The sequence below is a fragment of the Miscanthus floridulus genome, chromosome 18, assembly GCF_019320115.1.
Source record: "Miscanthus floridulus cultivar M001 chromosome 18, ASM1932011v1, whole genome shotgun sequence".
In the NCBI taxonomy this organism is placed as follows: Eukaryota; Viridiplantae; Streptophyta; class Magnoliopsida; order Poales; family Poaceae; genus Miscanthus; species Miscanthus floridulus.
The window spans coordinates 116,259,791-116,331,879 of NC_089597.1; the positions used below are offsets into that span (position 1 = coordinate 116,259,791).

The 72,089-nt window shown below is 46.2% G+C and overlaps 1 long non-coding RNA gene and 1 pseudogene across 1 annotated transcript; one reads left to right on the forward strand and one right to left on the reverse strand.

Annotated features, from left to right (window-relative positions):
- Positions 1–21,585: 21,585 nt before the first annotated feature.
- Positions 21,586–24,456, forward strand: LOC136519479 (uncharacterized). Its single transcript, XR_010774931.1, has 6 exons — positions 21,586–21,872; positions 21,953–22,081; positions 22,233–22,326; positions 22,415–22,528; positions 23,217–23,318; positions 24,284–24,456. It is a non-coding gene; the product is annotated as an uncharacterized lncRNA (long non-coding RNA).
- Positions 24,457–42,984: 18,528 nt separating this feature from the next.
- Positions 42,985–43,514, reverse strand: LOC136524436 (zinc finger protein ZAT8-like; annotated as a pseudogene).
- Between the last annotated feature and the right edge of the window lie 28,575 nt (positions 43,515–72,089).

The window sequence follows — 72,089 nt, forward strand, 5'->3', positions numbered from 1 at the left end:
AAGCCAAGAATTTAAACACGGGTGCATAAGAGCAAGGCTAATAATACAGCCGGCTTGCTGACTGTAAGGTTTTTTGTAGCCTTCTTTCAGCCCACTCATATAGTAGTTAGCTCTTTACAGTTAATACATGGTCCACTTGTCTCTCTCACAGACTTTCTTGGTTCTTGTGTCCAAGCCGGCTGTAAGCTTACAACCCGCTTCTCCTCTCTCTACTTCCCTCTCTTCTCCACCTTAGCATTTAGTCGGCTTATAGCCTGCTATTATACTTGCTCTAACGTGAACCACGAGAAATCTAACCAGCCGAGCGCTTAGCTGTCCCAGCCCCAGCCCCAGCCCCAGCCCCAGCCGGGGGTGCAGTGGGCTTTCTGATCGCTTTCCTAGCCTTTATAAACACTTCAGGCATCGTCCTCGGTCATCGAGCATTGAACCACACCACCTTCGGCCACGAGAGGTGCAACGTCAAACTCTGCTCCTGCGAACAAGAGCGACCAGCAGGAAATGGCTAACGTGCCTGGTCACAACGAGGCAGGCCATGTGATGGGCGCCCACCCCGCGCCGGCCCTCGACCAGGTTCAGCGCCGCCTCCTCGACGCCGGCCGCATCCTCCTGACCGGCGGCTGGCTCGTCCTCACCTACACCATCGGCAACCGCGCCACGAACGCCGAGCACGCTATGTTCGGCTTCGCGCTTCTGCTTCTCGGCGTTTTTCTGGTCATGCTGTCGCCGGTGGCCCACCGGTTCCCGGGAGCAACACGGTTTGGCACCGCCGTGGCGGACGCCGTCCTCTTCTACTTATTGGCGCCGGCCGGGAATTAGCTACTGGAACCACAGATTTGAATTAGCGCGCGCAACTTTGTGGATCCGTCGTTAGGAGAATAAATGATCACCATTATATTAAACTGGTTCCGCGGAACGTCCCTGTGTGCTGCTCTGTTTCATCCCTCTACTTCAGTTCCCGCTGCCTCTGGGCTCTGGTGACTGCCTGCGAACGTCGTCGCCACATTTGTGGTCGTATGTCACAACAGTACTGTGTATCTTGTGCTTATATTGTATACGGTATTAATTGCCAGTTTGCTAGTAGTATTTTGTACGTAGATCGTGCCTTGCCTATATAGGTGAAAACACTGTGATAACTTGTGACAGGTGATGTTTACGCCGCTCGTCTACGTTATTGTCGCACGGGGAGCAATTTAACTTATATACATGTCTTTGATGTCAGAATCTTTCACTCGAGCACAGGAAGACCGGTTCAAGGCCAGTACGAGGATACAAGGGCAAGGTCGGCTCCCCATAGATAAGGGCTGAGCAACCGAGTTTATTCGACCACCAAGCAAACCGAGAGGAACAATAGAGTGTTCCTCCCTCGACAACCCAGCAAGAGAGAGGGCTGTTAATTACAGTTAGGATCTCTAGCAGTAGATCTAGGGTTTGTTCCTTTGAATACGGGATGAACAGAGGGGAAAGATCGGAGAGATAAAGAGAGAGGTGTTGGTGTTGAACCTGAGCCCTCGGAGGGAGTCGCGGAGCCGGCCATCTCAGCTTCGGTGATGGAGGCAGCACACGGGCAGCGACGGGTGGAGTAGAGGTGGCACGGACGTCGATGCAGTGCAGACGGACGGCGTAGCAGTGACGACGGCGAAGTCAGTGGAGCTTCTCGTCGCTGGCTGCGCGCCCTCTTAGATCGGTCTAGGGTTTGTCGGTGGGGTTTGCGGCTCACGGTGAACCTCGTACCTCGAGCCGCCGGCCCCCACCTCTTTATATAGCGCAGTGCGACAGGGGGCCCACCAACCATGTAGGGTTGGGCGCCCCCGATCAGGGCGCGTGACCAAGGCCCAATAGGCCGTTGGGCTTATTGGCTGGGAGATCAATCTAACATTCTCCCCCTTGATCTCACTATTACTTTTATCTTTAAACTTTAAACTTCAATCATTTTATCCTTACTCATTTCTTCACAGATGATGCATAGAGCATGTTTCATCGTCACGGTCAATCGCCGATAGATTTAACAGCTACAATGCACGTCTCTGATCTGAAATAGTTACTTTAACTTTTGGGCCCTTTATAGTCCAGGAATCATAGGCTTTTCCCTTAAACCCATGCCGGCTACATGTTCTCTGAACACGTTGGGTGGTAAGCCTTTTGTAAGCGGATCCGCGAGCATCTTTTCGGTACTTATATGCTCAAGACTTATCATTTGATCCCGGACTTTATCCTTCACAACATAATACTTTATGTCAATGTATTTGGCAGCACCACTTGACCTATTGTTGTGAGCATACTATACTGCTGGATTATTATCAGCAGTATAACTTCAGTGGTCTATTGATGTCGTCAACCACCTTCAAACCGGGTATGAACTTCTTTAGCCAGTTCACCTGCCCCGTTGCCTCATAACACGCTACAAACTCGGCATACATTGTGGACGATGTAGTGACGGTTTGCTTTGAGCTTTTCCATGAAATAGCTCCCCCTGCGAGAGTGAACACATATCCAGACGTGGATTTTCTATTATCTCCCGCATAATCAGAATCTGAATATCCCACTATATGGAGTGAATCAGATCTTCTATACGTCATCATGAGGCCTTTCGTTCCTTGCAAATAACGCAAGACTTTCTTTACCAATTTCCAGTGTTCTATTCCAGGATTGCTCTGGAATCTGCCAAGTAACCCGGTAACAAATGCCAAGTCAGGGCGCGTACACACTTGAGCATATTGCAAGCTTCCGACAGCTGAAGCATATGGAACCACTTTCATTTGATCGATCTCATATTGGTTCCTGGGGCATTGAAAATCCCCATATCTGTCGCCCTTGACTATAGGAGCAGGTGAGGGACTACATTTGTGCATACTGAATTTCTTTAAGACTTTTTCTATGTATGCCTTTTGTGACAGTCCTAATACCCCTTTACTTCTATCTCGGTGAATCTCGATCCCTAGAACGAACGAAGCTTCACCAAGATCTTTCATATCAAATTTTGAGGACAAAAACTTCTTTGTTTCCAGTAGTAGACTGACATCACTACTAGCAAGTAAGATATCATCCACATACAGGACAAGGAAGATAAACTTTCCATTCTTAAACTTTGCGTAGACACAATTGTCCTCAACATTATCTTTAAACCCAAAATTCTTTATTGTCTGATCAAACTTCAAGTACCACTGTCTTGAAGCTTGTTTTAATCCATAAATGGATTTCTTTAGGCGGCATCCCAAACGTTCTTTTCCTTTCATGACAAAACCTTTCGGTTGTGCCATGTAAACATTTTCTTCTAAGTCTCCGTTGAGAAATGTCGTCTTTACATCCATCTGATGTAATTCTAAATCATAATGTGCCACTAATGCCATTATGATTCTGAAGGAATCCTTACATGAGACTGGAGAAAAGGTCTCATTGTAATCAATCCCTTCTCTTTGTGTAAAGCCTTTTGCCACAAGTCGGGCTTTATATCTCTCTATATTCCCTTGAGAGTCAAGTTTTGTTTTGTAGACCCATTTACAGCCTACTGTTTTGGCTCCTTTAGGAATTATCTCCAAATCCCAAACTTTATTCGCACTTCATTGATCTCATTTCATCTTCCATGGCCTCAAGCCACTTTGATGAATGATCACTTTTCATGGCTTCTTCAAATGAGGTGGGATCATCCTCCATTTGAAATTCTTCAGTGTTGTACACTTCATAATCAGCAGGAATAGCTGATTTTCTAACTCTTTGAGACCTTCTAGGGGCCTCCTCATTTGGCACATTTTCTGTTTGAGGCTGTTGTTGCTCCCCCTCATGTGTGGCAATAGGTTCTATAGGATCCTGAGGCACAGGTTCCTCATCATCATTCATTGTTGCCATAGGCGGGATAACAACAGGTACTGGCACCACAGTGTCTTGTACTGTCGGTGCAGTAACAGCAGGTAGTGAGAAAAATGGCTCATGAATGATCGGAGTGGGTGCATACACCCGCTTCTCTTCAAGGTCAATTTCTCAAGCTACCATGCTCCCCCTAATCATTTCATCCTCTAGGAAGACAGCGTGTCTCGTTTCCACAAACTTTGTATGTCTGTTAGGACAGTAGAAACGAAAACCTTTTGACTTTTCTGGGTAGCCAATGAAATGGCAACTCACTGTTTTGGGATCTAGCTTCCCAATGTTTGGGTTAAAAACTTTAGCCTTAGCAGGGCTCCCCCACACACGCAAGTGGTTAAGTGAGGGTACTCTTCCTGTCCACAACTCATACGGTGTTTTGGGCACCGACTTACTTGGTACTCTATTGAGAATATGAATGGCGGTTTTTAACGCCTCCATCCACAGACTCATCGGTAAAGTGGAGTAACTTATCATACTACGCACCATATCCATCAGGGTACGGTTACGCCTTTCAGCTACTCCATTCTGCTGAGGTTCGCCCGGTGTTGAATACTGGGCGACTATACCATTCTCCTGTAAGAACCTTGCAAAAGGTCCAGGAACTTGTCCATATGGGGTATGCCGACCGTAGTACTCTCCCCCACGGTCAGACCTGACTATCTTAATCTTTAAATCATGCTGATTTTCAACTTCTGCTTTAAATATTTTGAATTTATCCAACGCTTCTGTTCTTTCTTTAATTGGATAAATATAGCCAAAGCGAGAGTAATCGTCTGTGAATATTATGAATGAATCATAACCATCCACACTTTTCACAAGAAAAGGACCACATATGTCTATGTGAATAATCTGTATAATTCTTGCGCTTCGTTTGACATCTTTCTTAATTTTCTTTACATACTTTCCTTTTATGCAATCTCTACATTGTTCTAAATCTGAGAGCTCTAATGGAGGAAGAATATCATTCTTAACTAGTCTTTCTATTCCCCCCCTCGAAATATGGCCTAAACGACAGTGCCATAATTTCGACAACGCATCGTGAGCTCTCTTTCGTTTTCTGTTTGCATTGTTAGATGAGGATACATTCTCATTCACATCACATATGGGATTCACATTTTCACGAAGTGATAACAAATAAAGCTCGTCTTGTCGGAAGGCAAGACCAACATATTTATTATTAAACAATATCTGACATTTGCCATTTCCAAAATGGCAATCATAACCATCATGGTCCAACTTTGATACACTAATCAAGTTTCTTTGCAAAGAAGGTACATAAAGAACATCTCTAAGAAAAAGTATGAAGCCATCAGCAAGCTCTAGAGGAAGATCGCCAACGGCCTCAACATCTGCTTGTACTCCATTTGCGACTTTAATGAAACTTTCGCTTCTTTGCAAAGTTCTCATCGAACGGAATCCCTGTAATGAATTAGCAACATGAATAGTTGCACCTGAATCAATCCACCAAGTAGATTTTGAAAACTTTACATACAAGGATTCATTTATGAACGTAATAATGTTCTCACCTTTATTTTTCATTATCATCTTTAGGAAATCAGGACACTTCTTCTTATAATGTCCTGTCTTCTTACAGTAGAGACACTGATCTTTATCCACTGGGAATTGCTTATTCTGAGACTGCTGCATGGGACCCTTTCCAGATGACTTGGAGGAAGAACTGTTATTATAGTTCTTTTTCTTATCTTTTAGGTAGTTGACAGTACCACCTTGTGAAACTTTTATTCTTTTCTCCTCCTGCACACACATGGCTATGAGCTTTTCTAAATCCCATTTTTCAGGCTGTATGTTGTAATTAACAACAAAGGTGTCAAATTCTTTGGGCAAAGAAGCAAAAATCAAATGAATAAGAAACTCATCCTTGAGTGCCAAATCCATTGGTTTGAGCTTAGATGCCAGATTGCTCATTCTCAGTATGTGCTCTCTAATGCCACTGCCGCCACCAGAGTACCTTTCTGTTACCAGCTACTTGATCAGCTAGGTTGTATATGTCTTTGAAGAGCCAGTGAACTGACTCTTTATTCTTTCTAGGTACTCTGTGACCGTGTCACAGTCTGGAATTGAGCCCACTATTGCAGGCTCAATTGTATTCTTTATCACAGCCAAACATTTCTTATTGGTTGTGACCCACTTTCTATTTTCAAGGTCAAAAGACATCTTTACGGGAGCAAAGTCCCGCTCTCTGTTCTGCCATGCAGCATCAGTCTCATCTGTCTCCCTCACTGGTGCCACAGGTTCTCTGGGACATGGTGTGGTGACAACCTAGTCCACCTCAGCGAGGATAAAAGCCAGGTCTATCTTTTTCTTTCACTCAATATAGTTATCACCTTTTAGAGTGGGGATCTCTTTGATACAACTCATCAAGTTGTATCCTCCTGAAAACACAATTCAAATAGTGTGAGAACACAAATAATAACAACAACAATTGCATGCCTTAGTTTAACGTTGGTCAAAATTAAAACATACAATTGTTTTATACATTAAATCTACATCACCGTTGGGCAGAAATAGAAATAATGCATAACAAAAAACCATAATAACATCAATATTATAATATTGCTATTAATCAACGTTGGTCAGAATAATAACAACATTATAATAACTGTAAAAATTATCTATGTTTCAAAATTAAATTCCCCCATTGGTTCGAATTTAATAATGAAAGCAACAATTTTTAAGTACGCAGCGGAAACTTTAATAAATCTTTTAATTCTATTTTCCAGAAACTGTTAGAATATTATACAGTTCTCCGAACAAAATTATCGTTGGACAAAATTGCCAGAGATTTACATCAAATTCTATTCAAAACCTCATCAAATATGAAGTAAACAGTTTCTGGAAAAATAAATAAACAAAATCACGAGCTATACTGTGTATGTGCCATTTCGGCCCAAAACCGCCTCACCGGCCCAGCTGCCCACGGCCCAGCCGCGCGCTGTGTTTGTGCCATTTGGGCCTGATAAGGCGCGCTGCGGCCCAGCAGAGCCCACAGCCGGCTCGCGCTCGCGCCGAATCCGCGCCCAGGCCGCAACCTGGGCCTGGGCCGCGAATTCCTTTCCCCGCCTGGGCTCAATGTGGCCCGACCATCGCCGTCCGTTCATCCAGATCGGACGGTTGAGCGCACAGCTCGGGGCATCAAAAACCCCGGCCGACCGCGCCTCCCAAAACCCTAGTTTCATTTCTGTCTTCCCCTTCTCTCTCTTCGCGCCGCGCACCAAAGCCACAGCGGAGCCGGCCATGGCGGCCGGAAGGAAAAGGAAGTACGGCGCCACCGTGGGCTCCCTCGTCAGTGCGCGCGCTCCCCTTTGGGTGAGCGCGCCGCCGTCGAGCGGCCTCGCGATGGTGCCCTGAGCGCATCCGCCGGCGACCGTGCGCTGAGCAGCGGCTTGTCTTCTTCCCACGCCATGGCGGGTGACGACGGCGGGGAGAGGACCCGGGTAGGATCCCTTCCCCTCCATCCTTTCTCTGTTCATGCTAGGGTTAGGGTTTCGATTTTGGATTCTTTTCCGATTTGAAATCGGTTCTTTTTCTTTCTCAGTCAGTCACCGAGCGAGCGACCATGTCTTTTCCCCGCGCGCCGGCGTGACTGCAGTGCCGCACAACGGCGAGGTAGGCCACCCCCTTCCCTTTCTTCCCCTTTCTTCAATTCATTTGTTCGGATTTCATCCATTTTGCCGAATAGGGTTAGGGTTAGGGTTTGGGATGGCCACTGTTTTCTTTTTCCCCGATTTGATTTCTTCTCGGGTAACTTTTCTTTTCTTTTCCCGAACCCGATCTAGGGTTAGGGTTCGATTTTCTCTTCTTCCCCGATCCAGATCTACGACTAGATAGACGTCTGAGCCCTCGGAGGGAGTCGCGGAGCCGGCCATCTCAGCTTCGGTGATGGAGGCAGCACACGGGCAGCGACGGGTGGAGTAGAGGTGGCACGGACGTTGATGCAGTGTAGACGGACGGCGTAGCAGTGACGACGGTGAAGTCAGTGGAGCTTCCCGTCGCTGGCTGCGTGCCCTCTTAGATCGGTCAAGGGTTTGTCGGTGGGGTTTGCGGCTCACGGTGAACCTCGTACCTCGAGCCGCCGGCCCCCACCTCTTTATATAGCGTAGTGCGACGGGGGCCCACCAACCATGTAGGGTTGGGCGCCCCCGATCAGGGCGTGTGACCAAGGCCTAATAGGTCGTTGGGCTTATTGGCTGCGAGATCAATCTAACCAGGGCCAATTCCCTTACTCCTTGGGAAGAAACCTCACCGCCTACGAGCCGTAGGATAGCAACGAGTGATCCCTTGCAAAATTCTCATTCTCCTCCGTTGTAATCCTCGATTTGGGTGCTCTTGAATACAATGAACTCCTCACTGCAAGACATAGGGCCTTGATAGCCTGAACCAGGATACATCGCCGTGTTCCTCTTGTGTTCTTGAGTACCCGAGCCACCGAAAATCCAGACTTCTAAAACGATGCTTGCCGCGGTTACGAACCTGTGACAGTAACTTTTCTACTATATATCTTTGTGACTTAATTTTTATTCATAATTATTAGTGGATGAATTCTGTCGGTATTTCGAGTTACCACCAACGAGTAAATTTCTAATATTACATGTCTGGCTCGGATGGTGTGCTTAGAGGACACGAGATTTATACTGGTTCGGGCAGAAAGTCTCTACGTCCAGTCCGTTGTTACCGCTCGTGTTACTAGCACTGAAAGTTTGTAGTAGGGGGTACAAACAGGCGAGATAGGGAAATGATTCCAAGTCTCTGGTGGAAAGAGTGAACAGGTGCTGAGAGCTCGATCGCTGCTCGGCTGTGTGTCCGTGTCGTGTTCTTGTGTGTTTATCTCGTGCTCTGATCGATTCAGGATGATTCGATTCCCCTCATGGGACACCCTGCTTTTCCTTTTATAGGACAAGGGAAAGCACGGGTTAAACGGAGGAAAAGAGAAGAACGAGAGAGAGAAAGTCCTTTAGGATCACCGGGTCCTTTTTATCCTTTATGCGGGTCCTACTGACCCTGTAGATGTCAACACGGACAGCTCCACGTCACGGCCCTATCCACCACAGGCGCCATGTGCAAGCGTCGTCTGTCGGTCATGGCGTTCCATTCCGTCACAGCGGATGTCGTGGTGAGCTGACGTGCCTGTTAGTGTTCGTACGAGGGTTAGGCACCGGTACGCCCAACGCTGTTCTTGATGTGAATCCTCAGGTATGGCCCGTCATGACCACGAGTTACATCGGGGCGTGCCAGTCTCTTCTTTGGTGTTAGAGTTTTGATCCAGGTCCATACGCCTAGACCTAGAGTGGTTGGCGGCGGTATGGGACCCCATCAGACGAGGCGGAGCCCATGGCCTCGGGGTCAGGTGAGGCGGAGTCTGCGGCCACAGGGTCGGGCGAGGTGGAGTCCGAGGCCCCAGGGTCAGGCAAGGCGGAGCCATCTCCCAAAGGTCGGGCGAGGTGGAGCCCTCCCCTAGAGGTCAAGCGAGGTAGAGCCCATGCACCTAGGGGGCGGTTGGAGCTGTAGTCATGCTCTTGACTGCTCAGATGAATCAATGTTGATGACCATTAGCTCCACCTCTTCGGGTACCCTAGTATTGGTCCCCGACAGTAGCCCCTCGAGCCTACGGAGGAGTAGAATACTCCTTCGGAGGCTTTTTCGAACGGGAGGACTCTGAGGCCCTTGGCCTTCTTTCATCGCCCATGGCGTGTCCTGAGGATGGCGATTCCCTTTTATTGTGATCAGACCCTTCGGGGGTCTATCGTTCTACGACTGCGCGTTCGGTCTCCTTGTGAGTCTAACTTTCCTCGAGCCCCTGCCCGTAGCAGGGGTCTGGTCGAGGTTCGACTCGTTTTTGTTACCACCTTCCCTCAAGCATTTTTCTGATAAAAACGGAGTGGCTGAGCTATGCCATTATTTTCCCCTATGAACGAATCATAGTGCTCGATGAGTTGTTAACGGGCTAGTCCGAGGGGGGCCCCGACATCCCGTTCTCGGCGGTTAATCCAGATAGTTCTCGGGTTCGTTCGACCGGTCCCATGGGGTATCTGCCTCTCTTCAAGGAAAAACCATGGGTCGTATCCGACCGAGACTCAAACGTGGGCTGGGATGCTCACGGCGCTCGTGCGCCTGGGTACTAGCCGCTAGCGGGCCCATCCTTTTTCACCCCTTACTCTAAAGGTGTCTGTAGCGATTGTCGAACTCCTGGGCCTAGATGAGCCGTAGAGGCGTCTTCAGCTCCATATGCCTCTTACCCGTGGCCCATTCAGGAAGGCAAAACGTCCGTTGCGTTCTCCGAGGGGGCGGCCATAGGTTGCGTGTGCACGCCCCGTGACGAGTCATGGCAGGCGCGGAGATCTAGGCGGACGGTTGGTTTTCTCGCACCCGTCGCCCCTATAAAACCAAAGAGTTAGCCCTCTGTGTTTCATACGCACGCTTGCATCCTTACCTCCATAGCCATGCCGCCGCCGCCAACACTTAGGTTTCCTGCCTCCATATCTCCGCCGCCGTTGAGCTTGCATCCATCCACCCCCACCTCCAAGGATTCGTGGTGCCGTTCTGACATCACCTTCCAGTGCATGGAGGGCCTTGTTCATCAAGGTCTTCTCCATGCGCGGACCTCGGCCGAGGAGTGGTTGTTGCCTAGTGATGAGGATTTACCATCACCGCCCGACGGCTACGTTGTATCATTCGCCCACTTCCACTAGCGTGGGCTCGTGACCCTCGCCCACAAATTCCTTCGGGGGCTGCTGCACTACTACAAGATTGAGCTGTAGCATCTCAATCCTAACAGGATCTAGCACATGATAGTGTTCGTCATGCTGTGCGAAGGATTCTTGGGGATCAGCCCCCACTTTGACTTGTGGAGGCATTTTTCGCCGTCAACCTCGAGAAGAAGAGGGAGAAGGGTGGCATACAGGAGCTGCACATGCCGATGGGGTGCGCTGGCATCCAACTTCAAAACAATCAGGTTGGCGAGTACCCGTCCATGTGGCTCTCGACGTCCAACAAGGGGTGGCACTCGCAGTGGTTCTACCTCAAAAACGATGCTGCCAACCCTCTACCGGAGTTCATCGGGTGCTTGATCGAAGAGGCCCTAGAGCAGTGGAGGAAGTGGGGCATCCTAGAGAAGGACAAGAAGAAGATCCGAGGCCACATCGCCACCACCACATCTTGAAGGAGAACGGCCTGAAGGGGTCGGGTGTCATCAGGGCTTATCACACAAGGAGGGTGGCGCCATTGATGATGCGCGCTCTCCCGCTATATGCGATGGCACCTGAGGCGTCGTTCGACAGAACGACGCTCGCTGAGGGGACGCTCCCCAACTTTGAGATCGTGCAACACATCAAGGAGGCGATGGAGCCTTTGTAGGACGACGCGTTTGCTGCCATTGACTTCATTTACCCGGTGTCAGGGCATCCTCCGATGCGACCAGAGCCAGGCTATGTTGTCCTCGTAAGTTTCCCTTTCTCTTGCCTTTTCTTCAATTGATTTCCTGACCCCGTGAGACTAACTTTAAGAGGGGCGGGACCAGCCAAGGGACCTCATCCTTATAGATCACCTGGTGCCGCTGCCGAGGGATTCGACCATGAGGGTGGCGAATAGCGCCGAGGGCTAGCGGCTGAGGAAGGCAAAGGAGGACAAGAAGAGGAAAAAGCAGCATAAGCTACAGGCGTAGGAATGAGGGGAGGACACTGACAGAGATGATGATGATGGTGATGGTGATGATGACGAGGTAGCCGATGATATTGAGTGGGACAACCTAGAGAACAAGGATGCACTGACAGGCATTGGTTCGTCTTTGCAGGTGTCAGGACCCTTCCCGTTCCATGGAGGGGAGGGTACGCTAGGGAGCCAGTGGAGGTGGGCCATACCGTTGGCCTGCCCTAGGAGCCAACAGAGGCGGGTGGCTCTGTTGTCATGCCCGAGGTGCCAGCGGAGGTGGACAGCTCCACCGTTGTGCCCCAAGAGATAAGGGGAGTGGGGTGTTCCGCCAATGTGCCCCAAGAGCTGCCAGGGGTGAGCCCCTCTGCCCAGGAGTAGGGGGCGGGCTCGAAAAGGCCACATTCTGATGAGGTGGAGCAAGGGTCGAGGGGTCTATCCCCCAAACACATCTACTGCCCGACGACACTGAGGTGAGTTATTGATTCCTCTATTTTCCCTATTTTAGTCGAATTTCATTGTGACTTATATTTTTCGTCTCTTGCAGCATCGGCAGGCAGTAGAATCCTTTGGCGTTGGTGCCGAAGAATAGCATTGCCCTCCAATCGAGGTGGCAGCCGTCGACTGGTGTCGCACCTGTTTCGGGGTGGAGCCGTGCCAGTGTGACAGTGTCGCCGGCTGGTCAGGCACCGCCCATGGTGGCGCCTGTGCCCTCGGTGGGATGGGCGGACATGGGCATTTAAGGGGCGCCTTTGGAGGTCGCAGAGCAGCCGGTGACGGCCGCGATACCACTATCGACGACGGGGCATATGGGGCTACCGACCACGCTCGTGGCACCGACTGTGGCGGGCGCGGCGTGACCGGTCATGACCCTACCGACGCAAGTGGAGGTGGCGGTGGCCGTGATAGATGGGTCATAGCCGGGCGCAACCGCAGCAGCGCCTGAGGCATTGGCATGACCCGTACCATCGGTGGCCCAAGCAACTGCGCCTAGCGTAGGCCGAACGAAGGAGAACACGACCGAGGTGTCCTCGCGAGTCATGGTTCTAGGAGAGAGGTTGACGTCCACACTGATGACCCCTTCAATCGCCAGAGGGGGCGTCTGTGGGGACGTCATGGCGAGAGGGGTTGGCGGCGCTTAGAGTCAGTGGGGAGTCGTCCCTGGCCCTGATGTCGATGGGTAGCGGTTTGCTCGCGCGGGGCGAGTCCCTGTTCTAGTGTGCGGATCTGCATGATCCGGTATCAACGCTTTTTACCCTGGACAATGCCTTAGAGGGCATGGAGCGAGAGAGCCTCGACATAGGGACCACGCCGCGTCGTTGTTCCCTCTGGTCGGTATTGCTTGGTCCTACTTCTTGCCCTTTTCTTCTATATTACTTTTTGTATCCTAATCATCATCTCCCTGCAGTCCCTTATAGCTCACAGCCAGGGGAAATCTCGGTTCCTTTATCAACAAAAGGAAGCCAGGGACCGCCTCATCAAGGAGGTGTGGCTACGTGGGGAGGTGATAGCTCAGCTTGTTGCCTCCCAATAGAGGGTGGCCGAGCTGACTCCCCTCGCCGAGGAGGTGGCCAATCTTCGATCGTGGGTGGTCGAGTCTTGTCGGGCTGCTGATGAGGCCACGAAGGCATTTGAGGCCCTGTTAGCGAGGTCACGGAAGGATAATGAAGAAGCCGACAGGGTCAGGAAAGAGGGGGATGAGTTGCTCTAGAAGGACGTCGAGACCCGCTAGCGGATCCTTGACCTTCTAGGTGAGGTTGAGAAGGAAAGGGATCTGAAGCTAGGGGCCAAGGAGAAGCTCGTGGCCCTAGAGAAGAGGGCAAGTCTAGATGCCACAGTGGTCGCTCGGCTGCGCAAGGAGCAGGATGAACTGATCCAAACTGCGGAGAGGATCTGCTTCGAACACGGCTTGGCTCATGAGGAGCGTGACCATGCTTTTCGAGAACATGATCAGGCCTACCAAGAGTGCGACGACGGGTAGCAGAGGGTCGGCTCCCTCTAGGCCAAGCTCGAAAGTGCGATGACCCAGAGGCTAGAGGCTGAGAGTGTTTCTACTGCTCTGGCTATGGATCTTGCCAAGGTGAGGAGGAATCTTCAGGCAGAGAGTGACGAGATCGATATCCTAAGCGTAGCCCTCAGAGTGGTCTACGACGACCTTGAGGTGGTGCGGTTGGAGGGGACCAGCTTGCTCGTGGCCCGTGCCGTCGAGATCATGTCTCGGGTGCGCCAGCTCGAGAGGAATGGCCTTCGCGCTAGGGTCAACTAGTCCTTCATGATTGCCCATTCTCATTATGGGGACAACATCGATCTGAAGGCGATGAGCCATGGCTACATGCCCAGCTACGTAGTCCGTGAGCTAGAGGAGATGGAAACGGCGGTGACTCCCCTTTTGTAGGACCTGGCGAACAAGATAGAAGACATAGTTCTCCCCTAGAGGGGCTAGTTAGTTTAATAGGTCGGGTGGTCATTTTTGTAATAAGCAGATAAGTTCCAACCCTTGTGTTTTGTTTAAACAAGCGTGTTATTTCATTTGAACAAGTTTGTTCTTTCTTCCTTTTATGTGTAAAAAGGGGTTAATGCGTTCCGACCCTTCCTATTGTTAAGACCGTAGAGTTCGAGGTATGGGCGGGAAACTCTGATCACGCTAGTGAGCAAATGTGCCGTAGCCGCTAGGGCATAAGTTTCTTGCAGTTCGACCAGCCTTACTTAGTTGTTCATTTCCGCAAGCCTTGCCTCTAGGTTTTTAATGTGAGGAAGGGGTCGGGCACGGTGACTATTTCAGAAAGGGTATGTATATACCCTAATCAGCCCCAAGTGAGACCCAACCCCTACCATTACTGGGGTAGGGTGTCACTAAGGATTGAGGAGAGGAAAGCGAAACTAGTAGGAGAAAGTGTCTCTTGTTTTAGAAACAATATTCTTAGTTTTTGCACGTACCCCCTCCATAGGATCTAAGCCATCATTCTGCGACCGCACATTCGGTCTCCTTGTGAGTCCAACTTTCCTAGAGCCCCCGCACTTAGCGGGGGGCCGGTCGAGGGTCAGCTCGTCTTTGTGATCGTCATCCCGTCCATGGTATCCGCAACCGGAGGGGTAGAGCTAACAATAGTTGCCTCGATGGCTCGAGTGTTGCGCTCAGCGAGCTCGCTAACGGCCATGTTCGAGTGAAATCTAGATCCGTCATTCGTGACGGGGTTGGCATAGCCCACATGTGGCATTCCACTGCTCCTTAGCCAGCCTCTCGACAGATGCTCGAGTTGTTCCAAAGACCAACTCAGGTGGTCCGTTGGCCTCCCCTCGATGGAGATTCTATGGGCTCGTCTCGAGGTTAGGAACAAATGAGAAGGTTGAGATGACCCTGTCCGCTTCTGAGCAGGTCGGGCGAGGGCTGCTGGGGCTCATCTATATTTTCTCCCCTGGCTCTGTTTGACACGAGGTGGCCTCGAGCCCTTTACGGGCCGACCTTTGAACCCTGATCGGTCGCCTCTCATATCGAATGAGACGACTACCGCTTCGTGACGCGACGCGAAGCATTGTGATGCAACAATTGCATATGCAATGCTTGGATGTATGGGATGAATGTTTGAATGCATGTATGAGAGTGGATGAATGGATGATCATGCACTGGGAAAAGTAAAGTGGATGTTGGTAAAGTTACCTCGATGGCTCGAGTGATGGGTTCAGAGAGCTCTTACCGGATATGTTCGAGTGAAATCCAGGTCCATCATTCGTGACAGAGTCAGCCTAACCCACATGGGCATCCTGCTGCTCCCTACCTGTCTCTCGGCAGCGGCCGGAGCTGTCTGATCGACTTGGGCAACCTGCTGGCCTCTCCTTGATGGAGATTCCATAGGTGGGCCCCTCCAAACCCTTTCTGGGAAAGCGGAGGCTAAAGCTTGGGGTGCGAGCAATAAACTCTGATCACACTGGTGAGCAAAAATGCCATAGCCGCTGGGGCATTGGTTTCTTGTAGTCCGACTAGTTTTACTCAGCGTTTGTTTCCGCATACCTTGCCTTTAGGTTTTAGCGTGAGAAAGGGGTCGGGCATAGAGAATGTCTGCCGAATAAACACTCCTACCAGCCCTTGAGTGAGGCTCGACCCTTTGCCGTTGTTAGGGTTGGGTGTCACTTAGAGATGACCCATCTCTCAGAAGCGGCCAGAGCCGTCCGATCGACTTAGGCGACCTATTGGGCTCTCGTTGATGGAGATTCCACCGGTGGGCCCCTCCAAACCTGTCCTAGGAAGGCAGAGGCTAAAGCTTGGGATGCGGGGACAAAAACTCTAATCATGCTGGTGAGCAAAAACGTCATGGCCGCTAGGGCGTAGGTTTCTTGCAGTCCGACCAGTTCTACTCAACGTTTGTTTCCGCACACCTTGCCTTTAGGTTTTAGCATGATAAAGGGGTCATGCATAGAGAATGTCTACCGAACAGACACTCTTGCCAGCCCCTAAGTGACACCTGACCCCTTGCCATTCCTAGGGCCAGGTGTCACTTAGAGATGACCCATCTCTTGGTAGCAGCCCGAGCCATCCGATCGACTTGGGTGACCTGCTGGCACATGACTTACCTTGATGGCTCGAGTGACGGGTTTAGAGAGCTCTTACCAGATATGTCCGAGTGGAATCTGGGTCCATCATTCGTGACGAAGTCGGCATAACCCGCATGGGGCATCCTACTACTCCTTACCCGTCTCTTTACAGCGACCAAGCCATCCAATCGACTTGTGTGACCCGCTGGCACAGACTTACTGTTCGATGTTCTAGGTGTTGATGAAGACTTCACCGTCGATGGTATTAAGCTTGTAGGTGCCTAGTCGGAGCACCTCCACAACGATGGATGGTCCCTCCTACGGTGGAGAGAGTTGGTGGTGGTTCTTATTGCTCTGGATGAGGCGGGGCACTAGGTCCCCGACGTTGAAGGCCCAACCCCGCACTCACTGGCTGTGCTACCGGCGCAATGCTTGCTGGTACTTGGCCGAGCGGAGGAGGGCGATGTCGCGCGCTTCGTCTAGCTAGGCTCCTTCCTCTGCTCCCCCTTGTTCGAGCCTCCAGATAGGAACCGCTTAAGAGGTCATAGTCCTTGTATAGGTGCTCGACGGGGAAAGCATGGTTCGGGCATGGCCCTTTGAGCAGCTTCTCGAAGTGGTTCAGGGTAGCCTTGGCGGGCTTTTGACCCCCCTTTTGGCCGGCGGTGGCCACGAGCGAGCCCTCATGCCGCTGCTTGTTCTTCTTCTTGTTGGGACGGTTGGAGGCGCCTTCGCCGGTGTTCTCGTCCCGCTTTGCCTTGCCTTTGAGGCAGTTGAAAATCACCCCGACCGCCTCCTCGCCCGAGGCATGGCTGGTGGCGATGTCGAGAAGCTTCTTGGTGGTTCGTGGGTCCTTACGTCCTAGCTTGTGAGCCAGGGACTCGCAAGTGGTCCTAGATAGGAAGGCTCCTATGACGTCGGCGTCGGCGACATTAAGCTGCTCGTTGCACTACTGGGAGAAGCGTCGGATGTACCCATGAAGAGTTTCCCTAGACTTTTATCAGCAGTTTTTTAGATCCTAGGGGTTCCCAGGATGCACGTATGTGCCCTAGAAGTTCCCCACAAAGATCGCTTTTAAGTCCACCCAACTTTGGATTCGGTTGGGCGGAAGGTGTTCCAACCATGTTCGCGCCGAATCGGCCAGGAACAATGGAAGGTTGTAGATAATGAAATCATCATTATCCGCTCCACCGGCTTGTCAAGCAAGTCGATAATCCTCAAGTCATAGTCCAGGGTTCATTTCCCCAGAGTATTTTAGGATGTTGGTCGGCGGTCGGTACCACGGTGGAAAGACGTCATTGAGGATGTGTCGGTCGAAGGCCTAAGGTCCTAGCAAGTCGGGGCTTAGGCTTTGGTTCTCGCCGCTGTCGTAGCATCCACCATGACACGGGTGGTACCTGCGGCCAGCCCCCTCCCTCGCATCACTGTAGGCACGTCTGCAGGCATCGAGGGTGTTGTGCGCGTCATGATGGCGGCTGAGACACCCATGCACCGGGACCACGGTGCGTGGCCTGTCGCCTTGCGGTGCCTGGTGGACTAACGCGTCCTTGTCGGGTTGCTCTAAGGGCGTGCGCTGGCTGGCATCGAGGTCGTGTCATTGAGACAGCAAGCTCTCGGCCTGCTGCGCCGCCGCACGCTCGAGTAGCGTGTGAATCTCGTGATAGGCATGACGATCCTCGGGCGTCATGGGCCTAGAAGCCACCGGAGCAAGGCCGCTGCAGCAACGATGTTCTAGCTTGCCTAGGTGAAGTGTGGGAGGGCTTCATCGTCCTCGATGATCCTCCGGTTCATGTCGTGGGCCATGGCGTGCGCACGCCCACCATCTCCGTGGTGCTCGTTCTCTCACTCGAACTCCGTGCGTTCCTGCTCGAGCTGGAGTCGTGCTTCCTCGAGCTCTTGGTGCCGATCCTTCAGCTACTCCACCCGTAGGTGAGGTAGGGCCCTTGCATCTCCCTCGACCTCATCATCGAGGTCATTCGTTGGGGTGGCCTCTTCTTCGTGGATGCTTTCGACATGTCCCTTGGGGGTACCTGCCATGAAATATTCACAAGAGGGGTGATGGCTCCCCCTGCTGAGGTTAGAGCTAGAGGGCGACTCCGACTCTCCTACGAGGAGGTCATGGAATGATTCCGTGACGTATTCAGTCATCCCCACGAAATCGTCGTTCGTAGGGGATGGGGGAATGCGTTGAGCCACAAGGTGGCCAACGGTCTCTACGATGTTGCAGAGACCGGACGGAAGCGCTGTTGGGGCGCTCTAGATGAGGTATTCCGGGGAGAGCAGCTCTCCTCCGGCAAGCTACGTCATGACGTTGGCGAACGAGAAGGTGAGATGGCGCAGGTCCTCCCGGGACGGTAGGGGTCCCAGGAAGGCGACAAGTTGGCGCTCTAACCTCCCGTAGTCGAGGCCGAGGAGCTGGTTGCTCCTGAGGGCGTGGGCCTTCGGTGCGTACAGCTGTAGCTCCTCAAGCGCCTCGGCAATCGCGTCAAGGCCGGTGGAGTGGAGAGGTTGGACGATGATGGGAGCCCGCACCAACTCTCCCTCCGTCGTGACGGTGAATTCCAGGTTCCCGAAGCGCACATGTGCGCTCAGGGCCTAGCTGACGTTGTAACTAGCCATCCGAGGCCTAGTGTGGATGTCGAGACACGCAAAAGGCCCCTACCTAGCGCGCCAACTGTCGGTGTTTCGAGTTGCCACCGACGAGTAAATTTCTAATATTGCGCGTCTGGCTCGGATGATGTGCTTAGAGGACATGAGGTTTATACTGGTTCGGGCAGAAAGTCTCTATGTCCAGTTCATTGCTATCACTCATGTTACTAGCACTGAAAGTTTGTAGTAGGGGGTACAAACGGACGAGAGAGGGAAATGATCCCAAGTCTCTAGTGGAAAGAGTAAATGGGTGCTGAGAGCTCGATCGCTGCTCGGCCGTGTGTTCGTACCGTGTTCTTGTGTGTTTATCTCATGTTCTGATCGGTTCGGGGTGATTCGATCCCCTCATGGGATGCCCTGCTTTTTCTTTTATAGGCCAAGCGAAAGCACATATTACAGCGGAGGTAAAGAGAAGAACGAGAGAGAGAAAGTCCTTCAAGATCGCCGGGTCCTTTTTATCCTTCATGTGGGTCTCGCTGAACTTGTAGATGTCAACAGGGACAGCTCCACGTCGCGGTCATATACGCCACTAGCGCCATGCACATGCGTCGTCCGTCGGTTATGGCGTTCCATTCCGTTGCAGCGGACGTCGTGGTGAGCTAACGCGCCTGATGGTGTTAGCACGTGTAACACCCTAAAAATTGATTTGTCAAATTTAGTAATTAAATTGAGTATTTATTTAATTTTATGCATTTAATGTAGGTCAAATAATAATTTTTTTAACTAAAATTAATATAAAGTTTAGAAACTTTCTTGTTGCATTCATGATGGCTGCATTTCTTTAGTGAGTGAAAAATGAATTATAAAATTCGATTGACCCTGGAATAGGTTTTGTTCTATTTTCAAATTTTCAAAACAAGTTTTAAGTTTATTTTGGCAAATCAAGTTTTAAAATGTTCATTTATTTATTTATTCAAACTTCAAAATCAACTTTTTTGGGTCAAATCTCTTCCTGGCCTAATCGTTATCCTATCTAATAATATCGTCAAATCCAACGTAATCCTTTTATTTCTTTTCTCTATAAAATTATTTGCCTTTTTCTTCATTCTTTGCATTTTCTTTTCCTTAAGCTCGTTTTCCTTTGCACGTAATTTTATCCGAAGCAAGCGATATATATTTGGTGTCATATTCTTTTTTTTTTGTTTATCCAGCGTAAAACAATATCACAATTTCCCGCTTCTTTATTCCTTCTTGCATGAAGACATTTCCTTTTCTCTCTACTTATTGCGCCACCCCACATCAGTGCTAGCCATCAAGTTCCTTCTGGCCTATATTCAATCTACATGCACACATGTCCCATTATATCTAGCAAATGAATTCCATCTTAATCTTTCTTGAATTTCCATCGATGGAGATGCAAAACATGCTGCCATTATATATTTTTTTTGAGGCTTTTACATGTATGTCATTAAAAAAGTTTGTAATTACACACAAGCCATTAAAAAATTGACCGCACACGAGTGCCATCGTTCTGAACTTCTTTGCTCTCCAAGCCATTCCATCGGTGGTCCGTTCATTTTTCACTGTTACATGTGGGCTCGGTCAGTCAAAACGTCCAAAATACCCTTCTCTCGTCCACACCACTCGCCAGCGCCAGCCTCGGTCGCCGCGAGCGCAGGCGCGGGGGAGTTGGCGGTGCACACGTCGGCGCCGAGGCCGAGCTTGATCACGGCCGCGTGTGCGGCGTGGCCGTCGCCTAGCGCGCCGACGCGCGTGCAGCACTTGACGCGGTACGCCGTGAGCGTGTGGAGCGGGAGGCGGACTCGAGGTGGCGTGGCCGCGGACCCGAATGCCGGCTTGACGAGGTCGCGGACGACGGGGTCGGCCCGGCTTGGCAGGGCGGCGAGGATCAGTTGTGCAGGCCATCGTGGCGAGCAGAAGCGGAGTCCAATGCAGGGGGGGGCTGAAAGAGAGGACCTGGGGTGCGGTCGACAGCGCGAATGGGAGCACGAGGCTCGGGGAGCACGCGGTCGTGCGACCATGGGGCCGGAACTCGGGAGGCGGTGCGCAGGGCAAGGGTGGCATGGAGGTCTCGCGGTCGACGGCCATGGAGGGCAGGGGCGCACGGGCCATGGCGGCTGGAGCTCGTGGGGCGGGGCGCACGGGGACAGGGCGGCGCTGGAGGTGTCGCGGTCGACGGCGGGGACGCGTCCGGGGCGGGGCGAACGGGTGCTCGTCGGAGCTCAGCCATCGTGCCCGGGGCAGGAGCAGCACGCGGCGCCGGAGGTGAAGACCCCGCTCGGCGGAGCTCGATGACCGCTCGGCGCCGCTGCTCGAGAGGCAGTGCCTATAGAAGGGGCGAGAGCGAGAGGAGCGGGGAGCTCCGTCGCGGCCGCCGCGGGCGCGCGTGAGCGAGCTTCGCCGCGGCCGTCGTGGGCGCGCGCGGGCAAGCTCCGCCCCGGCCAGCCGCCGTAGACGCGGGCGAGCTCCGCCCCGGCTGCACACACCAGAAGAGAGATCGAGTTGAGAGAGAGAGAGTTTAAGAGAGTGAGGATAGGGATGAGAGGGGTATTATGGACGTTTTGACTGACCGAGCCCACATGTAACGGTGAAAAACGAACAGACCACTGACGGAATGGCTTGGAGACCAAAGAAGTTCAGAACGATGGAACTCGTATACGGTCAATTTTTTTAATGGCTTATGTGTAATTACAAATTTTTTTAATGGCATATATGTAAAAGCCTCGTATTTCTTTGTTCCAGCCCACTCGCTCTCCTCTCTTTGTCACTGCCAGGCGGGTCCCGCTCCCTCTCACCGACGGGTGGACCCGCTTGTCATCCCCAACCTCCAGCGCTCTCTCTGCTTCCTTTTCCATACATGGCCGATGGATGAACCAAGCCAGGAAGCCCGCCAGGTGCGCCCCCTCCTCTCCAGTCAGTCAAGCTGCAATCAAGTGTCATCAAATCCCCGCAGTAACGCCCCTCTTCACTCCCTTCATCATGCCACATCAATCTCTGCATGCAGAAACCGCCGGCTGCCATTGATGGCTGTGAACCGAGCTCCAATCCCGTCCACATTCCTCGCTCGTCTCCCTATATAAGTGTAGCCCGAGCCTCTTCCCTCTTTTCCGCCACCCGAAAGTCTGCTCTCGCCCTCTCTTCTTCTCTGCAGCACCACCAGTCGAAGCCGTCATCGCCACTGCCGCGTCGACCTCTGCTGCCTTTGATTTACTTTGGTCGAGCCGCCTCCTGCTTCGATTCCGCCTTTGTTGAATTCGCAGGGACTTTTTGCTGACGCCATGCTACTTATCTGCAGTAATCTGAGGCCTTTTGTGCAGAATCTGTGGTCGCCGGAGCTTCCGACGTCCGCCGCAGTCCGTTTCTCCTCGACTCCCTCACTCCCCGTTCTGAACTGGATGCCACGAACTACTCCACCAGTTTCGCGGTGAGCTCCCGTACCCAACGCACTTGTCCGTGTCGGATTCCTAGCTCCGGCCGCTGGTGTCGATCTCCCGCGAGAGGACGTCTCCTGCCCCATCTATTCCTTCCTTGGTTTTGAAGTGACATACTGCATCCTCTCCGCTGCTTCTCAACAGCAATCGGTGTCCAATTGGCCGTTCCCCACCTTGCCGGAGAGACCCGCCGCCGCCGGCTTCTCCACGTCATCAAGAAGTAGAAAACCCAGCTGAGGTGATCACCATCGCTATCCTGTTTATCTACATATTCATTTCCGTCCAAATAAGAAACTACAGCCATAGCATCAAATTCCTCATGGCAGGTCACCTCGCTTCATCAGCTACAATTGCACACAGGTCGGAACTCAGAAGCTTGCTAGCATCTACGTTTCCATTCAGTTCACCTCCATCACTTCACGTCACCAGCCATCAGCGAGGTGAGAAGCAACCCATCGTCGTCGATCTATTCAGCACTCGTTCAGTCGTTTGCATGTCCATCATTATTTGACAACCTGCTATATATTCGACTTACTCCCACGGTCCGTACAGATGTTCGTCTTACACTAAAAATTGTATAGTCAATAAGCTCCACCAGCAGGCAGCAGTCCGCAAGAATATCCCTTTATGGTTACGTGATTCTTCATGCATGATCTACTATACAACCCACCTTTATACATGATATACATATACTACATGGTATACTACATCAAGCTGATGTCACATACACCATGATTTTCTTCAAAATTTAATATCAATATTCCTTTTTAATATCTCTTTAGTAATCCGAGCCGTATCCTTCGTCATATCAAATTTATTCATACTTTGTAAAATTTCTTTGCTAGTCCATAATAGCTAACCATATCATTCCATTTCCGTCTATGACCGTACATCTTTAGCACTCTATTCCATGAACTATATTATGTCACGGTTCATCGAGCGTTTACAGAAATCAATTCTATTTTAAAATAACGTGAATTTGAATTATAATCTATAAAACTTCAAAAGCTCATAACTTTTGAATGATAGCTCCGTTTTATTCGGTTCTTGGGCTCACGAGTTCGTAACGACGAGTAGTACATGTTAGTTATCTTTATAGTATTGTAATGCTTGGTGTACTGTTTATAGGTTATTGTGATGTTTGTACCGGTTGTTTGCTGACGTTAGAAGTGGAGCTATGCAAGGCTGACCCAGAAGGAAAAGTTGGAGAGCTTGAAAAGCTTTTGGAAGGCAAGTGTAACATGAGTTCCCTTATTACCTAATAACCATTTAATCACCTTTTTATGTGCATGTGTCTAATATGATGAAACACCAAGGACAATACCTAGTACTTTTGATATCTTGTATCCTTGTCACCTATGGGTTCTGCGTGTGGGTAGACTGGCTTAGTTTGCTATCACCAACTATAATGATCTATAATATTGATTAATGATATACGCAACTATGGATTAAAAGGTGTTTTTTAGCAACATGGATATCAGGGGGCTAGAGCATTGGGCCTTTTTTGTGTGCTCTAGTCTGCCCTCCATAAGGACTGAACCTTAAAGCGGCAACCCAGGACATATAGTACAACCACAAGCCACATGGCTCTGGCTTGACTCAGTATCAGAATTCTACTAGTTTGTGGCAGCTTATCGAAAGGCACAAGAGGGGCTCCGATTGGTTTGATCTCGGCCTACCAAGGGGGTGCTCTTTGGTTTTTTGCTTTTTTTGTTAGTCACCCCTTGAGGGAGGGATCTTACTTCTTGATGGGGAAACCTTAGCGGGTTGCTACTTATTAGTTGGACCTGTGAACGGTCTCGTAGTGTACCCTGTCACACTCCGTTGGAAGATGTGATGGCATATGGGAATCACGACTTGTGGTGAAAGTGTACAACCTCTGTAGAGTGTAAAACTGGTATATCAGCTGTGCTCTCAGTCATGAGCGGCCTGGATCCTTTTTGAGATAGATGGTTCTATGAATGGTTTGGGTGATGATTAATCTTGATGTTAATTATACTTTCACCTTGGGAGCTTAAGCATAACCTAGCAACATAGGTTTAATAAATAAAATATGACCAACTAATAAAATGCTTACCTCAGTTTAGCCGAGTCTAGCCACTTGAGCCTTGCATCCCCTCATGTTATACTTGTTGAGTATGGTGCGCTCACACTTGCTTTATATACAATCAACAAAAATCCCGAATGGGTACCAGATGATGGATCAAACGAATGGAGTCCATGAGTACTAGGCGAGTGTTTCCCCCAGTCAACCGTCCCTGTGGAGTATGGAGTCCCGAAGAGAAGATATAGAATAGTTTCCGCTATGCTTTGAAATAGATGTAAGTCTTGATGTAACTATGTTTCGATATATATAATAAAGCATTGTTCTTAATATTCTCCATATTTGTCATTATATGTGTTGTGTGGACATTCTGGGCACACATAAATTAGCGCTTGGTATTCTTTAGAAAAATGGGTGCGACAGTACGGGGTTAGGCAGAACAACACCGGTACGCCCGACACTGTTCTTGATGTGAATCTTCAGGTATAGCCCGTCATTTACCTCGGGGCGTGCCGGTCTCTTCCTTGGTGTCAGAGTTTTGACCCAGACCCATACGGCCTAGACCTAGAGTGGTTGGCGGTGGTATGGGATCCCGTCAGGCGAGGCGGAGTCCGTGGCCCTGGGGTCGGGGCGAGGCGGAGCACAACCCAAGGGCCGGGGGAGGCGGAGCCCATGGCTTTGGGGTCGGGCAAGGCAGAGTCCGCGGCCCCGGGGTCGGGAGGGGCGGAGCCGTCCCCCAGAGGTCGGGCGAGGCGGGAGCCCGCGCACCTGGGGGTCGGTTGGAGCTGTAGTCGCGCTCTTGACTGCTCGGATGAATTAATATTGATGACCATTAACTCCTCCTCTTCGGGTACCCTAGTATTGGTCTCCGACAAATTCATCGTAAATATTTTCAACATAAATTTTCTAACACAAATTTTGTATAATAATTTTATGGATAATATAACTTATACATATAAGTTTTTGTTATCTAATATTTTTACGTAATTTATTCTGTATCAACTTCTAAATTTAAAAAATTGAGTGGCAGACAAAAATAAAAAATAAAAAAACGAGCATATAGAAAGGAAATCGAGGTTGATATAAAAAAAAAGAAAAAAAAAGAAAAAGGAAGAAGAGAAAAAACGTTGAGCGGCAAACAAAAGTGCAAGGAGAGGGACGACGGGGTGACAATCATGCGCTAAAATGACAGCCCAAGTATGGGCTGGCGGGGCAATATGGTTCGCAAGTCATGCATACAGGTCAACCTAATGTCAAACCAAACGTCCCCGTGGTCGTGCGAGGACTCTAGTTAAAACACACAAGGCTGAGCGGCGTGTGAGCTTTGTGGAGCGTTTGCTCGGAGCGAATATCCGTCCAATCGAAGCGAGTTGGAGTCTCCACCCGCTGAGGAGCTACATTCTACTCTGATGTTGTTTGATGTGTGGGATTCCGCCAATGTAGCGATGTAATAAGTGGCAATTTTTCCATGTCAAACAAACTTGTTCGGTTGTTGAGTACATCACCCCTTTTGATGACTTGATGCACTAGTTGTTAGCACATGATCCTTTTGCCAACCCAGCTAAAAGTTGTTGTAATGTCAAAATCTTTGCGCTCATCGAATTCAAGATTTTAGGCTATGTGGTTCAGGAGTTATGTTTTCCTTAATGTGATTGTTGTTGTTCTGTTGATGTTCTGGACAGTAATTGATCGATTCGGTTTTTTGGCCATGTTCGAGGTCCAATAGGTTGTCGCGTGGAAATGGAACTGAGTTACAAAAACATCCTCTATAACAAGACCTGATGCAGAATTATACGATTCAAGCATCATTTACTCAATTTCTATAGGGGCCAGAGGTTTAAAATCATGGTTAACTAGTTGATGAAGTAGAGCAGTGCAGGTTCCTTCCTGGAGGCATTTTGAAAAAATAGGTTGTCTTTTCTTAAAAAAAAGGCTGTCAACAAGTTTGTCATACACTTGCCTTAGTGATGCAACGAAGCACTCTAGGAAACAGCTTGGGCCCTGCCCACCAACTCACCAACAACTAAACAACCATGGTTCATGCATACTAAAAAACAACACAAAAGTATTCTAATCTAAACACACTCTCAAGCAGCATCCACCCTTGAATCAAAGTTGCATTTTCTTTGGATGGCTCAAGATCAAGTCACATGGATTGTAGGGTAAAAGCTCTATGTTTGGTTTTGATAATTGAGACAACTAGTGGACTAAGCTTTTGCTAATTGTGTGATTAGGCATGTTTAGATTCACACCAAGATGGAGAGCAATGCTTAGAGATGGATGAAAGGTGATCCATCCAAATGGAGAACGCTCTCACTTGAAAAAGAAGAAAGAGAAAAACAAAATCCAAGTTGTAAAGACAAAGGTAAATAGGGATTTTGTTTTGCTGGTCAAGATGCAATAGAGTGCGTGACCGGGTTTATGATAGATAGTCATACTATTAAAAAGAGAGCTACCGTTGTGGGTATGGGCTACTGCACCTACCCCGTTCCATATAAAATGGCCCAAAGGTCCAAGAGGTCTAAGGACCTCCATGTAATTTGCAAGCCAAAGGGGCTAGGGAGGAAGATTGCCTCCTCCCACCTCCCCTATAAATAGAGCCTAAGGGGCAAGGGTAAAGGGATCTCTCCCCTTATTCTCTAAACCCTAGTATTGTACTTCCTCTCATTTTATTTTTGGTGTGCGGAACTAGCACCCCCAGCTTACCCTTCACCCTGAAGAGCCACCCCGGAGAGCCGACAACCCTTCACCCTGAAGAGCCACCCCAGAGAGCCGACAGAGACCAAGTATTTGTAATTCCCTAGCAAGTATTTGTAATTCACTGCTCTTGGTTTTGATGAAAATTGCTCCCTAAATTTAGAACATGCCACCCGTAGGCTCAATAAGCTTGAGTTTTGGGAAGTAATAACAACTTTGCATGATTGTACAACAATATTCAGAGTGCCTCATTTTTTAATGGTATACCAAATGATGGGTTGCATGTGTAGTTCAATAGGTAGGCAAAGGTCAAAGCCCACATACTGAAACATATTTGTGAGAGCACCCAAACCCTCCCTTGCCTCCACACCATACGTGACTGTTGCAACAACTATCTCCCATGTCATGAGTTGAGCAAGGGCGTTTGCTTCATTTGGATCAACCTTCCAGACAAAACAATAAAATCATATTTTGACTATTAAATTAATAAATCAATAAATTTATAGAAAAAATTATGGCCGATCAGAAGTAGCTCATTTTTTCTAGAGTTTTTACAAACCTAGCATAAAGTAACAAAACTAAGGAACTTGTAAAAATTACAGCAATGACTATTCTATTAAAAACATAATAGATCACAATTCACAACAGTTGCTTATACACATGTAGTTGAAACTAGCAAGTATAAATTTAGCTAATTGTAAAAGATCAGAAAGATCTGAATAAGACATCCTAGTATAGATTTTGGATGGGTTTTCACAGGTTGAATTAGCATTATTAGTCTTTCAAGAAGTAAAGTTTTGAACATTCGCAAAAGGCCATTATAAGATTGGTTCAAGAAAATTTACTACAAATTAAGTTTGTTCAAATACATTTTAAAAGTCTTAGAAGCATTTTATAAATAAGTAATAAACTCTATTATCTAATGCTTTTTCTCAAAATTCGAGCCACTCCCTAGCTATGCCACTGGCATTATGGGCCGTGTATCGTCTTAGAGCCCACAGGGGCGCATGCATCCAAGGGTACCATACCCCCAAACACTTTATATTAAGTCGAGGTCGCACAAGTTAGAGTTGGATTTTGCTTTAGATCGATGTATTCAAACAGTTGTCATCATCGGTTGTGAAACCCCAACTTCGAGTGCTTGATAATACATCTGCAATTCTTCACTTCAATTGAATTGCTTCTTTCGAGTTCTTGCTTGTGTTCTTTGTTTCGCAGGTAGGGATTAGCCTTCTTGGCGAGGTTAACCGGATTGTGACATAGTGATAACTAGAGGAGTCGTGGTGCTAAGGTTGTAGGGTTTAGGTCTTTTGGTTTGAAGCTGGATCAATGTGTCGTGCTCTAACAAAATGATAGTTATCTCCACCTGATGGAAGATTGAGAACCCCATCCCCATCACCTCCCAACTCTCCTCCTCCACTTGTCCATATGAGCAGAACTGTTAACTGCCTTATGGCAACTGCCTCTGTTAATGGTCTATTAACGGATGCAGACAGCTTAAGTCGCCTACCTCGGTTAATAGGTTAATGGAGGCAGTGCTGCTATGGCGACCGCCTCCATTAATGGTCTATTAACGGAGGCGGTCATCCTTAGGATGCTTGCCTCAGGCTATAAATGCAACCCTAAACCACCCCATCTTTTTCCTCCACGAGCTCCCCCTTTCACTTTGACGGGATTGGAGTTCTAGAACTCTGAAAAATCACCATTTTTGGGGGAGGAGTTTTGCTCTTAGATTCGTTGAAGGTGGACACCGTAGGAGGTTGCTATGCGCTCTCACATCCTTATTCTGATTTGGTCTCACCCAAAGGAACTCATAGGTGGTGTGGGTCAAGTGGAAGCTCGTTCCGGTCCGTTTGGAGACAGTGTTAATCTCGGTGCAAGCTGAGGGCACAGGTTGCGCCGAACGTACCATAGGCTCAAAAATGAATTTGGTCACACTTGTTGGCTGTAGAACATGAACATGTGCCACATAAGTATTGAGGAAGGAATGGCTGCTTCCAGAAATAATCAGAATGACATTTTTATGGGACGGAGGGAGTACTATGGCAAGGATGCCGCAGAAGACTAACGATGGGCACTATGGGCACAATGAAATTTCGTGTTTGCGGTCTTTGAGTATTGACAATTGCCTTAAACAGGAAGAAATTCTTCTTCTTCTTGAATGACACATTCTTGCCTTCTCTGTCATCCTTTTTCTTCTCTTTCTTGTCCTTTGTTGACTTGTCATTATTATCATTGTGTGGACAATCCACAATGAAATGATCCTTTGCTACCACACTTGTAGCATCATCTACTACTTGATCTTGGTGATGATCTCTTTCTATAGCCCTTCTTCTTTTCCCAAATTTTCTCACAAATAATGCGATGGTGTCCTCATCAATGCTAGAGCCTGTGCTTTCATCATCACTTCTCTTCCTTTATATTCCTGTTATTTTCCATGTATCTTGCTGGTCCCTTTCCTTTCTTGATCATCGTCAAACCAATGGCACCTGGTCTCCATGTGTGCCAGACGTGTGCCCCCATTGCCTGAACAATTTACCCATGTTTACATGATTGTTCTGTTGAACACGTGAACATTCATTAGCAATAATATTTATTGATTGACTATTGACTCGATTACACTACCTAATAGTAAGGGCTAGGGCAGCAAGTCTTGCCCTGTCTTTGTTGCGGTTAAAAGTAAAAGATATTGCCTACAGACTAATTCTTGCCTTTTATAGGTAATTAGTTAAAAAGCATAAATGATTCATTTGTTTAATTTGTAGAAAGCACGATGCGCTGCTGTATAATAAAAACCAAAATGACGTGTTTTGCATGTTGGCGAACCGCTAACTCACGACCGACAGAGCGTCAGCTTCCATGAGGTTTGGGGGAGGCAAACCGCTAACTCACGACCCAAAGAGCATCGTCTTCCACGCGGTTTGTGAGAGGCAAACCGCTACGGTGGTGTCTCAGTTTCTCATGAGAGAGTGACAACTGGCCTGACCAGTGGGGCCAGGATGGCTCCAAGGGTGACAGCTCAAATCTGTGCATGAAGTCTTTTTTTCAAAATGCCTTCAAGAAGGAACCTACACTGCTCTAGCTTCTTCATCAACTAATTAACCATGATTTTGAACCCCTGGCCCTTACAGAAACTGAGTAAATCACTATACCACATCCCAAAATTAATGGCACATGGGGGTCGTTAAAAGTATCGAAATAGCATTGGAAGGTCGGACGTTAAAGATTTGTAACGTTCGGTCCGTCGTTATATCTCGTTTTTACAACAGACAGGCCGTTCGACGGTCTGTCGTTATATCTACTTTTTTGCAGCAAGAAGATCAAAGTGCTCATAGTGGTTCTTTTGTTCCATGACTTCCCTAGATATGAAACATTTTTCAAAAGAACTTTATCGTTGTGCAAGCCAGACATATGAGCTATGTTTTGTACACGACAAACATCTTTGTTGTGTAGAGACTTAAGTGATCTAGCTTGGTTGTGAGTATTTTGTATAAAAGTACAAATGTTGATGGCTTCAATGGAAATTGTGAGCATGGTTTACTCGGTTCTATGTTTGATGCTCAACATCACTTTGGATGGAAAATGTTTAAATGGATGATGCTATATGGTTGCTGTACAATTAATTAGTTCAAATTATGCTAGCATTAGACAGTTGGTCACTATAAATATATGTTGTCAGACAGAGTGTCGTTATAAGTTTATAATAGGCGTCAAATAGTCAGTCGTTATATCTTGTACATAGTGTCTGGCGGTCGGTCGTTAAAAGTTGGTCGGTTGTTAAAGATTTATAACGACGCCAGTATCAACGACGGATACAAGGGTCGTTAAAAAGATATAACGACCAACCGTATGACGTTAAAATGGCTTTTAACGACCCACCGGGCGACGCTATAGATAGGCTGTGGTGTAGTGAATGCTACCTGAATCGTATAATTCCTACATCAGGTCTTGTTATAGAGGATGTTTTTGTGACTCAGTTCCATTTCACGTGACAACCTGTTTTTTTTAGATGCCTCCAGGAAGGAACCTACACTGCTTTAGCTGCTTCATCATCAACTAGTTAACCATAAATTTGAACTCATGGCCCCCACAGAAACTGAGTAAATGCTGCATGAGTCGAATAATTCCTACATTAGATCTTGTTAGGGTATGTTTAGTTGCCAAATTTTTTTGCGCAGTACCCGTCACATCGAATCTTGCGGCACATGCATGGAGTATTAAATGTAGACGAAAAAAAACTAATTGCACAGTTAGATGAGAAATCGCGAGACGAAACTTTTGAACCTAATTAGTCTATAATTAGACACTAATTGCCAAATACAAACGAAAGTGCTACAGTTGCCAAAATCCGAAATTTTTTGGATCTAAACGGGGCCTTATAGAGGATGTTTTTGTGTTTTCATGTCTAAGTAAAATGAGACTTGGCTTGTATCCATAAATTGTATCCAACATGGAGTAACACGTAAAAGGTGACCCCATAGTGTGCCATAACTTTTTTTTAATAGCATGCGTTCTACAGGCCAGTCTAGCCAAAGGATTTACAGTTCTCAAACTTGTGGTATGAACTATGAAGTCCAGAAAACAGATCCATTTGGCAGCAGTCACTTAATGCTATGTGGATCAAATTATGATTAAATAAATACTCTAATAATAAAAGTAAAAACAGTGTCCGTGGTAAACAATAAACAATCTTCATAATAAGAAGATGACTGTAGCATGGTAAATGTGGCATTGCCATCTGATTATGCGGTGCGGATTGTAGAGAGTAGAGACTATCTCAGCATTTTATTGCCCTGAACAAAAATGCCATGCAAAATTGATGAGCAGATTTCTCAGTGGATAAAATAAAAATACAGAGTAGGGCCCGTCCTCCTGGTCGTGGATTCCGGTGGCCCTGTGCGCGAGGATGACGAAGGATTATGGCACCGAGGTGGCGTTCGTGGTCTCAAACCCTCAAACTCGTGCCAAGAATCAGGTGCCCACGAGCTGGCGGCGCTGCACCTGATGCTGTCGCGCAGTCGCGCCAATCGTCGAGGTTCAAGGGCGACGTGCCGCAGCCGAACGGGCGCTGGGGCGCGCAGATGTACGACCGCAACGCACGCGTGTGGCTCGGGCGCTCGGCACGTTTCCCGACGAGGAGATCGCCGCGCACCTACGACCCGCGGTGCACTCAGAAAATATTTCAGAGAGCTGAACAACACTGCTGTTCGATCTTAAGTCTCAGCCCTCTACACTATAGAACTATGCCTAAAAATTTATAGAGCTCCACTGCTACGATACAGGTAGAGGGGCTTGAGCCCTCCGCCCCACCGCTGTGTCCGCCCCTGCCTACGACGTGGTTGCCCTCCGCTTCCGCTGTCGTGAGGCCATCACCAACTTCCCGGAGGAGCGTGCGTCCGCGGGTGAGCTCGCCTTCCTGCAACAGCAGCCAGAGCTACGTGCTTACCAAGGGCTGGAGCCGCTTCGTGCTGCTAGGCGAGCTGTGGCCGGCTGGGCGAGGCTGGCGGCTGGCTGGAGGCGCCTGCTGCCTGGCTGTGATCGAGGGGCCGTCGCGTGCTGGAGGCAGCCACACGCCGCATTTCCAGGCTCCAACCGCCCAGCCCGTCACCGCACCGGCCTCCAGCCGCCCACCGCGGCTCCACACAGGGTTGCAGCAGGCACCGTACCGGCGCGCCGGCCGCCCTCCACGGCTTCCATTAGGCGTGCGTGCAGGCCACCACGCCGGCCGCCCGGGCTCCTGGCCGTCAGGCCCCTCACCCTCAGGTCTCAGCCCAGTTGACTCCCTCCGTGACGCCTGCCCCTGGCTCGGTCCCTCCCTGTTGTAGTGCTGTTCTGCTTTATCTGGTATGAATACCAGCTGCTTTTTTTTTTTGTTTCTCGGTCTCTCTGCTCAATTTTCTATTCTATAAATATTTCAATTGGATTGGAAAATGATATCTCAAATTAGATATATAGATGATGGATTTTAGTTTAATCATCATATCAATTAGAATTTTTATTTTCATATTAGTTATTTCTGTCTGTAATATAAATGGGACCCTGTTGGGTAGGGTACACCGCTCAACAGAGGCTGTTTTGATGAAATCCTGGGTCCACCACTGGACCTAAGTATGGGCGGGTGGGCCATATGGTTCCTAGGTCGTGCATGCAAGTCGACATAATGTCAAACCAAACGCCACCGTCGTCGTGCAAGCTTGGTGGAGCGTTTGCTCATAGCGAATGTCCCTCCAATTGGAATTAGGTACCACTAAGCGCATTACATGATGAGTTTGGAGTTTTTTTTTATGCGGCGCCATCGAGTGGCCCAAGTGGTGAACTAGCCCACCCCACACCACATTAAGGCGGTGTTCGGTTCTTTAGTCGCTTCTAAAATTCATGTCACATAAATGTTTAGACACTAATAAAGAGCATTAAATATAGATTAATTACAAAACCAATTACATAGATGGAGGCTAATTTGCGAGATGATTTTTTAAGCCTAATTAATTTGTCAGTAGCACATGTTTATTGTAGCACCACGTTGTCAAATCATGGACTAATTAGGCTTAAAAGATTTATCTTGCAAATTAGTTGCAAGTTGTACAATTAGTTTCGTAATTAATCTATATTTAATACTCCATGTATGTGTCAAAATATTCGATGTGACGGAAATTTTAGGAGGGACTGCAGTAACCAAACAGGGCCTAAGTCATGGCGCGTCACTTCGCACCATGACTCGTCGCTACATGGCATGGCTTTTGCCACTTTTAACTTACCTGCCACTTCCAACTTCTTCAGATCTACTTTTACAACATCTAGATAAAAACATTTGCAACGTACATCCAAAACAGCTGAAACATTTGCATTATACGTCTAAAACACTTGTAAAACACCATAAAAACTTAAAAACATGTGTGTAGCTATTGTAAAAATATGCAACATCCAAATAATACACTTGCAACATATGGATGAAACATTTGAAACATACGCTTGCAACATGCATGCATATGTAACATATAGTTCTACATTTGCAACATTCAGATAAAACACTTGCAACATATATCTAAAAGAGACGAAACATTTTGAACAAATTCTTGCAACATATGTGTATAGCCATTGCAACATATGCAACATCCCGATCTACTTTTGCAACATACCTCTAAAATATCTGAAACACTTAAAACATACGTTGCAACATGTGTTTTCAGCGCAACATCTCCTTGCTGCTTGGGAGAATGGAGGCTTGTCAGCGTACAGAGTTCACCGATGTAGAGCTCACCAGTGGCGCGGAGCTCACCGCTCCGGTGGAGAAGGCCACGACAGATTCGATGTAGAAGGCCGCTCCGATCGAGAAGGCGGTCCACGCACTACTGGCGCTGGACAATGTCGTGACAAGCAGGAGGCGCGATGGAGATGGAGGAAGACGGGCAGGCGCGCACGGTCGCGGTGGAGGTGCCAGCCGACAGGCTCAAGGACGCCATGGAGAACGCCGAGGCGGAGCGCAATCGCGCTGGAGCACGGTTGCGGTGGCTGCAGTGGAGAGTGAAAGGATCTAAAAAATGCCTAGAGGGGGGTGAATAGGCGTATCTAAAAAATTCTACGTAATCTCAAAGTCAAATATCAGTGACAGTCGGAAGTCCCGACAGTTTGGGCCAGAACTTTCGGTGGCCGGAAGTTCCGACGCAAACAGTCAGGAGTTCCGGCACCTACGAGAATTTCACTACAAGTTCTAAAATGAACTTTGAGTGTAAGATATCTTACAACCCCACTTCCTAGTGGTAAGATGAAGTGTTGGGTCTGCTTCTTTGACGACAGAAGGTCACCACTCCGTAGATCGAGTCCAAGCCCTAAGAGGAGAGCTGGGAAGGAAGACAAACCAACAAGAACAAATATGATAGCACAAATCTCAATGACAATAAGCGCGCGGGACACAAGGATTTATCCCAAGGTTCGGGAACCCCACAAAGGAGCTCCTACGTCCTCGTTGTTGAGGTGACCACAAAGGTCAGAGTCTCTTCCACCTCCTTGCCTCTCTCAAAGCAACCACAAAGGTCACTCAAGCTTTCCACTAAGAAATCGAGGGTAATACAAACTTCTCAAGGCTCTTCCATAAGATGGAAGCTCTTAGGCGACGCCTAGTCGGCTAGGGTTCCAAGAACCCAAGAGTAATAGATGCAAATCCAACCGGCTTGATGAAGAAATCGAGTGCTCAAGCTTGCTAAAGTGATTTTCTCACTCAATACACTCTCCTTTCACTCAAAACCCTAGGGGAATCGAAGATTGAAGCAAAGGTGAGAGGAGAGGGGCGCCTAGAATGCTTGGGTGCTGTTTTGGACGAAGGTTAGTGAGCAATGAATGAGTGGTTGACGGTTAGAAGAGAGGAGAGAGCTATTTATACTCATTGTAGAATCCAACCGTTCAGATCTGCGTCGGAAGTTCCGACACAGATCTCCGAAACTTCCGGCTCTACGTAAAACACTGTTCACACAGACAGTCCACTGGGCTTGCTTACATGTCGTCGAAACTCCCGGCGGTCGCCGGGACTTCTGGCTTCCGTCAGGACTCCCGATAGACATGGCGAACCAGGTGACTGAGTCCCAAAGCATCGGGATTTCCGGCACCCGGAACTCCCGACTCCCATCGGGACTTCCGACGGGTGAAGGTGCGCATGCAGGCTATGGCTAAGTCAGCAAGCGCCGAGACTTCCGGCACCAAACGTTGGGACTTCTGACAGCCAGAACTCTCGGCTCACGCTGGGACTTCCGACTACCAAAAGTCCACAAACTATGTATAACTGTTCGTGAGGCGATTTTGTGTCTCTCTTTTGATTTTATTTAAATGCTTGAGCACTCTATCTTTCTTGGACCACCTAAACATGTATCCCTCTTTATAGTACGGCTAAACCTATACTCAAAATAAAGAATAAAACTTTGGAGAGCGCTTTGAGTTCGTCCGCCTTTTCAACTTCAACAAATTGAGGGATACCATTTCATCTTTATCAACTCTTTGAATCTTTCATGAGACTAATAGCTACGACATATCTCATTAATATCACATTAGTCCCTAATTTGGATGTCATCAATACACCAAAACCCACATGGTGTGCAAATGCAGTTTCAGATAACCTTCTACAGAATGGAGATAACATGCTATGGTTAAAGGCGAGTGAAGGAGAGGATACGGATGTTGGCCAAAGGGTTGGTGTCGCGGCCCGTGAACGAGAACGTCCGGATGATGGGACACCCGGAGCAAAGCATTTCTGCTAAAAATAAGAGTACATCGAAGACAAAACAATCATCTTCTTACTTCGAAGCCCACTGCCTGCTAGAATTTGTTCAGGTCTCTATCTAGTCTAGTATATGAAACTTATAAACCATCGGCTTTCTCCTTGAGTTTGGACATTTTCATCCTCAGTTGCAGCCTTCATATGGACCTACTTAACACGATGGTCGCAGTAGCCCAATTTTGTGAGTAAGATATAGGCCCCGCCCAACTTTTGAACATTCAGCAAAATCGTGGCAGACCAAGTATCTGAGTGTTTCTTTAATTTTTGGGACACGCCATGCTGTCATGCTATGCTGCGCCCAAGCTGGAGTGCCATAGGTCTGTCAGAAAATTTGGCCGTGCCAGAATGGGATGATTTGTTCTACGAAACCTCGACAAAGCACAAGCTTCACGATTGAAAGGTCCTAATGGCTAGAGGGGGGTGAATAGCCTAATAAAAATTTCTACAACAACACTTAACAAAATGGCCTAATAAAAATTTCTACAACAACACTTAACAAAATGGTTAGACAATTATGAGGCGAAGCAAGTGTTGCGCTAGCCTACTTAAAATGCAAGCCACCTACCACAATTCTAGTTTAGATAGTATCTATTCACACAATAGCTATGATACTACTCTATGTTAGTGTGCTCTCAAAGGCTAACTAAAGAGCCACACTAACCAAGCAAGCAAGCTCTCACAACTAACTACACTAAAGAGCTTGTCAACTAGTTTGCGGTAAAGTAAAAAGAGTGATCAAGAAGGTTATACCGCCATGTAGATGAATGAACCAATCAATCATAAGGATAAATAACAATGAAGACCAATCACCTCAGAATCAATGATGAACACAATGATTTTTTACTGAGGTTCACTTGCTTGCCGGCAAGCTACTCCTCGTTGTGGCGATTCACTCACTTGGAGGTTCACGCGCTAATTGGCTTCACACGCCAAATCCTCAATAGGGTGCCGCACAACCAACACAAGATGGGGATCACACAATCCACAAGCAATTTACTAGAGTACCTTTTGATGCTCCGCCGGGGAAAGGTCAAGAACCCCTCACAATCACCATGATCGGAGCCAGAGACAATCACCACCCTCCGCTCAACGATCCTCGCTGCTCCAAGCCGTCTAGGTGGCAGCAACCACCAAGAGTAACAAGCGAAATCCACAGCGAAACACGAACACCAAGTGCCTCTAGATACAAACACTCAAGCAATGCACTTGGATTCACTCCCAATCTCACTATGATGATGAATCAATGATGGAGATCAGTGGGAGGGCTTTGGCTAAGCTCACAAGGTTGCTATGTCAATGAAAATGGCCAAAGGTTGTGAGCTACAGCCGGCCATGGGGTTTAAATAGAAGCCCCCACGAAATAGAGCCGTTATACCCCTTCACTGGGCATAACACGGGCTGACCGGACGCTCCGGTCAGTTGACCGGACGCTCCGGTCAGTTGACCGGACGCTGAGCCCCCAGCGTCCGGTCGCCCGATGGTGGCCACATGTCTCCTGCGTTCAACGGTGATCATTTGATCTCAACGGTCGAAATGTTGACTGGACGCTCCGATAGAGCTGACCGGACACTGGACCCTCAGCGTCCGGTCGTTTACAGTAAGGGTCCAAATCATGTTTTTATCGATCGGACGCTTCTGGTCATGCTTGACCGGACCCTGCCAGCGTCCGATCACACTGTGACTTCTTACTGTGCTGATCGACAACACTACCGGACGCAGCCCTTCAGCGTCCGGTCGTTTGACCGACGCCAGCGTCTTCGCTGCTACACCTGACCGGACGCGCTGGTCCAACCGAGGCTGGCGTCTGGTCACTTCCAGTGACCTCCGTCTTTTCTGTCTAGGGTGCCGGTGGCACCGTCGGTGGAGTTTCTTACCCTTGCTCCCAAACTTCATCACCCTTGATCAAATGTGCCAACCACCAAGTGTATCACCTTGTGCACATGTGTTAGCATATTTTAATCAAACATTTTCAAGGGTGTTAGCACTCCACTAGATCCTAAATGCATATGCAATGAGTTAGAGCATCTAGTGGCACTTTGATAACCGCATTCCGATACGAGTTTCACCTCTCTTAATAGTACAGCTATCAAACCTAAATGTGATCATACTCTCTAAGTGTCTTGATCACCAAAACAAAATAGCTCCTATGGTTTATACCTTTGCCTTGAGCTTTTTGTTTTTCCCTTTCTTCTTTCCAAGTCCATGCATTTGATCATCATCATGCTATGATCTTCATTTGCTTCATCACTTGGGGTGTGCTACCTATCTTATGATCACTTGATAAACTAGGTTAGCACTTAGGGTTTTATCAATTCACCAAAACCAAACTAGAGCTTTCAACGATCAGCGTATTTCTCTCACGAGTACTGCCCATGATAACACCACGGCATCATTTCAGTGATGCACATGAAAACAATGAAACGATGATATAACAATAACACGGTTTTATGTCTGATCTTACAAGAATCACTGGCTACAGTTGAGGGATCAAGAGCAGAGATGCTTCACTTTAGAAAACAGTCACGGAAACTGTGAAGATGGAAGTGGTCGCTAAAGATCATGTACTTGTGTAGCCAGTTTCTAAATTTTGACATCAGGCAACATGAAGCCTCCAAAGGTCGAATCAAGTCATCTGGTTTTAGTTTGTGCCGAGTATGCAATTTCAGTTCCTCGCAGAGGGAGCTGCAGGCAATTGGACATAATAGTTCAGAACCGTACAAGAATTATTATAGCTAAATGAAACAATTCACCAAATTACAGATTCGGGCACCAAAACAGCAACTGTTAGCTACAATAATTAGCAGAATAGCCATTTTGGTCCCTCAACTATTTCTCGAGGCTTAGTTTCGTCCCTGAACTTTCAAAACGGTCGTTTTAGTCCTCAAACTCTACTTTTAGGCTCAATTTCATCTAAAACCATGAAGATGATCGTTTTAGTCCTTGAACTCTGCATTTTGGGCTTGATTTCATTTATAAACTATCAAAGTGTATTTTGTTCTTTAAACTTTTATTTTCAACACAACGTTGTCTGCGTTCTACGTGGAACGTTATACGGTTGCACCTGGTTAGCTCGAACACCATCAGCGATTGGAGATAGAAAAATAATATTCATCCAAAAACTCTTTTGTGGTCATTAATAATTCCAAGTTGTTATTTTTAGTGTTACCTTATAATGGCACCATTTATATATATCCAACTAAATGATATTACGGGAGCAATTACAGTTGCATCGAACACTATTTATTCATTAAGAATACATGGATATATTGAAACAATAGCAGATCTATAATTTTGATAATTTATGGATGAAATTATGCCTAAAATATAAGGTTCTCCTTTTGAATAGACAAAATTGAGTTGAAAATAAAAGTTAAATGCACTTTGATAGTTTATGGATGAAATTGATCCAAAAATGCAAAATTTGAGGACTAAAACGATCATCTTCGTAGTTGGAGGATGAAATTGATTCTAAAACTAAAGTTTGAGGAGCTAAATGATCGTTTTAAAAGTTTAGGGATAAAATTAAGCCTCGAGTAATAGTTTAGGGACCAAAATGGCTATTATGCCGCAATAATTAAAATATAATCATCTTATTAGTCGGTTTATTTTGTGCTATGTTATCAGCCAAGAGAAATGATCTATGCATACAAGCTACAATCTGTTTACGTCCGGATACAATTGCAGTTAATACTGAATACTTTGCCTAACTTATTTGCAATGCTACCTCATGCAAAATGAGAAATATAGCCACTGCATATTATATAAGTTAACTACATATATCAGTGCCCGTGCTAATACTACGGGTCCTATGAAGTCCAAAGTTAATTCTAGAACTTCTGGTGACCAGTGATCCAAGGTTGCCAGGGCTTAGGGCACATGGAATGACTAATCAACACAAATCCCCAAGCTTAGGGTAACTTACCAGAAATACAAAAATAGAAACTGAAGTGAACATACCGTGTCTGTATGTAGTGAATTGTAGGAGTGTCAGATGCACCAAAAAATGAGAGACAAAAAATAGGCATCGCATAACACAGGCTGTCACTTCCCCTGAAATGTCAGGCAATAAACATACATTCCAATAAGCCCAAAGTTTTAGAAACACCAAGCATGTGTGTCAGAAATTAAATGATCTGATCTTTTGAAAAAATTAAAGGATCTGACATCTTTTAGTTCTGTCAAGCAACCAAATGACTATTAATTGTCATGATACAGTAGATAGATAAATTCACCTTGCAGTTTACTCCCTCCGTCCTAGAATATCTGTCGTTCTCGCTTCCCGAGAAATAACTTTAACAAAATATATATTAAAAAATATTAATATTTATGATACATAATTAGTATCATCGGAAAGATCTTTGAATCTAGTTTTTTAATAAATTTATTTGGAGATACAAATGTTGTACGCATTTTTTACAAATCGAGTCAAACTTGTGGCACGAAAACCGAAAACGACAGATAATATGGGACGGAGGGAGTATTCAAGTCATGCAAAAACCTGCTTTTCCATCTCTTTGGTGGTAGGCAGACAAATAATCTATCTGTATCTACACCAATCTGGTTATGTCTCCTTTTCCATTGTGATCTCTCCGTGATTTTTTTATTTAGCTAAATAAACTGACAGTTCATTTCAGAGTAACATTTATAAACGTAGTATTCGGAAATAGACTTTGTTCCTATTGAATTTATATAAGAATTCAAATACCCAAAACTATTTCATAAAAGTATTTCTTTTAACAGCCCGAAAGAAAGCTGCCTAAGCATTAAAATAATGCAAAGTGGGTGTTCAGAGATAATCTGAATTTTATTTACTTGTACATCAAACTGGTACAGCAGGTGTTATCACTACAAGCCGATCTCCAGTATATCGATATCTGTAATTTTGTCATCATGTTTAAAGTAATTTATCCTGTTTTCTTCAGGTACATGTCTCTGATCAAGATTCTAAAGGATATTTTGACCTATTAATCAAGATATCTTCAAAAATTCTTTCTATAATCTCCACAACCTTGTATTTTCCTACAAATCATTAGAATTCTAATTAAGGCGGTCTGAAGTGGACTTAGGAACAGTGGGTTAGTTTGTTTCCTTAGGTGTCATTGAGCAGACGGCATGGATCCTGACTCCGTGTTCGGCTGAAGGGAGCGTGTCCGATTTTGCTCCTGCCCCAGGTCAAAACGGTGCTAATGGCATTCCCTGAGGTTTTGAGCAACATCCCACATAAAATCCAGTTCACCAGAAACGAGGAAAAATATATATAGATATAGATATCGACTGCAAAATTGTGTGGCTGAAGATAGGAACGGCCCCTATGCACGAGCACCGAGATTCAGAGCAAAACAGGATCTAGACCCTGAGGCCGCATTGCGAATGCAAGTGCGGCATCAGCTCACAGCTCAGGCTGTCCAAGGGTGCGTGTGAACACGAGGGGTCAAAGGTAGCCACCAGCGTGAGATGCTCACATCACAGGGCCCAAGCAACAGTAGTGAGGCCCGACAGAATGAAGTGACTACCTTCGATACTCCGTATCAGATTGTAGCAAAGCTGGTGCTACAGCAGCCGCGCCGCCACAGTACTGAGGCAAAGCCGGCGGCACTGCAGAATCTGAGGCAAAGCGGATGCTACAGTAGCTACGTCCAAAAGGCGGATGCTACAGTACTGAGGCAAAAGATGGTGGCACTACAGCTGGCCCTTGTTTAGTTACCCAAAATCCAAACTTTGGCACTATACAAAAAGAAGATTTTCTGTCACATCAAACTTGCAGTACATGCATGGAGTACTAAATGTTGACGAAATCAAAAACTAATTGTACAGTTTGGTTGTACTTTGCGAGACGAACGTTTTAAGTCTAATTAGTCAACGATTGGACAATTATTATCAAATACGAACGAATGCTACAGTGCGCTACAGTATGTAGAAATTCCGGCGGCGCCAATTCGGCCGGCAACTAGACGGGCCCTGATTCAAAAGGCTGATGCTACAGTACTGAGACCAAAAAACTGGCGGCGCTGCAGTAGCTGAGGCAAAGCTGGTGCACTGCAGTAGCTGAGTCAAAAGCGGATGCTGCAGTAGCTCTTGTTGACAGTTTGTTTTCTTTCCCCAACTTGCGCAGCTACCGTGTCCTTTCTCTCCTCTTCTTTCTTCGATCTCCTTTGTCCTTTCTGTCGGAAATGTTCCCGTCCTCCTTCCCTCATGGGGGAGACGGCTATATATATAGCGGGCAGGGCAACCATCTATCCAACCAAGGGCAGCAGCCACCGATCTCAGTTAGCAGGCTTAGCTGGTCTGGTCTCCTCTTGCACCGTTTCCTCCCAAAAATCCTCGCCACTCGCTGTTCGCCGCCGACTCCTACGCTGACAATGGCCTACGCGCCTCAGGCCGACGAGCCGGAGCTGATCGTGGCCCCCGCCGTGCCCCTCGGACACGTTCAGCGCCGCCTCCTCGACGCGGGCCGCATCCTCGTGACCGGCGGCTGGCTCGTCCTCATCAATTACACCATCAGCAACCGCGACGGGAACGCCGCGCACGCGCTCGTCGGCCTCGCGCTTCTGCTACTCGGCGTCTTCCTCATCGAGCTGTCACTGGTGGCCGACCAGTTCCCGGGAGCAGCAAGGGTTGGCGCCGCCGTGGCCGTCGCCGTCCTCTTCTACTTCTTGGCGCCGGCGAACTAGCTTGCTCCTGGGAGGCTGGAACGACAGGTCTGCATATCGTTGCATGCGGTGACGCACGCTGCGCACCTTGTGGTGCGCCGTTGTATCAATAAAATTATTATTAAGCGCCATTAGTATGGTTTGCGTTGTGTTGGATTGGGTTGCTCTGTTTCGCTCTGCGCGCACCTTGTGGTTTGGACGGTTCGGCTTGGGCCTGTACTTTGCACTATCACAGGTTTCCTATTTGTGAATTTGGCCTGTTGAATTCGCCGGCATCAGTGGACCTTGGCCATCGCCGCTGCCGTTGCCGTCGTCCAACGGCGGCAAGTTGAGGTCCGGCATGTCCCGGTCCGTCTGCGCCGCGGGGTCGTCGTGCGCGGCTGGTGGCGGCGCCTCGCCCCTGTGGCGGCGCATGTGGCCGCCGAGCGCCTGCCCCATGGAGAACTCGAGGCCGCAGACGGCGCACTCGTGCACCCGCGCCCTGTGCCTCTCGGCCGCGGCCGCGGCCGCCGCCGGGTCGCTGAGCATCCGCGACTGCAGCCGCGTGTGGCTGGTGCGGTGCCCGCCCAGCGCCTGGAACGACGGGAAGCGCTTGCTGCACGTCTTGCACTCGAACACGCCCTCCGCCGCCATGGCCCTGCGCGCCGCGGTCGAGGACTTGCCGCCGCTGCCGGCGGGCGACGACAGCGTGAGCAGCGCCTCGGCGTGCGCCCGGAGGCCCTCCATCTCCTTGCTCTTTCCGCTTCTTGTCTCGTAAGCGTCATGACCATCGATAGATCAACCGACGTTTACCGGTTCGATTCTCCTCCTTTATATTATTTGTATATATAAGCAGCCAACTAAAGTTCCACCCTTACGCGCACGTACGTGTTCATATTTCTTATTATCAAAGCAGCGAGCTTCGGTCGCTCCTCGGGGTGTCCACGTCACCCCGATTTCACCGGCCCATCCGATCTTCCGATCGACGGCCCTTGCTCTCTCCACCGCTCGCTACAGTTCCAGGACCCGCTACAAAACCTTCGGCGGGTCTCACCGACACCGACGCCCTCCTCCTCTCCGCTCTCTCGCTCTCTCTCTCTCTCCCTCCCTCGCTCCCGACTCGCGACGCGGCTCAGGCGAACGCGCGGGACGACCTCGACGGTGGCCCGACCTCCGCGCCGCAGCGGCGTCCCTCCTCCTCCTCCACCACCCCACGCCACTTCCTCGTCGTGGCGCAGGCCAGCGGGTCGCGCGCCCTAGGGTTTGGCGCCTCCGTCGTCGGTCCTCCCCACGACCGCGCGGCCAGCCAGCGGAGGCCCTGACGCGCCGGAGGGCTCTGGCGGCGGACGAAACTCCGTGCTGGCCGCGGATGACGATGAGGAGGTCACGTCAGCAACATCGGCAGTGGATCTGGAGCCGACGCCCGCGGGTCCCATCCCGGCGGCGGATCTGAAGCTGGAGCACGGCGTGGAGCTCGCGCAGGCAACGGAGGCCATGGATCTGCGGCCAGCAGGCGGATCCAGCGCGGACCCTCCCCGTCTCCACTAGATCCGGCTACATGGCCTCCACCGATGCCAGGCAAGGTAGGAAAGGACATAAAGGGGATTTTTTTCTCAGCCTCCTTCCCGCGCTGCCTGAATTTACTCAGCCCTAAAATAGAACCTGTGGTGCATTGATTAGTTTTAGGTTTGCGCTGTCTGCTTCCATGTATATTCCGGCTGTTGATTTCATGTTCTATTGATCTTCTCCCTATCCATTGCAGCAGTGTGTCAGGATTGCCATCAGATGCTTCCTGTGCTACTCAAGGTACCACCCCTCACGTTCGTTGCGATTTCCTCTCCATCTCGCCTAATTAGGATCATGTAAATTATCAAGCTTGAGTACTAAAATGTCCTTCGGTTTACCAATATCACATCAACTGTTCTGCTTAAGCAAGACAAACAAATGCTCTTTGTTTTCTCTTTGTCATAGTTTCAGAATTCGGCGTTCCATCCTCATAGTCAAATTTGAAGGGATGCTAGATATGTCGGTTCTCTGGTCCAGGTCCCTGACCAGCTTCAGCATGTGTTCTCGAGATAGGTACTTCAATGTTTAACCATACGCTTTAATCCCTAATTTCTAAAATAGTCACAACTAATACTTCCATATCACCTTTCAATTTGCTAATTGTTCACTAAAATATTGTTTTATACATGCAGCCTTGGCATCTACAATTTCTTCATGGCTGACCAGGTCATCAGAACATTATATAAAATGAGGCAAAGGGCCACGTGTTTCATTCTTATTGCTGAAAAAAGCACTGGAGGAGTGTTTGCCAACAAAGAGAGTGCTGAAGCAAGTGAAAATATTAAATTGATGGTAAAACTCTCATCCCTATTATCATCGGGTATTTTATGAAATATAGTTTACTTTATTGGTTCAAATTTACTGTTCCTGGCAGAAAAAGAATTGGGATTATTCAGTAGTTGACCCAATTGGAAATCATGTCAGATTTTATTGCAATGATTACATGCCATCTCTAAGCTTGCATTGCAACTGTGTCTCTGGTGATAGGTGTCCTTCAGCTACAAAATACAGTTTTGTGCCATATTTTTGCGATCCACTTATATATAGATACATATGTCATATACTTGCAGTTAGTATAGACATGAAGCATATTTAATGGTTGAGCGCTGCCTAAAGGATAGTTGACAGAATGGTGGTTCCATGGTTATCTGCTACTTTGGTCTGCCCATTATTCTAACCATGTCAATGGCAGGCTTAGTCCTCTCCCAGGTTAGATTTCTTTGTCTACCTTCACTGGTTGTAATGGTTTGTGTCTACCACATCATATATTTGTAAGTTAGCTTTGCGCATATATACAGTTTCGTAGGTCTTAACCTGCTGGCCATGTCTTTATTTTCCATCTATTATGTTAGTTCGTGTGGTCTGCCTGCAATTAGTATTCAGTCCTTACTGTCGATGCAGTGGCCTCACCTAAACCTTCCTATCATGTTGTCTGAAACCAAATCGAGGCATATAAACAGCATGCTGCACTAATGGAGAAGGACAGCTGCTACCTCCTTTGCGAACTGAAAATTAGTCCATGAAGTTGCACGTTAACACATGGTTTGAAATTATAACTAAAGATAAAAAAAAAGGTAGTCCAATTGGTAAGGCTCATATTATGGCTGAAAAAAAACATGGTTCAGTGAGAAAATCTTCCTAAATACTTAGCTTCGTTAATTATATTTGTCAGCAATGTTTACGCATTCTGGCTCGGGATGCAATTGACACCATATATGCTAAATCTTCGTGTGGCTAATAGATTATGAAGCAACAAAATATAGTGCTCCCTAGCTTATAAGAATTTATTCATGCTACAATGATTACGACATGACTGTCCTTTTGTCTATTATTATTCCTGGCAGGTTGATATGATGATGATGTAAGGTCCTGCCTGATCCACGTGCACTATCAGCATAACAGGTGTCATCTCCTGCCAGATTTGTAACCTCTTACCTCTGTATGTATTTTTATTTGGTTTGTTTCTAAATGCTTGATACATCTTGTGGACTACAGCGAGGTGCTAGTTTTCATAAATGTTAAGATTAAATAATCATATATGGTTATATGTTGATGTACTGTGCTTCTATGCCTTATACCATACTAAATATTAGATCAGATGAATGAGTATGGTTACTATAGTTTGTCCAAGGTACATGATAACAGCGTGTGTTTACCTATGTACTTATTACAGTTATTGCCTTACCAAAATATGTCAGACAGACTGATCTACCCCCTCTCTCATTCCCTTTTCATTTCCATCTAATTTTAGTTCTTTGCCTGCTTTTCTTCATGGGTATTTTTTTTAAAATTTTCAACATCCAAGTTCTTTGTTTATCCTATGGCTTAATCTACCAGTACACACCTCTGCCTCTATTGCGATTGAGTTAGCATCACACTTGCATGTTTTCTCGTTCTTGCTTTTTCACATTTTAATGTGCTGCTTTTGGTTTCTAATATCATGATCTTTGTTCCAACGTCCTACATTAAATTGCTGCAACCTGTCGTTAGCCAATGTGGCCTGCCATATGCTTAATTATCTCTTCTTCAAAAAAGCTTCCACATGATCTATTTTTTTGGCTTACACACCTACATGGCTTTATATTTTCCCATATGTGCTTCCTGCATTGTTCCTATTAGATTAACCCAAATGCAGGAAGCTGTCGTGTTTGTATTTCTTCATCTCTGTCAGCTTTTTCCTTTGGATAATAAGATCTGCTATTTTGCTTCAAACAGTTTGGTTTCGCTTTCTTAATTCCCTATTTCAGTCAGCGCTGCCTTTTCATGTCTCTCTCACACCATTAAGTTACTTACTACCAGGTCAGCAGGTGCACCAGCCTACCACCGATACCATCAGGCCTGTTCATGTCTCGGTACGTTGATTTAGTCTCCTCTATTTGTGTGTATCTGTCTGTTAGCACTTCTACATTTAGGTCATCTGCAACAAATAATTAAACACTGACGGTCTCCTTTTTGTTCCATCTGTGGATACTTCCACCGGAATTTTACCTTGATCAGACACTACTCAGCAAAACAACTCACGCTGCTTGCCATGCCTTACTTCATGATCTACAAATAGCTTTTATACCTGCATTTTGGAATCGTCGAGCACCTGACTTCTTACTCAGATCTTATGGATGCAGAACAGGATAGCCGGCTCATGATTTTGCAAGATGGAAAGGTTTACAGTTGTGCTCTGAACGCTGCCCAGACCACGCAATGACAACAAACAAGAAGACTGTTTTAATTTAGTAGGTTTGGTGTTTATGTATTGTCTAATTACGTCCAGTATAGTTAAACACTACCTAATTCTGTTCTTCGTCATGCAACTGCCTACAGTCGTCCTGTAGTATCCTTCAAACAGCAATTGTACTGTATATGTACCAAAAAACGTATATCTATGAATATATCCTACGTATCAGTTCTTACATAATGTCAAGCTGTACTTGCCCACACTTTGCTCGTCCCACGCGCTCAATGACGCGCACCTGTATGTGACATACAAAACTTCAATGTATATTCATGTGTACTTACTCGCCGGCGCGCGCGATGGCGCGCAGTTTGTACTAGTATAAACTAACCGAGGCGAGCGCGCTTGCTTGTGAGAGTTTGTGTGAGTTGATAGATTGTGTAACGCGCCATCACCATGCTCCCGCCGCCCCCCACCCCCAAAAAAAAAAAAGAGTGGATAGATTGTCGCGTAGGGTCGAGTTCCTGCGACGCCGCCATGGCCAGGAATCCAGGATGATCGAGCCATGCCATCTGAACGGGCGAGTGTCCACCGAAAATTAGCTTCTGGGCGCGTGGCAAAGCACGCAACACCTAATTAAACTATGTGTTCCGATCCGAGGCGCGCGCCACGGGTGACGACGACCAAGTGTGATACGTACGAGTGCGACCGCGTCACGTTTCTTCGTGTCCTAGCCTCATCAGTCATCACATCCAAGCGGCCGCTGCTGGCCTGGCCAGTTCGCACAAGCCCTGACGTGAGCGCCTCTATCATCACATTAAAAAAAAAACACCTAGCATAAGGTCATATTGAACAGAGCACACAGGGCTCCACCCAACTGGCATCAAACAGAATTTAAAGGTTTAGTCATAACAAAGCATTTTCCCAGTTCCCAGGTTATACTCTGACTCTCTTACAGTCTCCGTTCGTTCTGCTGTAAAATTGACTAGGGAAATCGCCGTGGAAGATAGAATTTTAAGGTTTTCGCGTAATAAATGTGCTGCTTATAGCGAACTCCTGCACTCAAATTCCTAATCTACAGTGAGCTGTACATGACAATCAGTTACTTTCTTATTTCTTTCTTTTATGTACAAAACCAACTGTCAAGAAGAATCTGTTGACGTAACAATCAGCCAATACAACTATACAGGTTGCAGCTCTAGTGCTCTACTGAAGCAGCGCCATTCAGATTCAGTCAGCTAAAGGGGCCAAACGCCCAAACCTCATCGTGGACGTGGAGACCATAATTACGAGAACAAGGCCCATTACGCCTAACCTGCTTTGGATGCAGCAAAGATCAACAGTAGCGGATCACTACAGTGCTGCCACTGAACAAAAGACCGTGTAGATCGCATATCCGCATGTTTGTCTGCTAAATTAAATCGGTGACTTTGGTCATGTGTAAGTTAGAGATCTATACAGTATTTTCAGAACTTTGGGCTACTTCATGTATTTTTCACAACAGTAGAGGGGGACAATTTTTAATAAAAAAACATAGATCTAATAACTATTATTCGCAATGACGACTAAATTTGGTACAAATTTAATGCTGCATATTTCTTATTACGGCGATGATTTCTAGAATTTACCTTTTCCTCCTAACGCATCTCGTGCTGTTGAGGGCCTTCAATTACAATAGTGACTAAGCATATACTAAACTAATGGTTAGATGTTGTTAGAGTATATTTTTTTTTCTAGCGTATCTTGTGGGGTTTCATGTTCAGGCTCCATTGAATATGGTGGCATGTAGCACTTTATTTACTTTGAATCTAACACCGGTAGGTGTGGGTAATTTATAGAAACATATATAGAACACTTTATAATTATGTAATCATTATGTTTTAGATTATAATTTATATTATCTTTCATAATTGCATAGATGAGTGATTTAAAGGTACTCTATATTATCTTTTATAATGGTAGAGGTGGGCCATTTAGATGCAAATTCTTGGTTATTTGAAGTATTTTAAATAATAGAAAATGTGGGTAATTTTTTAAAAATAAAATAGATCCATAGCAAGATTTTCCTTGTGATAATAATTAGATTGTACCAAATAAAATGCATATTTCTGATTATTTGATAATTTCTAGAATTTACATTTTCTCTTATAGCATCTCATGAGAACAATGTGAATAATTCGTTAGAGGGTTCTGATATGTAGCATCAAAACAGGTGTTATATATTTTTCTATAAATTTAATTAAAATTTATATAAATTTAGCTTAATACTCCCTTCATTTCAAATTTTGCCACCGGATTAGTCCTGTACTAAGCATCGGATTTTTGAATTTCTAGTTAAGTCATGCGCGGCTGCTAGACCGCCCGCGACCGACAGGTGGCACCATCGGTGGAAAGCACTTAGGGGCTGTTTGGTTACCTGCATTTGGGTGGACCAAGCCCACAGGGTGCAGACGTTGGGTGTTTGGTTTCCAGGACAAGCCTTCGAGCCAAGCTCCGCCCGTGCAAAAAAGGTCCCTCAACTAGGCTCCGCAGATACATGGGAGTCGAGCGTTTCCCTCGGGCCTGGCTGGCGCGGTGCAGCGACGGGTGCGCGGGTGTTGGTATTTATTAACTTGTCACTTGTTTAAGTAGTCACCTAATAATTGTTGACATTTCTTAGCATCACCTTTACTAAGTTGTCATCCCCAGCGATGGTGCCAGAAATGCTTATTGGTACTACCTAGTGCCACTTCTTGAATAACACTAAGAAGTACTTTAGTATTTCATGTGACTAGATAGAATATATATAATTGAAAGGAATCTGCAAGCACATAGATAATATACCATTATAACACTTCACCCGGGAGTATTCTAGGTATCGTTATTTATATTTTTACCACAGGGAAGAATAGGCAGTGGAAATATATTGATAACTTATACACATGATGGAAAAATAAACCATAACCAAACTTCTACTCACAACAGGGGTAAGTCAAGAGATAAATGTATATGAATGGCAAGTAATAACTAATCATTGATCACTCAGAGTACTCATTTCTATGGCATTAGCATGACTAAGTAGAATATTAGAGGAATAATTCTAAGTCATTCTTAATTACAAGTCAAAGCATACATTGATTAGTGCAATTACACTTAGTAATCATAGTTAAGATCAACTTCATATCTACACATAAGGGATATTACTAAGGAAGATTAAGAACAGAGCTTGTCTTCCTTCGTAACTAGATCCTACTTGTCTTATATTCGGGGAGTGGACTACAAAGAACTCAACGAAAGTGTCACATCCGCAATCTACCACATGGTCCGGAATATAGGGTGTATCCGCAGATAAACAACGTATAAGCACCACGCTTACACAATGTCGACCACTCACCCCTGGATCCAAAGAATGAGCGCTATATGAACTTATGCATGAACATGACGATAATTGAACTATACTAAGCATATAATCAAAGTAGACGATGAACATGATAATTAGGAACATGATTAATACGAAGAACAATGTCATAACAATTGTAACAAACATATAAAAGTAATGAGAGATACAAAAGAAAGGGGGTACAAATGCTATATCAAGCCACGCTCTTGACGTGATCAGGAATTCAAGCGAAGCTTGCCTCCCTCTAGACCTAGCCTAGCTAGCTATGCATTAGAATATGGTGGAGTTCTGAGGATGATTAGGGTTTCTGTCTTCTCAAATGACTTGATCAGGGTTTGATGCCTCAGGGGGTGGTAGGGGTTGGTATATATAGGTCGGAGCATTAATCCTGAGCCCTCGGATCAAACCGACTTGAATAAATGATGTAGATGCAATTTAGGAGGCGGTGCAGAACCGACATAACAAGACGGAGACTAATAGGTGGGGCCCCAGACCGTCCCACCTGGTGGCCCCTCACCCTCCACTTCGGAGTGTTGTCCTCTGGAACCTTCTAGAGGTTTTTATGCGATGATTAAGGGCGATTAATTTTGACATCTAGGTCCACCTTGACGGTTTTTTGGATACACCCTGCAGAAAATACAGATTCACCAAAACTCATGGAATTTGTTAGTTTAAACCCCTAAACCTATGTTGGTGATTGTATTTATGCCCTTATACATTTTATATTGATGGTTTATAATATTTGTTAACTACCGTCAACAGCGGGTGACCAAAAATTGGCCGACGGGAGCTCACGCCATCTCTCTAGGGTTATCGCTCCATTTCGCGCCATTCACTGCGTATATATCTCCATCCCCGTCGCCTTCCTTCTCAGTTGCTCACCATTCGCTCAGCTCTAGCAACATGTGCTCATCTCATCTCTTCTATTTTTTCCTTTTTTCGGTGTTGTTCATCGATTCAAGTCGGCCTAATCCACTCCCTCTATGATTGTTCTACAGGCACTGTGGATCTGAGTTCTTGCATAGGCAAGTGAATCTAGTTCTCCCCATCGCCCCTCCCTCTATTTTGTTCATCTTGTAACCCTAGGTTCTTGGGGAATAGATCGATCCCTAATTATTTCATCTCATACTTGATGCAGGCACAACAGATCTGTCATCCCTTATTTGTTCATCTGCTTTTGATTGTTGTGCTACCACCACATCTGTTCGGTATAAGCAATCCTCCTCTCTTGAACCCTCCCCTCCTCCTTATTCTAATTATTACGGTAGTACTTGATGTATGATGTCGATGTTGTCTAGATCTGTAAATGAAATATATTTTGAGCTCATGTCCAAGTTGATGATGCTGTTTTAGTTGCTCTAAGCATTTGTCCAATGCCAATGATAATTTGTCCATGCTTTTCATGATTTCTTTCAATAAATCTAAGCACTGTCCAATGCCAAAGATTTTTGTCCATGCCTTGGATGTTTGTTTTCAGTTAATCTGAACACTTGTTCAATGTCAATGATGTCTTTCATATAGTACTAAAGATTGAACAGTAAGCATTGGTTGTTGTTTACCTTGTCCAGGAAACCAAACACACCCTTATTTTCATAGCTTTGTTGTGTTGCTGTGTTAGTCATTGCACCTGTGTTGCTTTGGTAGATGGCTTTGGAGGACCAACGATGACTGTTGATTGCTTGGGCCGCTGCTCTTATCACGGCTATGTATGCACTCTTGTTCAGTAGGCTTAGAATGCAACATGATTTAAGGGGTAGGAAGCACTACACCACCCAAAATTTTCTTGCTGTTGTTGACTTTGATTTGAAATTTACCTATGTGTTGGCCGGCTGGGAGGGTTCAGCACATGATGCTACCATCCTTGCTGATGCACTAGAGAGGGAGGATGGGTTAAGGGTTGCACCAGGTAATGCAACTACATTGGGTAACTACATAAAATCTATAAATGTATAACACTGAACCTAATACATGTGATGTGTACTTGTTTTAGGAAAATTGTACCTAGTAGACGTTGGATATGCTTCCATCCTAGATTCCTTCCCCTTTATCATGGCACTAGGTACCATCTGAAAGAGTATGGTGGTAGGAACTACCCAACCAACCCAAGAGAATTGTTTAATTTGAGGCATTCAAGTTTAAGAGTAACTGTTGATAGGGCTTTAGGTGCTTTGAAGAATCGTTTCTATATCATTGACAATAAACTATTTCATCCCTTCAAGACACAAGTTAAGTTAGTACTGTGGCTTGTTGCATATTGCATAATTGGATCCTTGGGTATGGGATTGATGAGGTAGTTCCTGCTGAGTTTTCTTAGGTGCCCAACAACAATGGAAGTGATGCCCATGGGGTGTAGTTGGATGACAATGTTGCTTGGGCTCAAACTAGGGATGAATGGGCTAATCACATGTGGGCAAACAGGGGAAACTCTCACATCTAGGATGTCTATGTACTGTAGTGTGTTTGTTCAATGTACCATTCTCTATTTGTTGGTGTTGTACTTGAAAAAAAGCAATTGCTATTGTTGTAATAATGTTGAACAATGTTTTTCATGTGAACTGAGGCATTGAACAATGTGCAATGATGATTTATTTTTTATGCTACACTTGACCTGAGGCATTGGACATATGCTATGATGATTTTTTTGTGATACTACACTTGACCTGAGGCATTGTACATATGCTATGATGATTTTTTTGTGATACTACACTTGACCTGAGGCATTGGACATGTGCTATGATGATTTTTTGTGATACTACACTTGACCTGAGGCTTTGGACATGAGCAATGATGATTATTTATTTATGTGATACTTTACCTGAGGTTGGGGGCATGTGCAATGATATTTACTTGCTATTCTTCTAATTTACCTGAGAATACAGGCATGTGCAATGATGTTTACTTGCCATTCTTCTAATTTACCTAAGGCTACAAGCATGTGCAATGATGTTTATTTGTTATTCTTCTAATTTACCTGAGGCTAAAGACATGTGCAATGATGTTTATTTGTTCTTACTACAATCTGAGTGGGGTGTGCCAACTAAACTAGGGGATGGCTAAGGAGATGAATGTTGGTATGCTTGCACCTGATGAGCTTGTGTTCCCTAGGATTGGAGCTCCTGCTGGGTTCGCTGCTGCTGGGGCTGGTCTGCCTGTTGGGGCTACTGCTGTTAGGGATGGTCTGCCTGCTGGTGTTGGTGTGGCTGCTGGGGATGCTAGTGCTGCACATAGGACTGCTATGAGGTCGATAGATGTGATGTCTGGGTTTGTCCTACGTCGCATGTGCCAGTTGATTTCAACTGGTGTGAGGACTGACAAAGGATTCAAGGAAGTTCACCTTAATTAGGTTGCTAGGGCACTGCAGGAATTTAGTGGCAATGATGTGACTGGTACCCAAATCTACAACCACTTAAGGAAGTGGCGGTAGAAGTGGATTAGGATCTCCAAACTAAGGGAGCTTAGTGGTGCTTTGTGGGATGAAGTGCACTCCATGATTGTGCTTGAAGAAGAGCACTACAATGGCCACATGAAGGTATTGGCTTGGCATCTCTTTTGTTTCACTAGATAAAACCTATAAGTGTATAACACTGAACCTAATTGACTTTGTTGTCCTTGCAGGCACACACCAAGGATGTTGAGTACCTTAACAAGCCAATTCAGCACTACAAGCAAATGCATATCATCTTTGGCAATGGACAGGCAACTGGCAAATATGCTATGGGGTCCATTGAGCCTCTTGGCACTCCCTCAGACTTTGCTGAAAGCTCACTGAAGACTGATCTAGCTGAGGATATCAGGAGTGGCAAGACAGAGGCAGTTGATCCAACTAAGTTAGAAGGAGGTGTTGGATGTAAGAGGAAGAGATCAGTGTTGTCACGGGATGATGTTATCATATTTACTAGGATGACTCAGGCAGTTAATAATGTCGCTGATGCTATTTGTTCAACCAAGGTTGAGGATTCCCACCCAGAGCTGTATGGGGCTATCATGTTCATGCCTAGATTCGCTGATGAGGCACTGCTGGCTGCATATGGACACCTTCTTGACAATTAGGCCTAGGGTACTGCTTTTGTGAACATGAATGACGCTCATCGTGTGCTGTGGCTGAGAACCTTCTTGGCTAAGCACTATTACAACTAAGCTGCTTGCTGGTCCGTTGGTTGATCCATCTTTTGTGTAGTGCCTGCCCTCTCTTGGTTGTATTTTGTATGCATGGTTTGGTGCAGTAGCTGCTCTCTCCTGGTGGATGCATCTGGTCTTCTCTAGTGGCTTCTTTTGTGCATAACTCACTCCTGCTGGGCTTAGTTGTGCAGTGGGCTTACCCATCTCTATGCAGTTGACATGTTCCTGTATTTTTTGTGCAGTTAACCTACTACTCTCTACTAACTATGGCTAATTGTGGCCTGTAGTTAGTGACTTATATATGCCACTACACCCTTGCATTCTTCTTTTGGTCAACCTACATGTTGCTAGCGTGTGTATTTGCCTTGGCAGTTTGATCATGTGTTCCTTCCATTCACTTGAACATCTTATTGTGAACTGCTCCAAGCATATTACTTGCATTCTTCTAAGGACATGTCTGTTGCCTGTGATGTGTTTTTCATATAACTGAGCACATGTCTATTGCCTGTGATGTGTTTTTCATATAGCTGAGCACATGCCTCCTTGCCAATGATGTTTTTTGTTGCTTCTGGTTTTTTTTCTGAGTATAACTAGTCTATGAATTTTTTGTTACTACACTTGACTCTATCTACAGTATGGCATGCATGGTATGTTGTTCATTGTGGGAAGGAACCTGGTGTGTACTCTATCTGGGACAAAGCACATGCTCAAGTGGATGGCTTCAAGGGAGCTTGCTACCAAAAATTCAAGTCAAGAGAGGAAGCTTTTCAAACATTCTATGGTCATGGAGAACCTATGAAACAACCTCAGCTCGAACTTGTTGGACATTATCAGTGAAAGCATCTAGGCCCCTAAGTGGATTTCGGTGATTAATGTCAATACAAGATTACTATGACTAACGTGTGTTTTGCAGAGGCAATTAAGTTAGGTCATGGTAATGGAGATCGATTGGGCAATCGAGGTTATCATGCCCCTACGATGGAAATCGTTTCGGTTTTCAAAGGATGGACGACAAGGTTAAGGATAACTAGGTCTAAGTGTCAATTGAAGTTAGAGAGACACTTAGAGTAGTTTAGGACTTTGTTTTTCCTTTGGCCGTACTATTAAGGGGGGTATGGACGGGTAGCTTGACCTAGTTGAGGCTAGTGAGTTAGGTGTGGTGCACACTTGTTAAAACTAGCTCTAGGTAGCTCCTATGAATGCCTAAGATCCTTTGGAGCAAACTTCATTCACATATGATCAAAAGTTGGAAGTGAATGGAGGGTCAAATACTGAATGGACGCTGGCTCCGGTGCGACCGGACGCTGGCCGTAGGGTCCGGTTAGTTTATTTGACTGAGGAGAACAAGTCTAGAGTGACCGGACGCTGGAAGGTCGTGTGACCAGACGCTGAGGACCAGCATCCGGTCGACTCTAGTAAGGGTCCAGACTTGAGAAAGTGTGACCGGACACGTCCGGTCAGTGGTGACCGGACCCTGAGTATCCAGCGTCCGGTCGTTTACAGTAAGCATCCAAGAGCGACCGGACGCGTCCGGTCGGTACTGACCGGACCCTGACAGCGTCCGGTCATCACGTGAAAATTGTTGCGCAAGTTGAACTGACCGGAGCGTCCGGTCAAAATGATCAGAGCGTCCGGTCACCCCGCAGAAGCTCATAACGGTTCGTTTTTCAGGCTACCTTATAAATAGTTGCTCCACTCATGACTGGAGTCACTTTTGCTCATTCCAACAGCTGAGAAACACGTTTGTGAGTGCCAAGAAGAGCAAGGTCCTAGTGAGGTGTTTGTGATTTGAGAATCCAAGAGTGAAACCTCATTAGTGAATCAAGAGTAGACAAGTGTGCATCCATCTTCTCATTAGGCTTCGCATGGTCAAGTGAGAGTTCGTGCTTGTTACTCTTGGTGATCGCCATCACCTAGACGGCTTGGTGGTGATTGGGAGCTTGGTGATCACCCGGTGGAGCTTGTGGGTGACCCAACTCAAGTTGTGAGCGGTTTTGGGTGATTCGCCGCGACGGAGTGTCGAAGAATCAACCCGTAGAGAGCACTTGATCCTTGCGCGGATCAAGGGGGAGCTACACCCTTGCGCGGGTGCTCCAACGAGGACTAGTGGAGAGTGGCGACTCTCTGATACCTCGGCAAAACATCGCCGCGTTCCTCTCTCTATTTACTTTGAGCATTTACTTTAAGTATTTACTTTGAGCAATTCAATACTTGTCTTTACATTCATAGAATTGCTATGCTAGAGTAAGTTTGGAACATAGGTTGCAAGTCTTTTGTGCGTTGATTTGATAGAAACACTTTTTCTAGGCACAAGGGGTTAATTGGGCTATCCGTAGGATTTGATTATTGCAAGAAAATTTAGAATTAGCCCAATTCACCCCCTCTCTTGGGCATCTTGATCCTTTCACTTGGTATCAGAGCCTCGTGCTCATGTTTTTAAGCCTAACCGCTTAGAGCAAGATGTCTCACGGGGATGGACCTCCTCCTATCTTTGAGGGGGATGATTTTCCATATTGGAAAATTCGCATGGAGGCTTACCTAGAAGCTCTAGATGTTGGAATTCTTAGAGCCGCCTCTCAAGGGTTCCCAACACCTAAGAATGCCGCACAACTTCAAGGCGATGAAGTAAACTATGAAAAATGGAATGCAAAGGCTCGCAACACCATCTTTAGAGGCCTTTGCAAAGATGTGTTCAATCGTGTAAGGAACCACAAAGACGCCCATGCACTATGGTCGGACGTTTGTGCGCTCCATGAGGGAACCAAGAGTGAGCGTGAGGAACACTATCACCTTGTGATTAAAAAGCTAAATTCTTTTGAGATGCTTCCCAAAGAAAGTGCTAATGAAATGTATTCTCGTTTAAATGTTCTTGTAGAGGAAGTCAATGGGCTTGGACTTACTCAAATGTCACCATCCGACGTTGTGAGAAAGATCTTAAGTGTTCTCCCCATTGACAAATATGGGCACATTGTGACCGTGCTACATCAAGGTGATCTTTCCACTGCTACACCGACACAAATCTTGGGAAAGATCAATGCTCATGAGATGTACATGCACATCACGCCACAAGATGGCTCATCCTCTACAAAGAAGAAAGAGAAGGACTTAGCATTCAAAGCTAGCCAAGATAAGGGCAAGGCAAGACTTGAGTATGAGAGCTCAAGTGATGAAGATGATGAAGAAAGTCTTGCTCTCATGGTGAAGAAGACCGCCAAGATGCTAAAGAAGCTAAACAAGAGTGGCATCAAGTTTGACGGCAAGAAGAAGAAGTTCTTCACTAGCTCAAGAAGAAAGCCAATCTCCGAGATGGATTGCTATAATTGTGGCGAACTTGGCCACCTAGCTCATCAATGCACAAAGCCCAAGAAAGACAAGTTCAAGAACAAGGGCAAGAAAGATGATTCAAGTGATGAAGATGAAAAGAAAAAGAACAAGCCATACAAGAAGAGAGATGGCAAAAAGAGAGACTTCTACAAGAAGAAGAAGAGTGGCAAGGCCTATATTGTCGGTGATTGGCTCACGGACATTGATTCATCAAGTGGATCATCCGATGATGAGAGTGACAATGAGAAGGTGGCCGCTATTGCTATTGATCTTGCATCCTCACCGCCACCATCGCCATCATCCTCTACACACCTATGCCTTATGGCCAAGGGTGAACGCAAGGTAACTAAGAGTGATGATAGTAGTGATGATGAGCGAGCTAGTGATGATGATAGTGATAGCGATGATGATTCACCCACATATGATGATCTTGTCAAAATATTAATAAAATACACTAAGATCATTAGAAAGAGTAGAGCTACAAATGAAAAACTTGATGCTAAAAATGATTCACTCTTAGCTAAGTGTGATACATTGGAAAAGGCTAATGATGAGCTCAAAGAAATAAATGACTCTATATCATCCAAACTCAAGGAACTCAAATCTTCCAAGAAAGAGCTTAAAGATAAACATGATAAACTTGAGTGGGTACACAATGAGCTTATCATTAGTCACAACAAGCTAAAAGATGAATATACAACTCTAAAGATCAATTATGATACCCTTGTTATTGCACAAGAATTCTTACCAAATGAGCCACATGTTGCTACTAACCATGTTGTTAAGATTGATATAGCTACCTCATGTGATGATTTAATTGATGAGAGCATTGAGCATGGATCTAGTAGCAAAGGCAAGCAAGTGGTTGAGTGCAATGACTATGATGAGTATGTCAAGCTCAAGAGTGACCATGAGAAGCTCATGAAAGATCTTGAAGAGATGAAAAGTCACAACACCATTGTGCTAGAAACTCTTGATCATGACAAAGAGTTGATCCTTGAAAATGAGAAGCTCAAAGAAGAAAACAAGAAACTCAAGGAAGAGAAGAACAATGATATTCTCAAGGAAGAGAACAAGAAGCTCAAGATGGAGAAAGAGCATCTCAAGGTGGGATTGAGCAAGTTTGCTAGAGGCAAGCATCTCCAAAGTGAGCTACTCATGAATACCGTCATGAAGATGGATAGAAGTGGCATTGGATATATGGCAAGTGTAGAGAAGAAGAAGGCTCAAGCTCAACACCAACAATCAAAGCCAAAGCTAAAGCCAAAGAGATGTTTTGAGTGTGGACAAGAAGGCCACTTTGCTCATGAGTGTCAAACTCCACCACCACAACCCTTGCCCAAGCATGCTAGACCCTTTGCTTTCAATGCTCACTACATGCTTAGAAAAGATTCTAGTGGAAAGATGAAAGTCATGTTCTTAGGACCCCCCAACAAGAGTAGGCCTAAGAAGATTTGGGTGGCTAAGTCACTTGTTGAGAAGGTGAAGGGCCCTCAACAAGTTTGGATCCCTAAAGCTTAAATCTCTTGTGTGTAGGTGAACTACAAGACCGGTGGAAGTCATTGGGTTATTGATAGTGGTTGCACTCAACATATGACCGGTGATCCTCGTATGTTCACCTCACTAGATGAAGAGGTAGATGGACAAGAGAAAATAACATTTGGAGATAATTCAAAGGGCAAGGTTAAAGGATTGGGCAAAGTGGCAATATCAAATGATCATTCTATCTCCAATGTGCTCTATGTTGCCTCATTGAGTTTCAACTTGCTATCCGTTGGGCAATTGTGTGATCTTGGTTTCCAATGCTTATTCACCGAAAATGAGGTTGTTGTATCCAAAGTAGATGACAAGCAAGTGATATTCAATGGATTTAGATACAACAACTTATATCTAGCTGACTTCACCTCCGAAGATGCAAACTTGAAGACTTGCCTATTCACCAAAACAACACTTGGGTGGCTATGGCATAGAAGACTTGCTCATGTTGGGATGAGCTCACTCAAGAAGCTTATGAAGAATGATTTGGTGAGAGGGTTGAAGGATGTGAAGTTTGAGAAGGACAAGCTTTGTAGTGCATGTCAAGCCGGCAAGCAAGTTGCAAATACTCATCCAACCAAAGCTTTCATGTCAACCACAAGAGTGCTAGAACTCCTACACATGGATTTATTTGGACCAACAACATATAAGAGTTTGGGAGGAAATCTCTATTGTCTTGTGATTGTGGATGACTATTCAAGGTATACATGGGTGTTCTTCCTTCATGACAAATCCGAAGTTGCATCTTGTTTCAAGAAGTTTGCCAAGAGAGCTCAAAATGAATTTGAAGTGAAGCTCAAGAAGATAAGAAGTGACAATGACAAAGAGTTTGACAACACAAATATTGAATCCTATTGTGATGAAGTTGGAATCAAACATGAAGTCTCCACAACCTATACTCCTCAACAAAATGGTGTAGTTGAGAGGAAGAATCGGACTTTGATCACCCTTGCAAGGACAATGCTAGATGATTACAACACCCCCGAAGCTCTATGGGCGGAAGCAATCAACACCGCATGTTATGCATCCAACCGCCTATTTCTTCAAAAGTTCCTTGTCAAGACACCGTATGAGTTGCTCAATGGGAAGAAGCCGGACGTCTCCTTCTTTAGGGTGTTTGGTTGTAAGTGCTACATCTACAAGAAGCGGCAACACCTAGGGAAGTTTCAAAGACGTTGTGATATAGGTTTTCTTGTTGGTTACTCATTGAAGTCCAAAGCATATAGAGTATTTAATCATGCCACCGGCTTGGTTGAAGAAACATATGATGTGGAATTTGATGAATCTAACGGCTCCCAAGGAGCACATGAGAATCTTGATGATGTAGGTGATGAACCATTGAGAGAGGCTATGAAGAATATTCTGGTGGGAGACATCAAGCCAAAAGATGATGAAAATGATGTACAAGTCATTAACCAACCTTCTTCATCAAATGTACCACAAGATGGTGAAAAAGATGGGAGAGTGGAAAATGAAGATACTCATATCTCTCATGAGCAAATGGTGGTACAAGCACAAGATGTTGATGCTCCACAACCTCCTCCTCAAGTGGTCAATAGAAGAAACACACCTCTCCTACAAGATCATCCACAAGATCTCATCATAGGGAGTCCATCAAAGGGTGTGATGACTCGATCTCAAAAACTTCATTTATTGCTCATCACTCTTTTGTCTCTTGCTATGAGCCTACAAAGGTAGAAGAAGCTCTTAAAGATCCGGATTGGATCAATGCCATGCATGAAGAGTTGAACAACTTCACTCGCAATGAAGTTTGGAATCTTGAAGAGCGACCAAAAGGTGCAAGAGTCATTGGAACGAAGTGGGTGTTCCGCAACAAGCAAGATGATCAAGGTGTTGTTGTGAGGAATAAGGCAAGACTAGTTGCAAAGGGGTTCTCTTAAGTTGAAGGTTTAGATTTTGGAGAGACCTTTGCACCGGTTGCAAGATTAGAAGCCATCCGTATCCTTCTTGCATATGCATCACATCATGAAATGAAACTATATCAAATGGATGTGAAAAGTGCTTTTTTAAATGGCTTTATAAATGAACTAGTCTATGTTGATCAACCTCCCGGGTTTGAAGACCCTAGATATCCTAATCATATTTATAGGTTGTCCAAGGCATTATATGGGCTTAAGCAAGCCCCAAAAGCTTGGTATGAGCGCCTTCGGGACTTCCTCATTGAGAAGGGCTTCACCATTGGGAAGGTCGACACCACACTATTCACCAAGAAGCTTGATGGACATATCTTCATTTGTCAAGTATATGTTGATGATATCATCTTTGGATCATCAAATGAAGACTCATGCAAAGAATTTGGTGAATTGATGTCGAAGGAGTTCGAGATGTCAATGATTGGTGAGCTTACATTCTTTCTTGGTTTTCAAGTCAAGCAAATGAAAGAAGGCATCTTCATCTCTCAAGAGAAATACACAAAAGATCTTCTCAAGAGATTCAAGATGGATGAATGTAAGCCAATCAAGACACCAATGCCTACAAATGGACATCTCGACCTAGATGAGGGAGGTAACCCGGTTGATCAAACACTCTACCGTTCTATGATTGGTAGCTTGTTATACTTAACCGCATCTAGGCCCGACATCATGTTTAGTGTGTGTATGTGTGCTAGATTTCAAGCTAGTCCTAAGGAAACATATTTAATTGCCATAAAAAGAATCCTTAGGTATCTTAAGCACACACCAAGCATTGGTCTTTGGTATCTCAAAGGAGCTTTATTTGAATTAATTGGCTATTCCGATTCGGATTACGCCGGATGCAAAGTTGATAGAAAGAGCACATCCGGAGGATGCCATTTGCTTGGTAGATCACTTGTGTCTTGGTCCTCCAAGAAACAAAATAGTGTGGCTTTGTCCACCGCCGAAGCGGAATACATTGCCGCAGGTGCTTGTTGTGCACAAATATTATACATGAAACAAACTTTGCTAGACTATGGAGTAGTTCTAGAGAAAGTACCTCTTTTGTGCGATAATGAAAGTGCAGTAAAACTTGCAAATAATCCGGTTTAACACTCTCGCACCAAGCATATAGATATCCGCCATCACTTTCTAAGAGATCATGTGGCTAAAAATGATATATCACTAGAAGGTGTAAGATCCGAAGATCAATTAGCGGATATCTTCACAAAACCGCTAGATGAGGCTACATTTTGTAGATTGCGAAATGAGCTCAATGTACTTGATTTTAGTAACTTCACTAAAAATTGAGCTTGTGTTCTCCCTTGCATTCATTGTAATATACAACATGTTTAATTTGTGGCAATGCACATAGGGCTTGTCTAACATGGTTAAGATAACCGCCGAAAAGCATGTGAAGAAGCTTAACCTTGGATCAAACTTGACAAGCAACTAGATTTACTTACAAGTAGTGCATATGCATGAATGTTGTTTTGTCGTTTTGTTCCATTTGCCCTCTTGTTGCCTACTTTCTTAAAAAGAATTATAGCCTAAGGCAAAATATTTTGAAAATTATGAGGGTTTGAGAGAGGTCACTCACATCAGTCCCAATTGGTGTTTATTTGGATCTTATTCAAGTTGGGACTTGATTGGGAACAGGCATCGAGAAGGATGTTTGAAGATTTGCTGGATAAGGTGCACCGGACGCTGCACCGAACGCTACTGTCCAGCGTCCGGTCAGTTCACAGGAGATGAACTGCTGGTGAAGGAGTGATCGGACGCTGCGTCTGTGCGTCCGGTCAGAAGGGTTCAGCGTCCGGTCGATCGAAGGAAGACCATGTTGTACTGACCGGACCCTGCCTGCGTCCGGTCATGGACCACCGGACGCGTCCGGTCCCGATTCTAGAGGATTTGGACCTCTCTAGAATCGACCGGACGCTGGGTGGTAGCGTCCGGTCGCTACCACCGGAGCGTCCGGTCAGTGGATCTCGCGCGGCTTCAGGACTCCTTTCTCCGATTCCTTTTCTGTCGCGTGTGGGGAACTATTTAACCGCAAGCCATACCTTTGTTCGCCCTTATCCCGCTTTGCCCTAGTCAGCGCCGTCGCCTCTTGCGCCTCCTCAGCTCGCCAGCCGCGTGCCGCCGTGCCCTTGCCTCGTCGCGCTACCGCGACCCTGCGCCGGCCACCTCGCGCCCACGCCGCCGTGCTCTAGCCTCACCGCGCCACTGCGCCCAAGCCTTCCCGCGTGCCACCGCGCCAGCACAGCACGCGCCACCGCAGCTCGCGCACCACCGCGCCAACGCCGCCGTAGCTCGCCGGAGTCGCCCTATCCACGCCTCTGCTCTGTCTTTTGCCGTGTGCCCTAGCCTCATCTCCTCTCGGTAAGGCTAGCCCCTTGTTTCAATTTCAAATTGCGTAGATCAATTTGCAATACAATGCACTGATTTCACAAATACTAGGGCCACCAGTTCATCATTGATCCGTGTAACCCTAGCCGGTTCTGAGGTTCCCCCGCGTGACATCTCATCTTTTCACGGTTCGCTGATCGTCAGGTAGAAAGCCATTCGATTCAATTTCGCATCTACATTGCTTTCTCTGTTAGGGTTTCGCATCTATTAGCAATATGGTATTTATTTGTATATCCATCTATTCTATCGTGCAGCGAGTCGGTTCCGTTGTGGTTCTTGTGGCAGTTGGCAGTCAACTCGGAGCCAAGCTCACGAGTAAGGATCGAGGCCAAGCCTTGAAAGCGGCAGTTTGACAGTTGATCTTCATCAGCGGCAGTTCACCATCTTGTCAGTTCAGATGGCTCGCACCAAGAACGTTGGTGGTGGCCCAGGTGATGATGATCGGAGGCCCCCGCCTCGCCAGCCAGCCGGATCTAAGGGCAAGTCAACCAAGCAGGTGACATCCAAGAAGCGGAAGTACCTCGATGCAGAGACAGCGAGAGCAGCAGCTGTTGCAGAGGCCGCAGAGCGTGCCGAGAGAGGTGGTGCCCGCAGCAGAGTTGTCATTGCAGATCAGCCAGTTTCACCAGCAGTCAGAGCTGCGATTGAGGAGGTTGAGCGTCATCACGGTAGTCTAGCTGGGACTGCCACGTTTGCAGGACGACGGGTTGCTATTGAGGAGGGTCCGTCAGCACAGCAGCAGCTCCCACCAGCAGAGCCTCAGCCAGCCCAGGAGACTCAGGAGGGTCAGGAGACCGAGCCGGCACCTCAGCTATGCCGCTCGAGTCATACCAGTGCTTCAGTTCCACCGAGGCCAGTTACACAGCGCAGAGGTTCACGTCCTCCGCCCAGACCTCAGGGTCCGCCTCCAGTGGTTCACCTCGACTTGAGGGCCGCCACCGCCAGATAGGTTCAGCAGCTGCGTTTTGTTGAGTTTGAGGTTTGGTTTCCTCCGAGGAGGGATGAGAGAGCAGCTGAGGGTTTCTACACGCCACTGCAGGAGGATTTCTACAATGCTTATCTCAACAGTGGGGCAGTGTTCAGATCTCAGAGAGTCTATCAGATAGAGTCTATTGTGGCAGCAGCCGGAGAGAGCATTCGGCCATACTTGTCATATTTGCCAGGACTGACAGATTTGATTAGACGGACAGGGATATATGTACCATCTTGGGTTCGTCAGTTTTATGCTTCACTCTTCATCGATCCACATCACAGGTTTATTCACTTTGCTTTCAGAGGCAAAGACTACAGAGTGACAAGTGGCAGGGTCAGAGAGATACTGAGGCTACAGGAGCAGCCTGTCAAGATGCATGAGGTCTGTTATGGACAGCAGGAGCCTCCCAGGCATCCTCATGGAGGGTTGGTGCCTCCTACAGATTTAGTGCGACATTGCTTCAAGGAGCCTTTTGGAGAGGGGTCGAGCAGGAACCCCAGTGACTTGACTCCTACAGCGAGAGTGCTAGAGGCCATTATCAGGAGGACACTGCTTCCCAGGTTGGGATATAGAGAGGGCCTGACTCGCTTACAGCTCTGGCTTCTTAATGCCTTGATGCAGCAGACAGTATTTGATATCTGGGACCTCCTTCTTTCAGAGATGGAGGATACTATAGCTGAGGGATTCAAGGGTCGTAGGTAGCTTCCCTATGCTCACTGGATCATGTTTCTTATCCGCAGAGTAGTGCTTGATAAGCCCCCTGGTATGATGGATGAGTATACAGGTGCCACCACAGAGTTCCCAGCTTACAACCTGTCATAGAGGATCAGACACACCACTCCTCAGGCACCCAGATAGCCTAGCCGTCGTCCCGACGTGCCAGAGTCCGCAGCTCAGCAGGATGAGATCATCAGAGGGATTGCAGCCACTGAGGAGGAGGAGCTAGAGGCACAGCAGGAGGTGAGCGAGTACAGTGACAGTTCTGACAATGACTACCTGCCCATACCTCAGATGCCTCCACGCAGACACGATGCAGAGGCCGATAGCTCTAGTTCTGCTCCACCTGCTCCGCAGACAGACCCCGCTCTCATTGCTATTCTTGAGCGGATGCAGCAGGATCAGACACGACAGGCACAGGAGACAGCTGCCAACTTCGCACAGTTTTAGGCTCGTCAGGACGAGTTCCAACGGCAGCAGCAGCTCCTTCAGCACCAGCAGTTACTTATGCAGCAGCAGCTCATGGGATTCATGCAGCATGTAGTGACAGCCATTGGGGTCCCACTGCCACAGCCTTCGCCCCAGCTTGCACAACCTCCTACCACTTCGACGACTCCAGCAGTACAGCCCAGTGGGCTCTAGAGTCAGGGACAGCCTCCAGCTCAGTTTGCTTCATCGCCTATACAGGTGTCCCAGTGGTTAGCCTCACCCGTGGTAGCCCTGCAGTTCACTCCACTTCAGACGGGCTTCACACCAGAGCAGTCTTCCTCGCTATTCATGCCTGAGACGTCAGTCTCCAGGAGTCTTGGAGCATCCTTCAGCGAGTTGACCGGCATGCCTACTCCGCCTCATATGCATACCGCCGGTCCGTCTATAGCAGCTCCAGTCGCAGTGACTACTCAGAGGCTCCCCTCGTCTGTCGCCTCGTCCGATCCTATGACAGACATACTTGCAGCTTCACAGGCAGCCCCAGCCCCAGCTCAGACCCAGACCGCTTCAGCGACACTTCCTGCCACAAAGGTCAGTCTGTTCAGAGCTCAGGGTCAGATGATGATGGTGCCCAGTTCCAGCTTGCCCCACGTTCTTCAGCGCCCGGCTCGTCCGCTGCAGCCCCGCCCTAGGTTTTGGTGTTTGACGCCAAAGGGGGAGAGGGTGTTCGAGTATGTAGTCTCAGGGGGAGCTACATTTAGGGGGAGCTAGTTATATAGTATTAGCTTATTATATACATTTGGAGTTTAATTTGTGTGATACACTATTACTTATGCATTCGTGTGTTTACTTTCATGCATACTATTATATATATGTGATAGTGCTATCTACGTGATTGTGATATTTGACATGTGTGATTTCTACTTTGCATTATCTATATGTCATATCACTTGTGTTATGCTCATTTGCTTTTGCTTCCGCGTTTATACTTCGAAGCAAATGAGCTTTGTTACTCGTACTCATGCTTAATTCATATTCTTTGAGTACACTATGTTGGCTTGGGTCATATAAGCTTGCCTAACTCTTTTGTTCTTATCGACAAAAGCTTATATGAACCAAGCCCTTCAAAAACCTCACTCTTTAACATACTCGAGGTGGTATTGTCATCAATCACCAAAAAGGGGGAGATTGAAAGCATCTAGGCCCCTAAGTGGATTTCGGTGATTAATGTCAATACAAGATTACTATGACTAACGTGTGTTTTGCAGAGGCAATTAAGTTAGGTCATGGTAATGGAGATCGATTGGGCAATCGAGGTTATCATGCCCCTACGATGGAAATCATTTTGGTTTTCAAAGGATGGACGACAAGGTTAAGGATAACTAGGTCTAAGTATCAATTGAAGTTGGAGAGACACTTAGAGTAGTTTAGGACTTTGTTTTTCCTTTGGCCGTACTATTAAGGGGGTATGGACGGGTAGCTTGACCTAGTTGAGGCTAGTGAGTTAGGTGTGGTGCACACTTGTTAAAACTAGCTCTAGGTAGCTCCTATGAATGCCTAAGATCCTTTGGAGCAAACTTCATTCACATATGATCGAAAGTTGGAAGTGAATAGAGGGTCAAATACTGACCGGACGCTGGCTCCGGTGCGACCGGACGCTAGCCGCAGGGTCCGGTCAGTTTATTTGACTGAGGAGAACAAGTCTGGAGTGACCGGACGCTGGAAGGTCGTGTGACCGGACGCTGAGGACCAGCGTCCGGTCGACTCCAGTAAGGGTCCAGACTTGAGAAAGTGTGACCGGACGCGTCCGGTCAGTGGTGATCGGACCCTGAGTATCCAGCGTCCGGTCGTTTACAGTAAGCATCCAAGAGCGACCGGACACGTCCGGTCGGTACTGACCGGTCCCTGACAGCGTTCGGTCATCACGTGAAAACTGTTGCGCAGGTTGAACTGACCGGAGCGTCTGGTCAAAACGCAGAAGCTCATAACGGTTCGTTTTTCAGGCTGCCTTATAAATAGTTGCTCCACTCGTGAGTGGAGTCACTTTTGCTCATTCCAACAGCTGAGAAACACATTTGTGAGTGCCAAGAAGAGCAAGGTCCTAGTGAGGTGTTTGTGATTTGAGAATCCAAGAGTGAAACCTCATTAGTGAATCAAGAGTAGACAAGTGTGCATCCATCTTCTCATTAGGCTTCGCGTGGTCAAGTGAGAGTTCGTGCTTGTTACTCTTGGTGATCGCCATCACCTAGACGGCTTGGTGGTGATTTGGAGCTTGGTGATCACCCGGTGGAGCTTGTGGGTGACCCAACTCAAGTTGTGAGTGGTTTTGGGTGATTCGCCGTGATGGAGTGTCGAAGAATCAACCCGTAGAGAGCACTTGATCCTTGCGCGGATCAAGGGGGAGCTACACCCTTGCGCGGGTGCTCCAACGAGGACTAGTGGAGAGTGGCGACTCTCCGATACCTCGGCAAAACATCACCGCGTTCCTCTCTCCATTTACTTTGAGCATTTACTTTAAGTATTTACTTTGAGCAATTCAATACTTGTCTTTACATTCATAGAATTGCTATGCTAGAGTAAGTTTGGAACATAGGTTGCAAGTCTTTTGTGCGTTGATTTGATAGAAACAATTTTTCTAGGCACAAGGGGTTAATTGGGCTATCCGTAGGATTTGATTATTGCAAGAAAATTTAGAATTAGCCCAATTCACCCCCCCTCTTGGGCATCTTGATCCTTTCAATCAACATCCTCTGTAGCACAATTCATTTGAAGTTAAAGATGTAATAATCGTAGTTCAAGCTGTAGTAATAGGTTTCCTAATTTGGAAGTTGACGTAAACTTAATTAGAATTGCATTTAACTTCAACTCCTGTAGCTGAACTAGGTGGTGGTAATGTTACCACTTCATGAAGAGGTAATTGGAACTGCTTGTATGCAGCCAACCAAACACACTTGACTGCATCTGTTATTTGAATGTTGCATCTCCAAGCAACCAAACACTGTCTAATATCAACCTAGTTCAAAGTAGCCCTTGCATGCTGCTGCCCTAGCCAGGGTGAGCCAGGCTGGCTAGTACGAGCCAGGCTCGGTACCTACAGGTAACCAAACAGGCCCTTAACGTATAGTCGTGCACCACCTCCTGGTGGTCTCACCGCCAGGTCACTAGAGACCTGGTTCGCCTCCTTTCTTCGTAGGATTTTTTAACATAGCATATAGTCTGGTGCCAAACCTTAGGGGATCACCGGATCAATTAGTTGGGCATAAAAACAGCCCGCCAAACTATATTTTCAAAGTCTTTTTCAATGTGCTCAACTCCACTAAGTGTACCATCATTTCATGTGTGTGAGTTAGCATTTTTCAAATATTTTGAAAGGCTTTTCACACTTCACCATGTCACTAAACGTAATGCATATGCAATAAAACTCACAACTAGTGGAACTAGATAACAATTTTTACTTAAGAGCTCCCCTCTTAATAGTATGATTATATATCCTAAACCTGATCACTACACTATTGCGTCTTGGCCGATAAAACAAAATCCCAAGCATATACCTTTGCCTTCAATCCATCGTAGAGTTTTGTTTTTCTCTTTCCGCTTCCAATGTTGACCTCTTGGTCAACTCATGGCCTTCTGCATCACCTCCATGGATACCATCAAGCATAACCCTTGGTGTGGACATCACCTACCTTAAACAACACTTAAGACAAAACAGATAGTCCACTAGTTGTCACTCAATTACTAAAATCATACTAGAGCTTTCACACGTGCATATATGGCTAGTCTTCTATATTTTTTTAAACTCATAGTCAATATAGAGAATAGCGGTCCATTTAAGCCAAGTCCATCTTATATCAATTTTCATATTATGAGATTAATTCTTTATATAGCTACTATTTATTATGGGTCTTTGGATTTTAATTAAAATAAAGTTGGACTATTAAACCCAGTTAAATCCACCAAGATAGCTAGCTTTATATAACCACACAATATGTCATTTTTCTTGTTACAACGTACGAACATATTTGCTAGTAAAGAATCTTTATCTATACCTAGGAGGAGGAGGAGGACTACTACTACTACTACTACTACTAATAATAATAATAATAATAATAATAATAATAATAATAATAATAATAATAATAATAATAATTATTATTATTATTATTATTATTATTATTATTATTATTATTATTATTGTCGTCGTCGTCATCGTCATCATCTATACCTCATTGTGGTCTGGAAAATTGAGAGAAATCTCCTGTCATACTTATCGATAGACGGACAAACCAATTATTGACACGTTGACAACTAATTTCTTGTCGGCTGTAATCATATATTAGAATAACATGTTTTTTGCACTAAAAAACTCATACAACTAGATATTTAACTGTAGCAACACATGTGTAGAATCAAAATGAAAGTTATGATATATTTAAATCTAAATATTTTTGTTCTTTGCAACAAGAGAAAAAAATCTATTGGTAGTATATTTTAATTTGATAAGAATATGAGATTAATAGGACATTGTCATATTGTTGTCAACATTAATTTATATTATGGATGTCATGGTCATCATAAAATAAACTATACTCCAAATTTTCATCCTGCACAATCAGTCGACATTCTTTCTCACGTGAATGTAAGACTCAAGAATACGAGAAAGAAAGACATGTCTACGTGCAAATTTATTGCCTCGGAAAAGGCGCTCACAAACTTGTTGTCCGACTAGAATACACATTTTGGATTAGGAATCCTGTAATCCAAACAAACCTATCTAATCCTTAAACGGAAATCTAAATCCCTAACTACTAACGGAAAGTTCCTTCTGTCCCACTTTTTCTTACTTCCCAAACTGTACTTACATCATTCATATCTTGTATGTGATTTGGACTCATGACCCATACTTATACGAGTTAGAACAAGCCGTTTCTACCGATTATGGATACATAGTCTGATTCTAATACGTACTGGGTCGCGTATCTCTAACGTGATCCGAGTTTAAGACCCCAGCTTATACGAGATAGAACAACTCGCATATAGCAATGATACGTAATCTGATTTCTATATTTAGTCTCTGTTTGGATTCCACCAGTTTTTAAGAATCTATTTTTTGGAAACTGACTGGTATCAAACAGGCTAGTTTTTGCATAGTTTTTTGTGTCAGTTTTTGCTAGATTCTTAAAACCCAAGAAGCTGTTGATACCCAGCTTTTGCCAGTTTCTTGTGACCATGTGAGTAATAAATGAAGCCGGATTCTTAAAAACGGGAGGATCAAACACCCCAACAAATTTTTGCTCGGAATCCAGATTTTAAAAACTAGAGGCAAAAACTGATTTTCAAGAATCTAGAACTCATCCAAACAAGGCCTTATTAGGTTTTGTTGTAACACACGGACACGTTTGCTAGTAAATAATAATCTTTTTGTAAAGTAAATAAGATGACTTTCGATAAAAAAAAAAAGGATCTCCTCGAGCCTTGTTTTGCTACTGAACGTAAGACTTGTTGGTCAAACTTGGTCTTTGAACCCTACTCAATGGCGGTTGGAGATATTTATTGTGTACTCGGTCTGTATGTAACACGTTGCGTTCTTGACCGGGGAAACTCTTATCCTTCCTGCGCAAGATGTGCTGTCATACCATGTTTTGAATTCGATATCCAAAATTTTTGGACGCCTTCGAAGTTTAAAATATTCGTATAATCTTTTACTATATATGCGTGTATTGAGTAAAAAATATACAACATAAACAACAAAAGTATGAGTCTAGAGTTATACATTTACAATAAATCATATGCATTAGTGTAAAATGAAATTTTAGATTTTTATTTGGTCAC